Raw genomic sequence first — 72089 nt, 5'->3', positions numbered from 1 at the left:
ATAAACAACCTAACCTTACACCTAATGCAACTAGAGAAAGAAGAACAAACAAAACCCAAAGTTAGCAGAAGGAAAGAAATCATAAAGATCAGAGCAGAAATAAATGAAATAGAGACAAGGAAAACAATAGAAAAGATCAGTGAAACTAAAAAATGGTTCTTTGAAAAGATAAACAAAATTGATAAGCCATTGGCCAGACTCATCAAGAAAAAAAGGGAGAGGGCTCAAATCAATAAAATTAGAAATGAAAAAGAAGTTACAACTGACACTACAGAAATACAAAGGATCATAAGAGACTACTACAAGCAATTATATGCCAATAAAATGGACAACCTAGAAGAAATGGACAAATTCTTAGAAAGGTACAATCTCCTAAGACTGAACCAGAAAGAAATAGAAGATATGAACAGACCAATCACAAGCAGTGAAATTGAAACTGTGATTTGAAAACTTCCCACAAACAAGAGTCCAGGACCAGATGGCTTCACAGGCAAATTCTATCAGACATTTAGAGAAGAGTTAAAACCTATCCTTCTGAAACTATTCCCCAAAATTGCAGAGGTAGGAACACTCCCAAACTCATTCTCTGAAGCCACCATCACCCTGATACCAAAACCAGATAAAGATACCACAAAAAAAGAAAATTACAGACCAACATCACTGATGAACATAGATACAAAAATCCTCAACAAAATACTAGAAAACTGAATCCAACAATACATTAAAAGGATTATACACCATTATCAAGTGGGATTTATCCCAGTGATACAAGGATTTTTCAATATTCACAAATCAAATCAGTGTGATACACCATATTAAAAAACTGAAGAATAAAAACCATATGATCATCTCAGCAGATGCAGAAAAAGCTTTTGACAAAATTCAACACCCATGTATGATAAAAAAAACTCTCCAGAAAATGGTCATAGAGGGAACCTACTTCAACATAATAAGGGTCATATATGACAAACACACAGCTAACATCAAACTCAATGGTGAAAAGCTGAAAGCATTTTCTCTAAGATCAGGAACAAGACAAGGATGTCCACTCTTGCCACTTTTATTCAACATAGTTTAGGAAGTCCTAGCCATGGCAATTCGAGAAGAAAAAGAAATAAATTGAATCCAAATTGGAAAAGAAGAAGTAAAACTGTGGGCTTCCCTGGTGGCGCAGTGGTTGAGAGTCCACCTGCCGATGCAGGGGACACGGGTTCGTGACCCGGTCCAGGAAGATTCCACATGCCGTGGAGTGGCTGGGCCTGTGAGCCATGGCCACTGAGCCTGTGCTCCACAACGGGAGAGGCCACAACAGTGAGAGGCCCACATACCGCAAAAAAAAAAAAAAAAAAAGAAGTAAAACTGTAACTATTTGCAGATGACACGACACTATCCAAAGAAAATCCTAAAGAAAGCTACTAGAGCTCATCAGTGAATTCGGTAAAGTTGCAGGATACTAAATTAATACACAGAAATCTCTTGCATTTGTATACACTAACAACAAAAGATCAGAAAGAGAAATTAAGGAAAATATCTCATTTACCATTGCATCAAAAAGAATAAAATACCTAGGAATAAACCTACCTAAGGAGGCAAAAGACTTGTACTCTGAAAGCTATAAGACGCTGATCAAAGAAATCAAAGATGACTGAAACAGATGGAAAGACATACCCTGTTTTTGGATTGGAAGACTCAATATTGTCAAAATGACTATACTACCCAAAGCAATCTACAGATTCAATGCAATCTCTATCAAATTACCAATGGCATTTTTCACAGAACTAGAACAAAAAATTTTTTAATTTGTATGGAGACACAAAAGACCCCAAATAGCCAAAGCAATCCTGAGAAAGAAAAATGGAGCTGGAAGAATCAGGCTCCCTGACTTCAGACTATACTACAAAGCTATAGTCATCAAGACAGTATGGTACTGGCAAAAAAACAGAAATATAGATCAATAGAACAGGATAGAAAGCCCAGCATAAACCCATACACCTATGGTCAATTAATCTACAACAAAGAAGGAAAGAATATACAATGGAGAAAAGAGAGTCTCTTCAATAAATGATGCTGGGAAAACTGGGCAGCTACATGTAAAAAAATGAAATTAGCACATTCTCTAACACCATACACAAAAAATAAACTCAATATGGATTAAAGACATAAATGAAGACTGGATACTACAAAACTCTTAGAGGAAAACATAGGCAGAACACTCTTTGTCATAAATCGCAGCAATATCTTTTTTGATCTACCTCCTAGAGTAATGAAAATAAAAACAAAAACAAATGGGTCCTAATTAAACTTAAAAGCTTTTGCATAGCAAAGGAAACCATAAACAAAACGAAAAACCCACAGAATGGGAGAAAATATTTGCAATGATGTGACCAATGAAGGATTAATCTCCAAAATATACAAACAGCTCATGAGCTCAATATCAAAAACAAACAAACAACCCAATCAAAAATAGACATTTCTCCAAAGAAGACATACAGATGGCTAAAAACCACATGAAAAGATGCTCAACATTGCTAATTATTAGGGAAATGTAAATCAAAACTACACCGGTCAGAATGGCCACCATCAAAAAGTCTACCAAAAATAAATGCTTGAGAGGGTGTGGAGAAAAGGGAACCCTCCTACATTGTCGATGGGAATGTAAATTGATAAAACCACTGTGAAGAACAGTATGGAGGTTCCTTAAAAAACTAAAAATAGAGCTACCGTATGATCCAGCAATCCCGCTTCTGGGTATATATCCAGAGAAAACCATAATTCGAAAAGATATGTGCACCCCTATGTTCCTAGCTGCACTACTCACAATAACCAAGACATGGAAGCAACCTAAGTGTCCACTGACAGAGGAATGAATAAAGAAGATGTGGTACATACATACAACAGAATATTCCTCAGCCATAAAAAAGAATGAAATAATGCCATTTGCAGCAACATCGATGGACTTGGAGATTATCATGCTAAGTGAAGTAAGTCAGACAGAGAAAGACAAATATCATATGATATCACTTATATGTAGAATCTATAAAAATGATACAAATGACCTTATGTACAAAACATAAACAGACTTACAGATTTCAAAAAAAACTTATGGCTACCAAAGGGGAAAGGTGGGGGGAGGGATAAATTAGGAGTTTGGGATTAACATATACACACTACTGTATATAAAATAGATGACCAACAAGGACCTACCGTACAGCACAGGGAAACAGACTCAATATTCTGTAATAACCTATACAGGGAAAGAATCTGAAAAAGAATGAATATATGTATATGTATAACTGAATCACTTTGCTGTACACCTGAAACTAACACAACATTGTAAATCAACTATACTCTAATATAAAGTAAAAATTTTTTTAACAAAAGGAGCCAGGGTGGGGATGGGCTGAAAACCATGAACTTCCAGATACCACATTCACTGCCTACAGTAGACAGTTAAGGGAGAGGGAGAAAGGGGCATGTGAGGTGGGGAAACAAAGATGGGCAGAGAGAGGTAGGCCCTTTAAGAGAGTTCAATGGAGTTGAGAAAATGTGGCGCAAAGGAGTTAATATCTTCTCCCCCAAATTTCCTTCCTTCTGATAACAAAATCACTACCCAAACCTAAAACATGATTGAGGTAATCTTTTTTTTTTCTTATTAGTCATCAATTTTACACACATCAGTGTATGCATGTCAATCCCAATCACGCAATTCAGCACACCACCATCCCCATGCCCCCACGGCTTTCCCCGCTTGGTGTCCATACGTTTGTTCGATTGAGGTAATCTTGAAACAAATAAGAGGGTTTCATGAGATTATAATTAACAAGTCAGTACCTTTGGTCTAGACTCTGGAAACTAAATTTGCACGCTCATGGGGGCTTCACTAAGTCCCCCTTGATCATCGTGTCAACAGAACTTTTAAAACTGACCCCTGGCATGGCATAAATTGGAGAGGCAGGCAGTGTCACCTACACTCTTGCCTCAGAGACTCTGAGAGTCCTATTTGCAGGAGGATTGCTAAGTATTCTGAGTAAACAGGGATGAGGCTGGCAAGGGAGGAGACTAAGGAAACTCCACCCCTCAACACTGTCCTGGGCAGCACGGAATTCACTCTGAAGTGAGAGAGGACAGAGGTGTGCGGGCTCCTTCCTGGAGATACCTGGCATCACCCTCAGTGCCCAGCTACATGACCCATCAGTAGCACCTGGCCCACTTGACACTCCCTCCTTCCTGAAGCATTTCTTTTCTTGGATCCTGGGATATTATACTTCCCCTGCTTTTTTTTTTTCCTTCTTCCTTCATTCATGGCTACTCTTTTTTTTTTTTTTTTTTTTTTTTGCAGTACGCGGGCCTCTCACTGTTGTGGCCTCTCCCGTTGCGGAGCACAGGCTCTGGACGCGCAGGCTCAGCGGCCATAGCTCACGGGCCCAGCTGGTCCGCGGCATGTGGGATCTTCCCAGACCGGGGCACGAACCCATGTCCCCTGCATCGGCAGGCTGACTCTCTACCACTGCGCCACCAGGGAAGTCCCATGGCTACTCTTTCTGAGAGTGCTTTTTTTTTTTTTAATTTTATTTATTTTTGGCTGTGTTGGGTCTTCGTTGCTGCGCGTGGGCTTTCTCTAGTTGTGGCAAGCGGGGGCTACTCTTCATTGCAGTGCGTAGGCTTCACCTTGATGTGGCTTCTCTTTGTTGCAGAGCGCGGGCTCTAGGTCTGTGGGCTTCAGTAGTTGCAGCACGTGGGCTCAGTAGTTGTGGCTCGCGGGCTCTAGAGCGCAGGCTTGGTAGTTGTGGTGCACGGGCTTAGTTACTCTGCAGCACGTGGGATCTTCCCGGAACAGAGATCGAACCCGTATCCCCTGCATTGGCAGGCGGATTCTCATCCACTGCGCTACCAGGGAAGTCCAAGAGTGCTTTATTTTTTTAACTTTTGTTATGAAAAATTTCAATCATGTATAAAAGGAGAGAAAATAGTGCAACAAAGCCCCATGTGTCCACCATCAAGCTTCAACAATCAACTCATGGACTCATTAGTCCTGGACCCCCACTCACTTTTCTGCTCTTGAGATTTAGATTTTGTGGGTTTTCTTATAAAGTGATACATATATTCCTCCTATATATTTAATTTTATTGAGGTATAGCTGACTTACAGTATTATCACAGTTTCAGGTGTTCAACATAGTAATTTGGTATTTTTATACGCTACAAAATGATCATTACTGTGAGTCTAGTTACCATCTGTCACCATACAAAGTTATGACTACATTCTCTATGCTGTACACTACACTTCACATCTGTCAGAATGGATTGTGCACTGTCGGTGGGAATGTAAACTGGTCCAGCCACTATGGAAAACAGTATGGAGTTTCCTCAAAAAATTAAAAATAGAACTACCATACGATCCAGCAATTCCACTTCTGGGTATTTATCTGAAGAAAATGAAAACACTTAATAATTTGAAAAGATATATGCACCCCAGTGTTCATTGTAGCATTATTTACAATAGCCAATATATGGAAACAAAGTGTCCATCAATGAATGGATAAAGAAGATGTGATATTACTCACCCATAAAAAAGAATATCACTCAGCTATAAAAAAAAAAAAGGAAATCTTGCCATTTATGACAACATGGGTAGACCTAGAGGGTGTTATGCTAAGTGAAATAAGTCAGAAAGAGGAAGACAAATACCTTATGATTTTACTTATATGTGGAATCTGAAAAACAAAAGAACAAACACAACAGAAATAGACTCATAGATACAGAGAACAAACTGGTGGTTGCCAGAGGGGATGGAGGTGGGAGGATGGGCAAAATAGGGTGAAGAGGATTAAGAGGTACAAACTTGCAGTTATAAAATAAATAAGTTTCATAGATAATTTTGAAGTAAATCCCAGTCATCACATCAATTATGTCTCTAAAGATTTCCTTCTTAAAATCATAACCTCCATCCCATCAATCACACTCCCCCCAAAATTACCAACTCCTTAATAGCATCATATAGCTAATCAGTTCTCACATTTCCCCAATTGTCCAGTATATAGTCTTGTTTTTTTAATGGTTTATTCGTTTGAATAGACACCCAAATGAGGTTCATATATTGCTATTGCTTAATATGTCTCTTAAATATCTTGTAATTTATAGAATCTCTCTCCAAGGCTTTTTCTTTTGCTTACAATTTTTCTGTTGGAGAAACTAGATTTTTTATCCTATAGAGTTTCCCATGAGCTAGACTTTGCTGATTACATCCCATGGTTTCTTTAACATGTTACTCTGTTCTTTTTATTTCATATAAATTGGTCATTAGATCTAGAGGTTTAATCGGATTCAAGTTCTCCTTTTTGGCAACCTTTCATAGGTGGTGTTGGAAGTACATAATGTATGCTTGAGTCTTTAATAATGTCAGAAACTACTGATGATCACTGCCTAATGATTAATTCCATTAGTTCAGTAGGGAGTTGCAAAATGGTGGTATCATTCTTCTCTCATTTACTAGCTGTAATACTTCAATAAAGGAGACTTCCTTCATCAGCTATTTGGTGACCCTGAGGTACAGTTCATACAAGAAAGTCAGCCTGCCTGGTTCACCCCAGCACCACTGAGGCCAGCTGAGTGACCATGGTCATCTCATGTCTCCAAACTCATTTTCCCATTCACAAAATGAGAATGATCGTATTACCTAACTCAGAATTGTTGTAAAGGCTAAAGGAAATGACACATGTAAAGTTCCTGACATGCAAGCATTTCATGGATGTGAGCTGCTGCCCTTATTTTCATCGTTAGAGCAAGGTTTTTATCACCAGCACCCAGAGAACACAGCACAAGGATGCTGAGCAGGTTTTGTCATTACCACAGGCTTATTGCAGCCATCAGTAGAGTTGTTCCCCGGAAGGAGAGCCATCCCTCCGCCTAGTGCTTCTTGCTGCTGCTTAGGACAGTCGTCATCAATCTGCTCTGCAGAGAGGGCCGCTGGGAGACCCAGGGAGTTGGTGATCAAATCATCAAGGCAAGTGCCCAGGTCATCTGGGGGCCCGGACAGTCTTGCCTCTCCCAGGAAGAGATCTAGGAGGCAGAAAGGGTTAAACGGTGCCCTTTCAGCTCTAGTCTAAGACGCCTTTTCTTTGGAAACTTCTATTAGAAACACGTTTACTCTTCCTCTGGTTTGGGCAAGTCAGTAAATTAATTTAACCCTATGGTCAGAACAGTTGTTCATTCATAACGATAAGCATTTTATAAGGCTTTGTAAAAACCACTCAGGCTTATTTAGGGCCTAAAGGCATTCATCTCAAATTGGCTCCGAGATTGATTTCTATATTTCTGGGCATATTAAATCTTTATATTGCCATTGACATCCTTTTAATGGTCTCCACTCAGTGAAGGATCCTGGAGTCTTTGGTAGAAGTTGTAAAGCTAAGAAGCCATCTGTAAGTCAACCTACTTCTGTTGTAAAGGTAGATCTAATTTTAGCTGCTTAACATCAGAAATTGAGTTCCTGAGTTTTGAGAAACACTCTGTGCTCTTCAGCCTTTACTTAGAGGTGGGCTGGGCCAGCTAGCGCGTCTCCCGTAGGGAGATAACACTAACAGCAGGCACAGCCTAGCTTTTCTCCTTTTGAGGCCTAGGAATACAATGCTGTACTGTTTCTTCAGTATATGTTCACACTAAGAGCTTGGGCTCTGGGCCAGACTAAGCTTCCTAGATGCTTAGCCCTGAGAAAGCTACCTAACCTCTCTGAGTCTCAGTTTCCCTGTCTGTAAAATGAGATAATAGAAGTTGTTGCTGTTGTTGTTGTTGTAGGCATTAAATGAGATGGTGCAGATGAAGCACTGAGCACAGTGTCTGGCAAATTTTAAGCACTCAATAATTGTTAGCTATTATCGTTATGATAGTTATTACCAGACTCTGGTCCTGGCTGGCCAGGTATTACATCACAATTTTTGTTTTAAACATGATAGAGTTGGAATATTACTCAACAATAAAAAGGAACAAACTCTTGATATATGCAGCAATTTAGATGGGTATTATGCTAAGTGAAAAAAGCCAATCTCACAGGGCCACATACTGTGTGATTCTGTTTACACAACACTCTTGAAATGATAAAATTACAGAGATAGAGAACAGCTTCGTGGTTGCCGGGGTAATGTTAGGCACGGGGGGAGTGGGGTACGCAACCGACTATAAAAGAGCAACATGAGGGACAATTTGGGATGATGGAATAGTTCTGTATCTTGATGGCAGTGGTGATCACATGAATCTACATATGTGATAAAATGGCATAGAACTATACATACACATTGCACCAATGTCAATTTCCTGTTTGATACTGTATTATAGTTATGTAAATGCAACCACTTGGGAAAACTGGGTGAAGGCTCAGTGGTACCTCTCTGCACTATCTTTGTGACTTCTTGTGCATCTATAATTATTTTAAAATAAACACTTAAAAATAATATTTAGTGTTTACATTATAAAGTCTAAATATAGCTTATAGCTGAGCCACATCGTGTACTATGATTACACTTCCTTTCTTGGGTGACGTTTTTCCCTCTAGATTTAAAAATTGCCTCATATTTTATTTGCTTTGATTTGCTATTTACCTAGGACCAGTTCTTCCCAGATGCTGTCAAAACTGTGAAATCCCCCTCAATGTGGTCAAATACCTTAGGAAACCTTAGCTCCATTCTTTCTTTCCTTGGTGACATCCCTCCTGGAACTCTGTCAGCTCCAATATGAATGTGCTGTGCTCTGGGCTGATTTTGTATCCATTTGCATGGGAAAATATCTGGTTGTCTTGACACCAAAGGCTTAAATTGTGGATTTGACAGGATGCTGAGATTTCAGAATATGTAACAATTTTTTTTCACTTACCTGTATTTTCTGATTTTGCTGCTAGTAACTGATATTACTTGTGTTACACCATCTTTACATCTCTTATCACAGAAGGAGGGAGGAGGGCATACAGTCAGAAAAATAAATAAAAGGCCTAACTTTTAGCTGTGTGAGCGCACATATGGAATCCGGGGGAGTATTCAGTGAGGCCTATATTCCTCTCCAACAGACACAGTCTTTACACAGCGGTAGTTGGGGCACTAATAGTGGCTCATCTGTATCTTAATCTTGACCCTCCCTTTATGCAAGAGGTCAGGGCTCTAGTCCTAGATTCCTGGGGGTACAAGATCATCATACCTCAGTCATAGCAACAGGCTCACTCCCTGACAGCACCCTCTCATCCTTCCCCTCTCTCAGTTCCCTCCTCCAATTCCCTTAGCCATTTTCAGGCCCTTTGTCTCCACCACCCAACCCAGGGTCTAGCTCCAGTCATTGGTCATTTCAGTAAAATTTAATCCTGCAGCTGGATGGGGAGGAAGAATGTAAGGAGCTTCAGATCCTGAAGCTGGAAGAAGTCATTGTAGAGGCCCTTGCAGAGGTCTGGCCTCAGAATGGAGACCAGCAGACCTATCTCTCTGCTAAATTTAACCTCATTCTGATTCTCTCACATCTTATTAGACCAAAGAGTTTCTTATCTCGTTCCAGAGTTGGATTATTTTACAAAAAGTGACCTTCTCTTAGATATAAGAGGTAGAGAGGAAATTCACCAGACTTGGGTAAAAGGAAGTAAAAAAGTTTGGGGTGGAAGAGAGGAGGCCAGTCAAATACGCAGAAGGGGGCAAGCTGTGCAGTGCACCCTTTCTTTCAAAATAAAGCATGACTCCGCGAGCGCCCTTCAAGCCCAGAGGAGCCGGTGAAGGGCTGCGCCCACCCCACCCCGAAAGCTCCCCATGCAAGACTCTCACTCACTCCCTACAGCCTCATGCGGGAGTGTGTGGAATCTCAGAAGCATGTCTATGTGCAACAAATTCTAAAGAAAAGAGCTTTAAAATTCAATGTGTCGGGTGGAAATAAGCCTGTCGCCTCAGAAATTCTAAGGCAAAACCCTCCAAACCAACCATGGAGCAATCTAGTGATCGTCTGCGGCAGGTTTTCTGTGAGTGGATTTGCTGCTCTTTGGTAAAACAAAAACATGTTTTAACAGGCCCCCAAATTCCCCTGGCTAGATTTGTTCTACATTCAAGAGTGAAGTCATGAATGATATTTCAGGTAAGTCTCACCTTCTCTATCTTGTATAATCTCTCAAGGTTCTCGAGTACATTAAAAACACTTCCCAGAACATTATAAGAAAAATGGTCTTCTAAAGTATAGCTCACTGTATCATAGGAATTTTTTTCTATGTCCATTCCATCGTTCCTTTTTTTATATAAATTTATTTATTTATTTTTTTATTGGCTGCTGCTGCGTGTGGACTTTCTCTAGTTGCGGCGAGCGGGGGCTACTCTTCCTTGTGGTGGCAGGCTTCTCATCACAGTGGCTTCTCTTGTTTCGGAGCACGGGCTCCAGGCACGCGGGCTTCAGCAGTTGTGACTCACAGACTCTAGAGTGCAAGCTCAGTAGTTGTGGCTCATGGGCTCTAGAGCACAGGCTCAGTATTTGTGGTGCACGGGCTTAGTCCTCCCCGGCATGTGGGATCTTTCCGGACCAGGGCTCCAACCCATGTGCCCTGCATTGGCAGGCAGATTCTTAACCACTGCGCCCCCAGGGAAGTTCCCCATCGTTCCTTTTAACAAATGTCATGATTCAAGTACAGAAGTCCCAGGGAAATCCCTGGGCATATTATAGCATTTTGAATTTGCTAATTTGATTTAAGAGATAGCCTGAGTAACCTATGTAGAAGACATATCACACCTCCACTTCATATGTGTTGCATTTCCTTAAGTGTACAAAGGACTTTGGAAATTCTCATATCAATCAAGATTGTTCCCCTTGGCAAGATAGCCGGCAGGGACAGAAGAAACCAAACCTGTGTATTTGCATAAGGCAAGAAGAGCTGTGATTTTACTCTGGACGCAGAACAAGGGCTGGGTACAATCCCAAAATCTAATTATTCATTATTTCTTTAACTTTATTTTTGTGCCAAAGATTGTTTCTTTAATGATGGAACAGTGTTGCCAAATTAAGAGACCTTAGGCCCCCTTACCTCAGCCAACATCTTTGAAGACAAGACAGAATTCATTTCCTGTCTCCTTCCCCCCAACCCCTTCCTTGCATCAGAGCCTCTTAGAATCTCTAAGGAAGCCTTCATGTCTTTTCTGAGTTTTAACAAAACTGAAATCTCCTGGTCTTCACCACCTTGTCTTCTGTCTTGCTTTCATTTTATTTCTTAAAACATTTTTTTTTCTGTAAGGATATACAAAGCAACAATAAATTGAGGTTATCTCTGTGGGTAGGGATGGGCAAGAGGGGACTTTTAACTTTGCTCCCTTCGGCACTCTTACAATTCTGTTTTACTATAAAAATATATTACTTTTGGGCTTCCCTGGTGGCACAGTGGTTGAGAGTCCGCCTGTCGATGCAGGGGACACGGGTTCGTGCCCCGGTCTGGGAGGATCCCACGTGCCGCGGAGCGGCTGGGCCCGTGAGCCATGGCCGCTGAGCCTGCGCGTCCGGGGCCTGTGCTCCGCGGCGGGAGAGGCCACAACAGTGAGAGGCCCGTGTACCGCCAAAAAAAAAAAAAAAAGAATATATTACTTTCAAAATATTTTTTCTGATTAAAAGTAGTGAACGTTTATTGTAGATAATTTGTAAAACAGAGAAAAGTGAAAAGCAGAAACTCAAAGTCATTCCTGCCCTTGGCTGTACCTGGTTATTCATCATCTAGAGCTGGCGCCATTCAGCACTTCCCATGAGGGACCCACCTCGGGGCCTCCTCGGGGTGGGAAGGAACAGAAGGGATGGACCCAGGGCTGGGGAAATGTAACGTGGGATCTAGATAATTTTTATAAAGTCTCAACTAGTCCACATTTTCAGCTTCACCTGTACCCGCTGCCACCTCCCTCACTTTCTGAGGAGGAGACTGGCTTGCTTCTAGTGTCCCCATAGCCCCCTGACCCCTGGGCACTTAGCGGTCCTCTTTTTTGTGTATCAAGTCAGTCAATGCGCTTCTGTTTGCTTTCAAGCTTCTAAAATTTTGTCAACATCTCTAATGTGCTACTGCCTCCTTCTGTTCTTCACCCTTATGGGCTTTTGCCTTTTTCAGCCTTTTAACGTAACTTTGTAGGGTTTTCCAAGGGAGTAGAGGTTCAACTTGCCATCTTTAACTAGGAGTGCCCATATTCTGTTTAAAATATTTTACGATATTTTTAATGACTACGTAATAACTCTTGTATGTAGCCGTGCCATAATTTATTTAAACTTATCTCACATGGACATTTTCACCTACATTATTTATTTCCTTAAAATAAAACACTACACGTGGACCTGTTGGACCTAGGAACATGAGCAATGTGAAGATTTTGCAGGGACTTCTTCACATGGAAATGTCCGATTTACATTCCAGCAGAGGTTTACGGAAGCGCTCTCTGCTCCGTCCCCACAAGCCGCCCTCTCCCTGGAGGCTCTACTCTGTCTTACATCGCTTCTCCTTGAAGAGTGGTCCTTAATTTTGTTTGATTTTCCTTCTGTTTGGCTGCCGTTCCCTGCACATAGCTCCTCCAGGCCTCAGGGAATCAGCTTCTTGCTCTGAGCTCACTGAACCAGGATCAGAATGTACTCCTGAAACACTCTACAGGGCTCCCTTCCAAAAATGTTTTGCATTTTGCATTTAGCCTGAATTTCCATTTTGGCTCTTCTGTATAGGAAGCTTCATCAGGATGCTGGTCCTTTGCTTCTCAGCCTCGTTACCTCTGCAGCTTATGGTGTGATATTCTCTCTGTTCGTCTACTTGTTGGTGGGATGAATATTTGTGCCTTAGTTTTATTAGTCTGTATCTCAGAATCTCTTAGGCATTGCATGACTAAATCTGCCTATGATTTTGTTGGTCTACCCTCAGTAAAAAGAGAGCTTGCTTAAAAACTAGATTGGTTCTGTATATAAATATAAACTCTCTGCCAAAAACTTGCAGAGGAAAATGCTCAAGCTGCTACATTTTTCGCGATTTGAGTTCATCAATTTGAGTAATTTGTAGGTGGGGGAAAGAGGTCCCTGGGCAGTGCACCTTGGGCTCACCCTCTCCGAGTTCCAGACACATGTGGAATCTTCGAGGATATTCTATCACATTTAAAACCTAACTCTAAACAAGCTGAGAGCTTCCTCAGGGGTAGGGGCTCCTGTGCCCTTAATTCCATTTATTCTTCCAGTAAATAAAGTACCACCAATACTGTACCATTTAATACCTGAAGTCACAGAAACGCAGCACTAATTTTAATCTTTAATGATAACATCCAAAAGCCAAAAGATAGGGATTAGACTCCATGAAATTCTCTCAATGCGTTTCTCTTGCTCTATCTTTTTGTGAGTGTTTCTGTCATTTCTTATTTTCTTTCTCTATTTTTGGGTTTGTGTCAGCTTGTCCATTTCTATTGTTCACTCTACATACCAATTTCATTTTTTCTCTCCCATTTAGTTTTTCTACCCTTCTTTCCCTCTTCTTTAACAGGTTATAGAATTCTTCTACCATCTACATTTTTGCTCTGTAATATTGAATAGTTGTCCATTCAATAGTTTTCTGTTCTCAATTTTCAAGGAAGATGACTGAAGTCTTTTTATGTCTCTCTCTTTAAAATATAAATTACTTTTGAATCATTTGGTTTTTGGCTGAATTTTTTCCCTCTGTGGGTCAGTATCACCTGGTGGCAAGCTTTCTTGATACAACTAATCATTCCTTGACCAACATTTCCAAAATGTTATGAAGGTTCTGCTATTTATTCCAGTCATTTCTATATGTCTATATAGTCTTCTTCTTGGTCATTTAAAAAGTCTTATTATAAACATAAAAATAAGGTATATTTCAAATACAGATTTTTTTTTTTTTTTTTTTTTTTTTTTTTGCGGTACGCGGGCCTCTCACTGTTGCGGCTTCTCCCGTTGTGGAGCACAGGCTCCCGACGCGCAGGCTCAGCGGCCATGGCTCACTGGCCTAGCAACTCCGAGGCATGTGGGATCTTCCCGGACCGGGGCACGAACCCGTGTCCCCTGCATCGGCGGGCGGACTCTCAACCACTGTGCCACCAGGGAAGCCCCAAATACGGATTTTTTTTAAAGCTAACATTTATTAACATTACCAGGCACTCCTCTAGGGATTTTACAGTAGTCATCTCCTTTGAGCTTTGTTCAAACGTCCCCTTCTCAGTGAAGCCTTCTCTGGCAACCCTATCTATGATGCCAACCACCTTGACATTTCCAAGTCTCTCTTGCTTTATTTTTTTCCCTTTGTGTTCATTCCTGTCTAACATAATATATATTTCATCATTTAGCTTCTTACTCCTCTCTCTCTAGAATATATGCTCCCTGAGGACAAAGGGTTTTATGGGCTTTGAGTATTGCTGTATATCCCAGCACCTAGAACAGTACCTGGCAGACAGTGGGCCCTCAATAAACACTTGTTGAATGAGTAAACAAACTCATTTAATCTTCACCACAACCCCATAAGACATCTGCTATTATTATCCCCATTTTAAAGACGAGAAAACTGAGGCGCAGAGCAGTTAGGTAACATGCTAAGGTTATAGAATTTGTAAGTGGAAGAGCTGGTATCCTAACGCCAGCAGCCTGGCTCTGTAGTCCTTGTTCTTAACAACTAACGGTGCTCAGGTGCCCATTATCCACATTTATTTTTTATTATTTTTTTACAGTGAACATCACTTTTTGTAAGTTTTTGTTTGTTTTGTTTTGCTTTATTGAGGTATAGTTGATGTACAATATTATGTAAGTTACAGATGTACAACGTAGTGATTCACAATTTTTTTTTTTTTTTTTTGCGGTACGTGGGCCTCTCACTGTTGTGGTCTCTCCCGTTGCGGAGCACAGGCTCCAGACGCGCAGGCTCAGCGGCCATGGCTCACGGGCCCAGCCGCTCTGCGGCATGTGGGATCTTCCCGGACTGGAGCACGAACCCGTGTCCCCTGCATCGGCAGGCGGACTCTCAACCACTGCGCCACCAGGGAAGCCCATGATTCACAATTTTTAAAGTTATACTCCATTTATAGTTATTATAAAATATTGGCTACATTCCATGTGTTGTAAAATATATCCTTGTAGCTTATTTATTTTATATATAATAGTTTGTACCTCTTAATCCCCTACTCCCATCTTGCAGGGCAGGGCAGAGCAGAAGACCTGAATAGACATTTTTCCAAAGAAGACATACAGATGGCCAACAGGCACACGAAAAGATGCTCAACATTGTTAATCATCAGAAAAATGCAAATTAAAACCACAAAGAGATATCACCTCACACCTGTCAGAAAGACTATAATCAAAAAGAACACAAATAACAAATGTTGGCAAGGATGTAGGGAAAAAGAAACCCTCATACACTGTTGGTGGGAATGTAAATTGGGGCAGCCACTGTAGAAAACAGTATGGAGGTTTCTCAAAAAACTAAAAATAGAACTACCATATGACCCAGCAATTCCACTCCTGGGTATATATCCAAAAAAAAAAAAAAAAACAGAAACACTAATTCAAAAAGATACCTGCACCGCAATGTTCATAGCAGCATTATTTACAATAGCCAAGATATGGAAGCAACCTAAATGCCCATCAACAGATGAATGGATGAAGAAGATGTGGTGTATATACATACATACACACACACACACACACACACACACACACACACACACACACACAATGGAATGCTACTTAGCCATTAAAAAGAACAAAATTTTGCCATTTGTAGTAACATACATGGGCATTATGCTAAGTGAAATAAATCAGAGAAAGACAAATACTGTATGATACAGCTTATATCTGGAGTCTAAAAAATACAACAAACTAGTGAATATAAGAAAAAAGAAGCAGACTCACAGATATAGAGAACTAGTCATTACCAGTGGGGAGAGGGAGTGGGGAAAAGACACATTTATTTTTTAAAGAAAAATATATATTAAGAGAAAAAAAGTAGAGACAGTTGAAGCTCCTTTTTTAACCCTTTCCAGTTCTGATCCCCTCCAGCCCTCCTCAGACATAAGCACTGTCCTGAAGCTGATGCACATCCATCTTCAGGTGTATATTTCCTATTTGGAACTATCTTCTAAGTGGCTTCTGAGCCACGAGTGAGAACCGTGTGTGGAGATGGAAAGGAGCTACACAATTGAAAACTCCCCAAATCCATCTCTCGGGTAAAGTATTGAGGCTTTTGTTCCTTCAATTTTCCTATTATTTTTTTTCTTTTTCTACTTACAGATACTCATTTTTCTAGCTGAAAATAGAAAACCTTATCAGATTGGAATAACAGTCCTTCTTGCTGTAGTTTTTTTTCCCCAAAGACGGGATGAATTTGAGCCTCGTCAGAAAGCCATCTGCTGTGCACGCACAGACCTATTCAGAGCCAGAAAAAGAAAATGAAGGAGGGGGAAAGACCCGACTTACTCATTTTGAAACAAAGAGCTGTGGCTTGCGAGCTCTATGCCTTTGACAAAGGCGGACCCCGGGGCAGTACGCGCGACTGGGGACACAGGGTTTGAGGGGTTCTGCATTGTGCATGGTGACCTTGAGGAACTTTGCTACTAATAAAAGCAGACGCTTAATGAACAGGGAAGGAGGCTTCAAGTCCAGCCCTCTGAGTCCATGCCAGTTCTCTATGGAAAAGGGCCATTGGATTTGTGGCCTGCTGCCCATATCATCGTTGCCATCCCCTCTACTGGTTTCATTTCACTCCTTGTTATTCCTGTTGTGTCAAACCTTGCCAGTCTTGGGACAGGAATATCATGGAAGGATGCTCTGAGGTCTTCAGAAAACACTTCCTTCAATCCATGGGGCTACACCTGCTTCCAAAGGGTACCTTTACACTTGCTGTTGCTGGCAGATCTTAAGCTAAGGGGCTGCCCACTCTTGGTTTCTGTTGAAATACTTCATTCTTTACCTTCCTCAAGTCACCACAGCAAAAAATAAATTGCAGCATGGAACCCCAGGTCCAAAACCAAGTATTTTCATATTCTTGAGAATATTTAAATACTATTCTTTTTATCCAATTTAATTTTAATGTCTATTTTTATAAGTAGAAAATTTAGGCTGCATGTAAAACACTTAAATAGTATATAAATACATAACTTAGAAAGCTAAAGACCTTTCTTATCGTACCTCATAGAAAACTATTAAGTTTTATGTATATCCTTCCAGACTTTTTCACCATTCACATGCTTTTTCATTCATGCAAAACTCTATGCTTTAGTGCACTCTGTGCTTCCCATAGTAATTACTCTCCTATTTCACCTCTGGCTACCCACTTAACATGCCTTTCCTCCAGACTGTAATCTCCATGAGGACCTAGACCCTGTCTGCCTTATTTAGCTGTTGTAGCCCCAGTATCTACCACCATGCCTGGCACACAGTTGGCACTCAACGTAAACTAACTGAATGAATGGTCTCACGCTGGCCATGGGAAGCAGGCACAAACAGGCTCTGTAATGCCTTTTTGCTGATGGGGAAATAGACTTAGAAACAATTCATGACTTGTCCACAGTCACAGCTATTAAATAGTGGAGCTGAACCTCAATCCAGGTCTTTTGATTCCAAATCAAAAGGTCTTTCCATTCAAGTACATCTTCCCCTTAATGATTGCCAGAGAATCATGATGATGTCTCCAACCAGAGGCTTCACTGTGTCCAACCCTACCCCATGAAGTCTCCATTTCACACAGAAGGGAAATGCATTCAGTTTTTTGTTGTTATTCGTTTTTTGAAATTGAATTTTAGTTGGTTTACAATGTGTTAATTTCTGCTTTACAGCAAAGGGATTCAGTCATATACATATATATATATATATATTCTTTTTTATATTCTTTTCCATTATGTATTATCACAGGATATTGTATATAGTTCCCTGTGCTATAGAGTAGGAACTTGCTGTTTATGAAATGCATTCAGTTTTGACATTTTTGAGTTAGAAGTAAATAAGTTAGAGAGGAAAGATTATCCTTCCTTATTGCAGGAGTTAAAACAGTGTTCAGGGAGTGATTTGTGAGGTCGCTTGCTGAGCAAATTATTCAAACATGGAGTTCACTTCTGTTTGGCCGAGGTAACAGAACTGTGAGCCTCTCTCAACTCTTGGCTCACTCCCACACCCCTGGGCTCCTGGCTGCACACAATTAGCCTCCAGGAGCTCCAGCAAGCTTGGGTCTCCATGGCATCCACTGGAGGTGAGGATCTAGATGTGTGCCCCACAGTTCAGCAAGGCTCCACACAGCCACTTGTCTGCAGAATGACATTTCTGTCCAAACACTCAGGGCTGGCCAAAAAGTAATGGAATTGCAATTGGTCCAGAGATTCTCAAGCATGTGGCTCCTGGGAAGAGACTGATCTCCCAGATGACTCTCTTTTGTGGTATAATCCTTTTTTTTATTTCTGCCACTCTTACATACAATTTAGCGCCTTTATTTTCAGAAGGGACAATTTTCTTCAGGGAAGAACTGTGCCAATTCCTCAACATTATATTGCAACTTAAAGCACATTTGTCTTCCTTCCCTTGTTTTCACTTTGCTTTAAGCCAGTTTTAGTCAGTAATTCTGATATAGAATAGCTAAAGGCAGTCCTTTCTACACTCGTTGCTTTAATCATAGAAAAAAGAATCCTTCCCCTTTCTTTCTCTTCTCTCTGCTCCCTTCCTCTTTTTTCCCTCCCTTCCCCTTCCTCCCTCCCTCCCTCCTGCTCTTCCTTTCTTCCTTCCAATAGACACATTTTTTTAAAAAAAAGACTGTTTTGTAAAGTTCTTTGTTCATAAAAGACATTGATTTATATATATATATATATATATATATTTAAAATAGTATGTAAAACTGACTTAACCAGATATTTTTAAAGTCCCAGTCATTAAAGCAATGAGATTAGATGGACTTGATCATGGACATAAAAACTATAAAACTGATATATAGTTCCAAATATATAAGGGAATTAAGTACATTATAAAAGTAACATTTTTCAAATCACTAGAGAAAAGATGAATTATTCAATAAATGGTGATGAAGAACGATGGCTAGCCATTTGGAAAAAGTATACCTGGATCCAAACCTCATTTTTTAATATCAAAATAAAATCCAGAAATATCATCAAAAGTTCATATAAAAGTGAAACCATAAGATAGTAGAAAATAGTAAAAATGTTCATAATTTGGGGATGGAGAGACCTTTATAACATTAAAAAATTCCAAATAGAAAGTATTGGTAGATTTTTGCAATATAAAATTGAAATCTTCTCACCAAAAAGAAATGTATACTTAAAAGGTTGAGTGATAAAGGACAAATTACGAAAATGCATATTACCCGTATAAGGTTAACATCCTCAATGTACAAAATGCTTTTATAAATCAATAAAATTTGCTTCCCAATTCTACTATCAGGGTAGTAGGATGGGGGACAATTTTTACTTCATAGTTTTCTGTACTTTTCATTTTTTTTTTACAGTAAGTATGTTTAATACATTAAATCTATTATCAGTTTGAAAAAACACTTAAAAAAAATATAGATGGAGGTCCAGTGATAAAGAATCCACCTTCCAATGCAGGGGATGCGGGTGCGATCCCCCATCCGGGAACTGAGATCCCACATGCTGCAGGGCAACTAAGACCGAGCACCACAACTACTGAGCTCACGCGCCTCACAGAGCCCATGCGCTCTGGAACCCATGTGCCACAACTACAGAGAACACTCGCCCTGGAGCCTGCGTGCCACAACTCGAGAGAGAAAACCCACACACCACAACTAGAGAGGAGCCTGCGCACCACAGCGAAGAACCTGAGTGCCACAACGAAAGATCCTGCATGCCTCAACAAAGATCCCACGTGCTGCAACTAAGATCCAATGTAGCCAAAAATAAATTAAATAAATAATAAATCTTTAAAAAATATATATAGAAGGACATCTTTTCTCTTAATACTTAAATCGAAAGCCCCAAATAATTTTTCCAGAATTGTCCAGTGCTTGTTTTGTAATATTAATCATTACATTTGGCCTTTAATATACTCACGTGGTAAAATAAGACCAACTGAAAAAGATAAAATACATGAGAAATAGTGGGAAAAATCATAAGACAAAAGAATTTTAATGTGAAATTATAGACTCCACATTGAGGCCATTTGTTCTTTCAAAACCTGATTTGAATCTAAATCTTTGGATTAAAATTTGGCCTTTTCTTTTTTTAAGGATAAGAGTCCATTGAACAAAAGCTCTTTCATCACTCAGATAGTTATTTTTAGTGCTAAGGTCTTTTCTTCTTAATACAGAGTGTCTTTTTTTCCTGTCTCCTTTTTTCTCTAACATCTAAGTTGTACCATTAAGTTAAATGTATGATTTAAATTTCAATTTTACTGAAGCTGCAGGTAAAATTAAAGGGATCATACAGATGAGCGATTTTATTGAATGTCACCTCACATAAATTTACACAAAGCTGCAGAAATCTACACAGCCTCTAAAACGTCTTCAGAAGGAGAAAAGGGAGAAAAATGTATATTTATTGAGCACATACAGTATGTCAAGACCTCTCTTCGGCTGCTTTACGTACGTCATCTCATTTGATCCTTAGAGCCAAGAGGTGAAGTTAACATTATCGTCCTCATTTTACAGATGAGAAAGCAGACTCTGAGAAATTAAATGATTTACTGGACATCACACCCAACTGATTCAGTTGCATGACCTTTCGCCTGCACCCGTGAACTTTCTCCAAGGTATCCATCTTCTATGATGTAAGAGAACTTGTACAGCCTAAGTTTCCTACGTGGTCCTGAAGTTCTTTGCTGGTGTCTGGCATGGTCTGCAAACTGGAGACGCTTCCCCTCAGCTGCTTTGAGGCATCCACATTCCCTCCCCATGCCCACTGTGCAGAGTGTCCAGTTACCGGTGCCCACGCTCAGAGCCCAGGGTGGGTACCCTCGGCCTCGGCCAAGGCTGCTGGAGTCTGAGCTTCCCTTCCCTCACTGCAGGATCTGACCACTAGCAGCTGCTGGCCTCAGTGACACTGTTTTGTGTTCTGGCTCCTTATGTTTTACTTGCCAGTACTTATGTCTAATGCCCAAAGGAAGAGTCTGGAGGAGAAGCCCAGGCACCGCCTGGCTCTGCCAGTTTCTAGCCGTGTTCCCCTGCGCAAGCGGCGTAACCACTCCAAGCCTGTTTCCTTGCGTGAAAAGGGAGATCTTTCTTGCGCACCTGGCGGTGCTGTGGCTTTAAGGATAGAAGCTAGTGCGGCCCAAATGCCTCACAATGTGAGCTGATGCTGCTCCTCTCGCCTCTCTTATTGTTGCAGCCCCTCAGCCTGGTCTCTGAGGCCCACCTAATGACAGACCTCAAAATCGCCCTCTCTTGCTAACCAGGCCTTTGGGTCTGAACCAAACTTGTGTGTTTGACCCCTGCCTTAGGAACAGATTTTTTCCCCCAGGCAGCTGCATAAGCCCTGGCTAGTCCACCCTCTCACCGGGCGGGCCTGGATTCTAGGATGGCCCCAATTTAGACACAAGCCTAATCTGTGGACAGACTCCAGTCTCCCCTAGAGCCTAAAATAACACAGGGCTGATATGCTCACAGAATCGACGTTGAGTTGAACCTTTTCTTTCTGACGGTTCTGCCAGAAACTTGCTCCAATAGCGTGACAGTGGCTAGCTGGTGAGTGAGCACCTTCCAGAGGACTGTCAGCTGCCGTTGATGGGCTACTTCTACCTGTGCACATGGGGACTCCCGGCATGCCTGTCCTCCAGGGAAAAATGGAGCTGCTGCAAGTCACCCTCTTCCCAGATCGTCCTTGCCTCCCTCACCTCCATCGACTTCTGTGAACTTCCTTAGCAGATCACTGCTACAGGATAGATGCTAAGGGCTCACTTTCCCATTACTAGTGGCCTAAGAGAAGGACTGGTAATTCACTGCAAACTTAGTCCACAACTGTTACTGGCTAGGACTCTAAGAGAGAGGACCCAGTTACAAGGGCTCAGTGTTTCCTGTCAAACACCAGTCTCTCTTGATTATTTTGTTTCCTTAACACACCCGCATCCCTCTGTTGCCAAGCCTTTGCTCGTGCTGTTCCCACCCCATGGAATGCTTTTCCCCCATCTCTGTCCTTGGTCGTTTGTAACAGCTCCTCCACAAGTTTCCAGGCACCCACCGCCATTATGATCTGCTCACCCCTCTATATTAGCAATGGTACATTCCTCTGTCTGTGCGTGAGACCGCTTTTGTTTTGAACAAATTGATTTCATTTATCTTATTACATTTTAAAACGTTATTCCAAACTACAATGAGGTATCACCTCACACCAGTTAGAATGGGCATCATCAGAAAATCTACAAACAACAAATGCTGGAGAGGGTGTGGAGAAAAGGGAACCCTCTTGCACTGCTGGTGGGAATGTAAATTGGTACAGCCACTATGGAGGTTCTTTAAAAAACTAAAAATAGAACTACCATACGACCCAGCAATCCCACTACTGGGCATATACCCAGAGAAAACCGTAAATCAAAAAGAAACATGCACCCCAATATTCATTGCAGCACTATTTACAATAGCCAGGTCATGGAAGCAACCTAAATGCCCATCGACAGACAAATGGATAAAGAAGGTTTGGTACATATATACAATGGAATATTACTCAGCCATAAAAAGGAACGAAATTGGGTCATTTGTAGAGATGTGGATGGATCTAGAGACTGTCATACAGAGTGAAGTAAGTCAGAAAGAGAAAAACATATATCGTATATTAACGCATATATGTAGAACCTAGAAAAATGGTACAGATGAACTGGTTTGCAGGGCAGAAATAGAGACACAGATGTAGAGAACAAACATATGGACACCAAGGGGGGAAAGTAGCAGGGTGGTGGTGGGGGTTGGTGGTCGTGGGATGAATTGGGAGATTGGGATTGACATGTATACACTAATATGTGTAAAATAGATAACTAATAAGAACCTGTTGTATAAAAAATTTCAAAAATTAAAAAAAAAAAGAAAAAGTTAGTCCAAGATAAGGTCCATACCTCCCCTGATTTCCAAAGGTACCAAAAAGTGAAGAATCCTTGATCTAGATTGTGTTTAACAATTCACAAGGGTGGAGACCATGCCATAGTCCTTTTCTTGCCCTCCACATCCAACACTGCCCAGCACACAGTAGGCTTTCAGTGCCTATTTATTGATTTGAACGGGGCCGGTGTGCGTGACAGTCCTGACAACCCCATTAGGGCAGTGCATCCACAAGCAGCACACGCTGCTCTGGAAGGTGGCGTGTCTGCTGTCAAGGCCCAGAGTCACTCTAATTTTACATGTGCTGCTTGGCTGCTCTGCTGACCAGGCCCCAGAGTGGCCTTGGGGCTCTCATGCTGCTGACCCGGCTCTGACCACATCAGGCTGGGATCCAGGCATGAGTGTGTCCACGGCTTCTCAAGGTCACACCGAAGGCTCCATCTAAGGGCTCAGGATATCAAGTACTAAACACAGTTTCAGCAGAATTTCCTTTTGGCTAATTTGTCTTCTTTAGTATCCCAGCAGGAAAATCAGACTCATTGTTCTGCCCTTAATAAAAATAAAATTCAGTCTGGAGAAGCAGCTAAAAAGCTGGTGTGTCCGCTCAGCTACGCAAGCCTGCTTGTCACCAAAGCTGATTGATAGTTACGTGAGCATACAAAAACGATATAACTTTTATGTCCCTCGAAATTCCTCATTACACGTTTTAGCCCTCCTTGAGGATTTTCAGGAGCGAATGCTTCATAGTCAGAGATGTTCTAGGAAAACAACGGGGATCTGACAAACGAAATGCAAGAAGACAGAGCCAAGCGGGAAGGGGGAGGGGGAACAGCTGCCTTGGAGTATCCCAGCTTCTATTCTGGGCATGTTACAAACCTTTTCTTATTTATTCTCAGAGCAACTTTCTAGGTTAATTACGATGATCCTCACTTTTAAAGTGGGAAAGCCAGGGTTCAGATAGGGAAGTAAATTTGTACAAGGCGACACAGCTAGTGAGGAGCAGGTTTGGGTCTGACTCAGCTTTGACCCACCACAAAGCCTGTACACTTCCCAGATCAGTCAAGTGGCCTAGGGCGAGGGCAGCTTAGAGCCTGACCTGGATCTCTGGAGTGACAGATGTTTGGTCCTCTCTTCTGGGTCTGTCTGGGTATCCATCGCCCCTGGTGCTGCCTGACCTAACCACAGTCCTTGCTGAATGCCACTGCTTTGCTGATCGTAAACTGAGCAACAGGCAAAGTAAATGCCAGGAAGCCCCAGAGCAGTCGGCAGTGCTCAGCCAGCCTCTGCCAGATTCACGAAGGACGGAATATTGGCTTTTCTGAAACTCCCAGATTCCTGGCTGTCTTCGCTCCTTGGTGCTGCTCTCCCTTCCAGCTAGCATCTTTCCCACTCTCTCCTCTGAACATCCTCACAGTGGCTTCCTCTTCTTTTCTTATGTAAACGTGCCCCAGCAGAGGACTTCATAGATGAATTCCCTCTGACTCTGATAAGGCCTAGTATGTACCCCTCCCAGAGATATTTTATAGTTTCCAAGAGGCAAAAAGTCTTATAAGTAAGGAGTGAATTTATAACTGTGAAGTCTTTGGAGGAGATAGGGTAGGTAATCTGAGAGAAAGTACAAGAACAGAGGGACAGAAGGAATGTTTTCCCAGTGGAGTCCCTGAAATTACATTTGGTGGACAGTTGCCAAAAGTAAAATTAGTCCTTTAAAACTCTCCGTCCAGAAAAGGGAACCCTCGTACACTGTTGGTGAGAATGTAAATTGGTGCAGCCACTGTAGAGAACATTATGGAGGTTTCTCAAAAAACAAAAAATAGAACTACCATATGACACAGCAATTCCACTCCTGGGTATATATCTGACAGAAATGAAAACACTAACTCGAAAAGACAAGTGTACCCCAATGTTCATAACAGCATTATTTACAATTGCCAAGATAGGGAAGCAACCTAAGTGTCCATCAACAGATGAATGGATAAAGAGGATGTGGTCTATTTCTATATACACACCTATATATACATACATATATGTACAATGGAATACTATTACTCAGCATAAAAAAAAATGAAATTTTGCCATTTGAAGCAACATGGATGGACTTTGAGGGCATTATGTTAAGTGAAATAAGTCAGAGTAAGACAATACTGTATGGTATCACTTCTATGTGGAATATAAAAAATACAAAAAACTAGTGAATATAATTTTTTAAAAAGCAGACTTCCAGATATAGAGAACAAACTAGTGGTTACCAGTGGGGAGGGCGGGGGGGAGGGGCAATATAGGGATGAGGGATTAAGAGGTACAAACTATCAGGTATAAAATAAGCTACAAGGATGCACTATAAAACTCTTAGAGGAAAACATAGGCAGAACACTCTTTGACATAAATCTCAGCAATATCTTTTTTGATCTCCCTCCTAGAGTAATGAGAATAAAAACAGAAATAAACAAATGGGACCTAATTAAACTTAAAAACTTTTGCACAGCAAAGGAAACCATAAACAAGACCAAAAGACAACCCTCAGAATCGGAGAAAATATCTGCAAATGAATCAACGGACACGAATGATTAATCTCCAAAATATACAAACAGCTCATGCAGCTCAATATCAAAAAAACAAACAACCCAATCCAAAAATGGACAGAAGACCTAAACAGACATTTCTCCAAAGAAGACATACAGATGGCCAAGAAGCACATGAAAAGATGCTCAACATCACTAATTATTAGAGAAATGCAAATCAAAATGACAGTGAGGTATCACCTCACAGCAGTCAGAATGGCCATCACCAAAAAAATCTACAAACAATAAATGCTGGAGAGGGTGTGGAGAAAAGGGAACCCTCTTGCACTGTTGGTGGGAATGTAAATTGGTACAGCCACTATGGAGAACAGTATGGAGGTTCCTTAAAAAACTAAAAATAGAATTACCATATGACCCAGCAATCTCATTACTGGGCATACATCCAGAGAAAACCATAATTCAAAAAGACCCATGCACCCCAATGTTCATTGCAGCACTATTTACAACCTAAATTCCCATCGACAGATGAATGGATAAAGAAGACGTGGTACATATATACAATGGAATATTACTCAGCCGTAAAAAGGAATAAAACTGGGTCATTTGTCGACATGTGGATGGACCTAGAGACTGTCACACAGAGTGAAGTAAGTCGGAAAAAGAAAAACAAATCTATATGAATACATATATGTGGAATCTAGAAAAATGGTACAGATGAACCTGTTTGCAAGGCAGAAATAGAGACACAGACATAGAGAACAAATATATGGACACAAAGAGGGGAAAGGGGTGTGGGATGAATTGGGAGATTGGTATTAACATATATACACTAATATGTATAAAACAGATAACTAATGAGAACCTGCTGTATAGCACAGAGAACTCTACTTCTCTGTACAGTAGAAACTAACACAACACTGTAAAACAACTATTCCCCAACAAGTAAATAAATAAATAAGCTACAAGGATATATTGTACAACATGGGGAATATAGGCAATATTTTATAATAAATATAAATGGAGTATAACCTTTAAAATTGTGAATCACTAGAGTGTACACCTGTAACATATAATATTGTACAGCAACTATGCTTCAATAAAAAATAAATTAATTTTTTGTTAAGTCTCCATCCAGATGGGAATTCCGGGGTTGATTCCATAATCACTGGACCAGTATCCTGTAGCCTTTCAAATTCCCAGCAGAGTTTGCAGAAAGCCATTGTTTTCCCCTTTGTTTCTTTGCTTTTTGGGGGGTTTTTTTGGTTTGTTTATTTATTTATTTATTTTAACATCTTACTGGTGTATAATTGCTTTACAGTGGTGTGTTAGTTTCTGCTTTATAACAAAATGAGTCAGCTATACATATACATATATCCCCATATCTCCTCCCTCTTATGATTCCCTCCACCCTCCCTATCTCACCCCACGCCCCCCCCATTTCTGATATTCACCTCTTTGTAGAGGTACCTCTTCTATAGCTGCCCATCTGGCTGTTAAGTTGTCCCCAAATATATCATGATACCAGGATGAAAGGGGATGCCCGATGAGCTGATGCAGGCCTGTAACTGTTGTGTCTCAGACAGGCCCAGCGTCCGGTCAGGATGAGGCCTTCAGGGCAAGACAGAGGCCAAACTCAGTCCATGTGCAGTCTGGTGGGATGTGTGGTGACTTTAAAATATGTCCACATATTTTTGCTACCTGCAAGTGGAGTGTTGCCATAACAAAAACCGAAAATGTGGGAATGGCTTTGGCACTGGGCCTGCTGAGTGAATGAACAGGTGGATGGATGGATGAAAATAGATAAAAAAGAACATGACATGTTCTAGGAAATGAACTTACTTTGGAATTACTAGAGCTGGGGGTCCATTTTGATTGAAGGTGCAGGAATTTTCCTCATTCAAAAACTATTTATTGCTGGGACTTCCCTGGTGGCACAGTGGTTAAGAATCTGCCTGCCAATGCAGGGGACAAGGGTTTGAGCCCTGGTCTGGGAAGATCCCACATGCCGCGGAGCAACTAAGCCTATGTGCCACAACTACTGAGCCTACGCTCTAGAGCCCAAGAGCCGCAACTACTGAAGCCTGCGTGCCTAGAGCCCATGCTCCACAACAAGAGAAGCCACCGCGATGAGAAGCCAGTGCACCGCAACAAAGACTAGCCCCTGCTGGCCACAACTAGAGAAAGCCCACACACAGCAACGAAGACCCAACGCAGCCAAAAATAAAAATAAATAAATAAATTTATTTTAAAAGAAAACCAATTATTTATTGCCTATTTTGTTCCTGATACTATGCTGCTACCTAAGACTGCAGTGATGGGCCCAACACACACAGTCCATGAAGCCAGGAAGGTGAGTTGATGGAACCCGGATACACAGCCCCCTCTTTCTCCCTCCTTAACCCTCCAGGTTTCTCAGGGTCTCCACTTCAGCTCCTTCTCTTCCTCTCTCTCTGCATCCACCCCCTTAGCTCTTAATCTGTATTTCCCGCCCAGACCCGCCTGAGCCCCAGCTCCACTTGTGGCAGCATAAACTGGTCCACAGAGAGAAGCCTTGAAGACCTCAGCTGGGTGACTACCGGGCTTTTGTTATGCTCACTGGGGGATGCAGGCTGAGAGCCAAGGATGAACACCTCAGTTAATGGGAGAGTTTAGAGGACTCATGGGGAAAAAGAAAGAGGAGGCAGGAATGAAGAAATACTTATGTTTCCGCTACCTGGTGGGCAATGTCATTACTATACCCTAATTCCCCCTGAAATCTTTGGCATATTATCTATTAATCTATATATAATGTCTGTTTTTCATGAATACAACATGTATTAGGTTAATTGATGTATTAATAATACATTAACATATCTACTTATCATTAATAAATATTTATTGAGCACCTCCTATGTGAAAGGCAGTTAGTTAATGCACTGTGGAGTGGGCTGTGTTTGGGGGTGAGGTTGGCAGAGTGTGTAATAAGTTACTGAGTGCAGCATCAAGATGGGTGTGGGGCAATGGTCCCTTCCATAGGGATACCCCCCATCTGAGTTATACACCCATCCACAGATATTTATGGAGCACCTCATGTGCCAGAGGGCTGCAGAGTTGGACAAAGTAGGCAGAAAGTCCTGTCCTCCTGGAGTTTGGCTTCTCAGGACATGACTGTCTACTGCCCATCTCTCAGTGTCCCACCTCAAACGCAACCTGTCCAATGTTGAACTCATATTCTTACATTCAGCAAACTAGCTTCTTTTGTAGTTTCCCTCTCAGATTTTGGTGCCTGTGTTCCACGTCTTAGCAAAGAGCACTCTTACGCACGTAGTTACTTAAAACAGAAACATGGTGTCCTCCCTCACGTTTCCCTGTTATGAACTCATTATTGACTAAGCCCACCCTGTGCCGCCACAGCCGCACCTATCAGACCAACAGTCGTTGCTTGACATGCTCGCGCTCTCCATTATGAGCTCTGTATCACAGCACCTGGCACACAGGAGAAGCTCAGAAAACGTTTACCCAACAGAGGGAAGCAATCGTAGTAAAGTCAGCATAGATAGAATTGACTCCCCCAGACCTTGGGAAATATACCATGATTATCGTCCTCCTCTCCTCTCCTCTCCCTCCTGCCTTTCCTAAGGCACTGGCTCTGCTCAGGTAATGACAGCTTTTGACATCTATCTCAGCTGCCATTTGGCGGCATCAAATCCCATCACCCTTGCTGCTCCAAAATCATCACATCCTGGCCTCTCAAAACCCAGTCATGGCCTAGGCCATGCTCACCCTCACTCTGGGGGCCTGGCCTGCAGTTTCCATTTGGCCCACCCTGCTCAGCGTATCTGCATTTCTCAAGCAGCCTCCTCCGTGATTGCTCACCCCTCCCGCCACCAGGTGTACAGGACACTTTCATTCGAGCACCTGCTCCTCTCAGCCTAGCAGTGGGGAACCAGCCTACTCAGATATGTCTCATTCATTCATTCATTTTATACCTTGCCTTGCTCTGCAACTAAAAAAGATGTAAGAAAATAGCAAGCATCAACAGGACCACCACATCCAGTCGTGCAGGGTGTTCACTGACCAAAAGTACCCACTGAGGCGGAAATCGGGGACTGAAATCCAGTCCGTTATATGCTCACCAAGCCATGCAGCCCAGCACAGGCTACACCTGCCCAGAGGTTTTTTCTAGTGTGTACAAAGTCTTCCATGTGCCACAGTGAGAATTAAAAGTAGAGTGAAAGACAAAAGAGCCAAACAAGGCTGAGGACAAAGGGCAGCCAGGTCGTTAAGATGTGAAAGCCCCCAGGGGCAGACATGTTCAAATCCTTGCCCAAGTGTGTCCCCCAGGAAAAAGAGAGCCATAAATATGTCCAAGACATATCCAGGGGCTAAAACAAAGAGAAAGGGTAACCATTGTCACACCACGGGGAAAGATAAAAAGGATTTTCAAGAACACATGTCACACTGCCTTGTGCTCTGGCTACCATGGCCTCATTTCTAGATATGCTCCAACTGGAGAGTCTAATCAGGTGAAACAAATGCTTAAGAAGGGAAAGGCAGCACTCTCTCCTTCCCCTAGTTGAAGAGTCAGCATCACTAACCCACGTGAATATACTTACACTGGCAAATGCTTGTGCCTGGGCACTGGCCCCGCCGTACCAGCATACCATCCCGGTAAGCCTGGGACTATGGTGTTTTCTTGGATATTTCCCTTTGCACATTCCTGTTTCTGACTCTGATGTGAATTCTGTGGGTGGAGAGAATAGGAAATGGATTTTGTAAGGCTATAAGACTCTCAAATCTGAAAAATAAAGATCAGTGGCGGACTCCCCTGGTGGCACAGTGGTTAAGACTCTGCCTGCCAATGCGGGGGACACGGGTTCGAGCCCTGGTCCGGGAAGATCCCACATGCCGTGGAGCAACTAAGCCCGTGCACCACAGCTACTGAGCCTGCGCTCTAGAGCCCGTGAGCCACAACTACTGAGCCCATGAGCCACAACTACTGAAGCCCACGCACCTAGACCCCATGCTCCAGAACAAGAGAGTCCACCGCAATGAGAAGCCCGCACACCGCAACGAAGAGTAGCCCCCGCTCACGGCAGCTAGAGAAAGCCTGCACGCAGCAAAGAAGACCCAACGCAGTCAAAAATAAAAAAATAAATAAAAAGATCAGTGACAATCCCTAGCCCTTCCATGCCTGATCCTACTTACTGGCTTCCCTACATTTGGCAAAACAATTAAAAAGGGCTTTGGCTTTAAGATCTAAGAGTCAATACTGCATCGTGCATCTCACCCTAGCTGACCCACGTCTTACTGACACACTGATAACTCAGAACTACTGAAGAATTTAACTCACCAGTGGGACCAAGAAAGAACTGTAACCTCTGCTTACTGGCCCAAGAGTCTCAGATTAAGAATTTTATAAACAGTTTGCTTTGCTTAGTATGTGTAATGCCTGGGAAGACTATTACAATAAACCAAACGATAGTTCACCTCAAGGCCACATCATACAAGACCCATTCGCACAAGATTATATTAATAAATGTGATCCACAAAATGGCAAAATCTAACATTAATTCATCAAGTGTTTCAGGAAGGTGACATAGCCATGCACCTGCCACCCCACTGGGGGACGTGTCTGGCTTCGTGGGTGGGAGCTGGGGATATGGGAGGGTCACACAGGCCACCTTGCTGGAGCCTGTCCCAGGATCTCTGTCTTGTAACTTCTGGGGGTCTGCAGGCCACCCAGCAGCTCCCACCTGTGTGCTGGCCACCTGCCAGCCCTCAAAACCCCAGAGCCACCTCTAGCTGCAGAAGAGCCTTTTCATTTCTTTCAGGTACTCTCTCAACATCTCTGAGTTTAACTTACAAAGTGAGAATAATACTCCCTACCCCCTACAATTCTTTTGAGGTTTGTTTTGAGATAATATATGCCAAGCACTTAAAGTACTTGGCACATTAACAGATCCTCAACAAACTATAATCACCATCAATCTTAGGAGAAACAAAGGGATAGAATCTAGGGGTTACTAGTCTATCTCCTCTCCTTGGTGTTCCTTCTCTGGGTTAACTAGCATCCCAGAAGCTAAAGCAGAAAGCAGACCTCTTCTTGCGGGCCATACACTGCACCTGGGTTAAGGCCTATGTGCTGAACGCTTGCAATGAAGACTGCTTTGTATTCACATCACTGTGGGACTAGAGGCTGAACACAGCCTGGAGAAAGGTGCCCAGCTCTTGACCTCGATAAGCTGGTGAGTCTCCTGGAATAGATTACCTTCATCAATAATAAAAGGCTCTTTATACAGATAGGACATAAAACACATAGCCACTTTTTTTTTTTAATCTGCTTCAAAGGACAAGCAGCAACCTTTAGGAAGGTACAATTTGACAGAAACACAAACAAAAACATTAAAGAAAGAATAATCGTCAGGCTCCTGTCCAAACCCTCATGCTGTGTCACATAGCAGGGAGAGAAACCCAAGCTGTCAGGCTTACGTAGGAGAGGAGAAACAATTCAAGTACCTTGTGCAAAAGGAAACAGAGAATACTGCAGATCAAATGTTCAGGGGGTGATTCTGTTTACTACCACTGAAAATTGAGTTAGGAAAGCTTCATTAAGACCTTGGAGTCAGAATGGGCACTCATTTTGCAAGGCTAAACAAAAGCAAAGGTTGGAGGAGAAACCATCCCCCTAGGCGGCTCTTGAGCCCCAGTCCCAAACCAAACCCAACGTAAACTGTTATTATCACTGGCGAGATAATCCCTGAGTGATTTTGGTCCCCATACTCTGCCCATAATTAGTTTCATAAGAATCAGGGCTCCAGCCAGGGGGAAACATGATAGGCTGAGCATGAGAAAGGCAGACTATCTCCGAGGAGGCTTGGTACAAACCCTGTTGCAACAGTCAGGATTTTCTTTCCAATGCAAGTGGCAGAAACCCATTTCAAAGGAGCATAAGCAGAATAGGAGATTTATTGGCTCCTGTGAAGAGATGGATTCAAGGGCTCAAACTTTGTCTTTAAGGTTCCCTTTACCTTTACATCTCTCAGCTGTGTTTCTCTTTGCACATTGGCTTTATTTTCTCCAGATGATGAGCCTTCCTATGCCTCTGTATGCTGGTGGAGATGGCTGAAAAGAGCTCCAGAATTATCAGTAGGACTTATTAGCCAAGAGGAGGGCAGAGCCACTCTCCTCTGCCTTCCATATCAATGCCTGAAACAGATTCTGATTGGCTGTGCTTGTCAAGTGCCCACCCCTGTGCCAATCCCGGGTGTCAAGGGTGAGAGGTCTATTCTCACTGGCCAGACTGAGGACAGGTACCTCCCTGCGTTGGGGGTGGTGAAGGCAGCCCCACCTGAATCACATATAATGGATAAAAGAGTGGTTTTATTTACAGGAGAAGTGGGAGGATAAGTTGGGCAGGCAAAAACAACACAAGTCCTCTACTTCTGATCAATAGGAGAACTCCACTTTGGGGGCCACGGTGCAAATTGATACAACTAGATCCTCTCTCTGCTAGAATAAATTCTAGATATTTGGAAAGAGGGCAAATCGATTGGCCTTAAATTGGAATCCAGGTTCCCATCATGAGGACTGAACCCTCTCCTACCCACACCACCTTGGAAGCCCAGGGACCCAGAGTGACTGCAATGTTGGGAGGATGAGCTTCCGTGCCACTCAGGGATGGCTTGCTGGTAACCCGGGCATGTCTCTTCCTTACCTCACTAAAAGGCCAAAATAACATAACGGGCCCAGACAGCCTGATCTCCTGACAGGCCCCTCCTCTGCTTTGCTTTACCTCTGGCTTGTAGTGCCCACAGAAGTGCATTCCCAGCTCCTGACACCGCCATAGGCTCACTCTCCCACTCGTGGGTCAAGCAATGTGTTTACTACACAAGTCATACCCTCCTTCCACTCCCTAGCATGGCCCCAGGCACCAAGGATGTACTTAATAAATGTTTATTGAGGCCCCTTCCCAGAAGGTGAAAGTAAATAGTTTTGAAAAATGACCTGGTCTTCCTACTGGTAGTTTATCCTTCAGCTGATGAGAGCTCCTTATAAGACCTGGATGGGGTGTTCCAGAAGACACTCGTACAAGTAAAAAGAGACAAACACCCACAGCCCACACACACCTGTTTCCCCCTGAGTTAGATGCTATTAAGTACTGACAACTCCGTTCCTACAAAAAAGCATCCCAAACCCAAGGGGAAGACAGCTCATTTATTTGCTGAACAAGACAGGAGGCAGCCCAGCCTCAGAAGATTCTGGCCCTGCAGCATTAGGGAGTAAGCCCAGAGTTTTGGCAGGTATCTCTGACTGCCTCTTGCCTTGATGCCATAATAGAAAATGATCAGCAAGGCTATTTCCTACTGTGTCCTAAAGGTCCATCATGGGCAGTCCTGGATGGGTCCAGAAAAATATTTATATTGCACTGTTATGGGCTGAATCTCCCCAAAATTGATATGTTGACGTCCTAAACCCCCATACCTCAGAATGTATGTATTTGGAGACAGGGTCTTTAAAGAAGTAATTAAGTTAAAATGAGGTCATTGAGAGTGGGCCCGAATCCAATATGACTGGTGTCCTTATAATAAGAGGAGGAGATTAGGACACAGACAGCACAAGAGGGAAGATAAGGTGAAGATACAGAGAGAAGGTGGCCATCTATAAACCAAGGAGAGAGGCCTCAGAAGAAATCAGTGCTTAATCCGACACCTAATCTCAGACTTCTGGCCTCCAGAATTATGAGAAAATAAATTTGTTGTTTAAACCACCCAGTCCATGGTATCTTGTTATGGCAGCCCTAGCAAACTAATACATATGCTTTACAATTTACAAAGCTTTTTTCCTCATACCTGAGCTCACTTAATTTTCACAACAATCCACTTGACTGGAGAGTATTATCCTCATTTTATTGATGAAATACTGAGCCTAAGAAGCTATTAGCTTAAAGTCATACTGCTCATGAGTGGCAGAGCCTTGGCTTAAATCCAGAGTTTCTGAATCCAGACCCCATGTTCTTTCCAACAGACCTGCTTTCTATTTTCAAAGTGCTTGGTGCCATTGTTGTCATTTGTTTTTCTGCCCATCAGCCCTTTAGAGACGGGTTACAATCAGTTCCCCCTTAATCTGGAGAGTGGCTGAGTGATTCACTCCGGTTTACACAATAAGTTGGTGGCAGGAATGGTATTAAAGCAGCTCCTGAAATTCTGGGTCATTGTTAAGTAATGATTTCTTATTTCTCCTGTCCACTCAGCCAAATCCGAAGAGTCAAGAGTTTTGGGGCAGAGTGGCTTTGTTCCCGGATCAGAACAGTAACTGTCCGCACCTGTAACGCCTACCTCAGGTGAGCCTGCTGTAGGTAATCCTGGAATTCATAGGCTGAGCACCTGAGGGCTCCCCGCTGTTTACAGGCCTCAGTGCAAGGGCGGGATTGATTTGGCCCTTAAGGACCTGCTTTCATCAGTCACCACCTACTGGGAAGAGAATTGAACGGGGCTCATCTGGGGTTTGCTTTCAACTTAAAATAGTCATGTCTTTTCCCGAGAATATTGATTGAAAAGTTGATATCAAAATAAGCAAAGAAGCCAGACTAGCAAATTCCAGTGGTTTGAGTTATTTTTCCCTTTGGGGGGTGGGGTAGAAGTTCATGATAGGTGCGAATAGCAGGAAACAATATCAGAATACATAAAAGAAAGAGAAACTTGTACCCACAACCCTATCACCCGTTTTTTCTTTTGGTGTTCCTTTCTATCTTTATCCATGTGCACATATAATTTTTACAGTTACACTCATGGCAAAGATGAGACTTTATATTTTCATTTAACATCATAATATAAGCATTTTCCCAAGTCACCACATAATCTTCACGATTATATTTTTTAATGGCGTATAATATCACTTGAAGTGATGGAACCCTCATTTGCACGATCATTCTTTTCCTTAGTCATTAGGTTGTTTGCAATTTTTCGCTTCAAATGATGCATTCCTTTGCAAACTGCAGAAAAGCAGCAGATTCTTGATTTAACTGGGAGTTTCCTGGTATCAAACAGTGGCTCCATTTACAGGTGGGTACCCAGGAGTCGCCCTGAGGCCACGGTGATGATGGAGCGGTCAACATGGAGGAAAGCCTGGGTGGGGAGGGAGGGCTGGGAGCCAGAGAGCCAGAGCCGGGCTTGATTATGCATTTTCCCACCCAGACTTGCCTGCCTCTCAGGGACCCCTGGCAGCTACTCAGCTAGCACTGAGTAGGAAGCAGCCTGTGAACACAGCGAGTAAATGACAGAGGGTCCCATTTCAGCTACTGCAAGAAGCAAACCCAACAAGCTACCTGGGGAGGTTCTGTGCCTTCAGCTCTTCCCAGGCCGCTGAACATTGGGTCTCCTGAGAATAAACACTCGGGACACTAGGGGGACCTAACCGCTAATCCCAGGAGCCTGAGCAGAAGAGAAATGATGTATTTTGCTCATTTCATCAAGTTGCAATCTGTCTGACCCTGATCCTGGCATATTTTCTGCTCCCCTGCAACTTCTGCCTGAGAGGACAGAAGTCCCAACACAAATGCAGCCTGGGCACAGCACCTTTGGTCCTTCCCCAGCCAGAAATTCCTTCCGGCTCTTGGCACTCCTCCTCTCACAGCTTCTTACCTGACCCCTTTGGGAAAAGCCCCCAGTCGATGAGAATTTCTGACAGCTTTGGGAAATGGAAACAAGCAGGAAGGCAGAGGACGTTCCCATTGCATTTACAGTCAGCTCCATTTGGAGGCAATTCATTCAAAACGCAAGCGTACTCATGCAGTCACCGCAGGCCAAGTTAATTTATTGCCTCCTGGTTACAGCAGTGGTCCCGTCCCCTTAGGACGAGTTGAGTTTTGGAGTCCGGTGGCCAGGCAGAATCCTGTGGAATCTTCTCCATCATCCTCTTCATGGCCCATCTCAAGGTCACTCAGGACTTGCCTGGACTAGTAATAGAAGAAGCCAACAATGACAGAGTATTTACTGCTAGGTACTATGCAAAATGCTTTACATAAATATCTCAAATAATCCTCACAACTCTGTGAAGAAAGGACTGTTATTACCCCCATGCTGTGGATGAGAAATTCTATAGATGAGAAAAGGCTCAGAAAGGTCAAGTAACTAACCCCAAGACACAGAGTAGGTAAGTGGTACTAGCTAGGACTCAGATTCAGGCAGTCTGACTTGAGTGCACAAGCTCCCTGCTAGGGACACCTCCTCCTGCCAGCCTAGCTGCACCACAGTAATAATAAAAATAACTGAACCCTTAGTGAGTGCCAGGCACTTTGCTAAGGCATTTGCTTGCATTCCTTTAACTCTTTTTTTGGGCCTAGCCGCTCCGCGGCATGTGGGATCTTCCCAGACTGGGGCACAAACCCGTGTCTCCTGCATCAGCAGGCGGACTCTCAACTACTGCGTCACCAGGGAAGCCCTCCTTTAACTCTTGAATGAGGAACCAGAGAATCAGAGAGGTCAATTCACTTCCCCAAAGTCACATTTAGTAAGTGAATATGACAGGGACTATTTTCCTCTAAAATCCAATTTCTCCTTCTTATAGAATAATAGACTCCCATTATTAGCTGAATATGTGGCCTTCTAGAATCAAGACAATTATTTGCCAGATTTTGTTGAAGCTAGGTGTGTCCCTGTGACTAAATCGTGGGTAACAAGATGTAAGCAAAGTGCTAAGTGCCACTTCCTGGAAACGTCAGCCTTCTCTCATTTCCTCCTTCCCGCTGGTAGAATGCTGACCTGAGAGCTGGAGCTGGAGGGGTGCCAGCTCGAGCTGTGACCTGACCAAGGCCACAAAGAGCGGAGCCACAAGGTAGAAGGAACCTCGGTCCCCATGGACTCCATGGAACCAAATCAACTCAGCCATCTTGAGGTAACCACCCCTTGACTTTTACATGAAAGAGAAACACCCAACTTGGTTAAACCATTATTTTGGGTTCCCTGTCATTTACCGCAAACCAAGTCCTAATTAACATAGTGGTGGAGCTAGAGCTTAAACCAGTTTGACTCCAAAGGCCAAAATTAACCAGTTTGACATGCTGTTTCTACTGTACAACTCTATACCACATTGGTTCATCTTATTATGATCAGTCTTCCACTCCCTTCATTTGGAGAATCATTCAATAAATATTTACCAAGTGCCAGGCTCTGAGCTAGGGAATAAACCAAGAATATAAATATGGATGATTTGGTCAGTGCCCTCGAGGAGTTGGCAGTCCATCTCGGAAGACAGATGGCTAGGTACATAAATAAAATACAGTGCAACGAGTCCTGTAATTGAGACATGAGCCAAATACTGTGGGAGCACAAAGAGAGGAATGACTCACTGCCTGAGGGTCAGGGAAGATTTCACCAAAGTACAGCAAATGAGCTGCACATGCTGTGGCTGCAAGAAAGTGTGAAGTGTACTTGGTTTTCATACACCAGTACATGTAAACCACTGGCCTCCAATAACCAACCATCTTTTTTCTAGAAATGCAGCCCATTCTCCTTTCTCTAGAATTTTAGACTCGAATTCTTCAGCAGCAGAGACCCTTGTAGCCCCTTGGAAATCCAGACTGTTTTTGTTTGCTGGACCTGCAGCCATGAAGAAAAATGTACGTGGGAATCCTAAGGCCAACCCCCTCACAACAAGGAAGAACATGGAAGCAGGGAAAGGAAGGCCCTCAGGAGCAGGGCTGGATAAATAAAGATTCTTCAGCATAGCTGTGAAAGCCAGAATGAGTTCTGTCCGTATTTACTCTGTGCTCAGAAATGGTGTTTCCAATGTGACCTTTCTACCTGCATTTCTAACGGTGGAGCTGCTGTCAGTGTTAATAAAGCCCAGACCCAGCTCTCCCTGACTGGAGCCAATTAGAATTACCCGGAGAGGGCAGCCAGGGCAGCCTCGCCGCTAATGAAGGCAGCTGATGTGTTGGCATTGGCTCATTCACCCAGTGATGAGGGGATGGGAAAGCTCACCCAGCCAAGTGGTCCCCTCTTCCCCCCTCCCACTGCCTCCAGTAACTCTGCTCAACTATTTCTTGAGCACCAGCTTTAAATCAAGGCAATGAGCTCTACTGGGGGAAAGAATATGTCCTGGATAATGAGGCTAAGCAACACTTTTCCTCACTCAGCCTATATTTATTAAGCAAACTAGAGCAGTCCCCCCTTATCTGAGGGAATATATTCCAAGAGTCCCAGTGGATGACTGAAACTGCAGGTAGTACCAAACCCTATATATACTATGCTTTTTTTCCTATACATGCATACCTATGAAAAAGCTTAATTTATGAATTAGCATAGTAAGAGATTAATAACTAATAATAAAATAGAACAATTATAATGATATATTAGAATAAAAGTTATATGAACGTGGTCTCTCCCTCCCTCTCTCTCACTCAGAATATCTTATGGTACAATTTAATGGCTCTTCCACTTTAAGCACTTATCACGCACTGTGGCATTCACTTTGTTTTTAACTTTTTATTTTATATTGGGGTATAGCTGATTAACAATGTTGTGATAGTTTCATGTGCACAGAAAAGCGACTCAGCCATCCAAATACATGTATCCATTCTCCCCCAAACTCCCCTCCCATTCAGGCTGTGTGGCATTAACTTTTGCAATTTGAGGTTGGACAGCAAAACTAGTACGAATTTCTTTTCCTTCTTCACAATTTCACGGATAGAAGATTCATTCTTACCGTAGATCTTAGCAACCTCAGCATAGGATTTTCTTCTTTCCTTAAGTGGAGAACTTTCACCTTCTCACTTAAAGCGCTTTGCAACTGCTCTTTGGCATAACCAAACTGCCGGCATCACAACTCTTGCACTTTGGGGCCATGGTTAAGTAAAATAAGGGTGACTTGAACACAAGCACTGCGATCCTACAACAGTCATGCTGATAACCGAGATGGCTACTATGTGACTAACGGGCAGGGTACCCTGGACGAAGGGACGATTCGCGTCTCCTCCTCACGGAGGAGGCGGGATGAAGCAGGACACGCGAGACTTCGTCACATTACTCAGAATGGCACGCAATTTAAAACTTACGAATTGTTTATTTCTGGAATTTTCCATTTAGTATTTTCAGACACAGCTGACTGCGGGGTAACTGAAACTGCAGAAAGCAAAAGGATAAGGTGGGGACTACTGTACTGTGTGCCAGGAGAGGTGTCGGGGCAATACGTAATAACAACTAAGATACAGAGGCAAATTTACCATGAAGTTAAAGAAGCTTAAGCTTTAGGGCCTCCCATTAGCACAAGTCCAGAAAGGGATGCTAGCAGTGTTGTACACGTTTTGGTAAACTGTGCAAAAGTGAGCTATTTTAACCACACTTAGTTAAGAATGGTGTCTCTTTCCACTCAGACTCTGTCACATTTCCCTTAGTGCAGGATGACACTGAAGTGGCATTCATGGGATCTGGCTGAGGGCAAGTTAAGTTGGGGATACAACTGGGTTTGCATTTTGTGGGGTGGTTTGCAGTCACTTCTTAAATAAGTTTTTGCTAGCCATCTCAGTGTGGAAATGGCCTCCAGGGATCCTCCTATTGCCCATGGTACCTTCTCATCTGGCACGTGGCACTAAGGAGCAGGGCCAAAGTTCACATCAGATTTGAATGTGTCCTACGGAAACTGGCACTGGAAGTATGTGGGTGGGGAAAGAAACAAGATTTGAATTGCATAGAGCCAAAAGTTAGTCTATGGGAAAGTCTTCCAATTGTCAGATGTGTAAAATTCTAAATGCAGGATTCAGTTCTCACAGATACCTAGTCATATATAGTAGGAATATTCAGTAATAGTTATGCAATTCTATGCTATATATTTTTTTTATTTTGATGACAATTATGCCAAATAGGCCTTATCAAAATATGTTGGTAGGGTATAAACTGTAGCAGTCCTACAAACAGCAAGTATGTCTCGTTTTATGCATGTTTTATGCATCCCAGTCATCAATAATAAATCTAATTTTTATTATGCTGGAAGAAAGACTTACTTCTCTTTCCTTTCTCTATATAGCAAATATCACAAAACTGTTGTTATATAAAGAAGTGATAAAAGAGTATTCGACAAAAAATGCAGCGGAAGAAAGTATTACAGCAGTGTGCTAGGCGGTTAATTAATAAAAAACATTGTATTATTTTTCTGTATCTTGTGATATTTGTGAACATTTTCAGCTTTAAAAGTCTTACAATTTATTATTTCTTTTCTCAATCTAAATAAAGATCCACTTTCACACCTAATTTTGCTTTTGTAATTTTGTATTTCTCTTAAAGAGGGCCCTTCAAATTGTCTAAGTTTCAGGCCCCTCCTACACCCCTGGAGCGTACGGTCATGGTTTACTCCTTGTCATGGTCTCATGGGAAAACTCAATTGCCTCCCCCTGCTCATCATATATGTGATCACTGAATACCAGGTTCTGAGCTAGGGATGGGCACACAGTAGTAGATGAAGCAGATCTTGCACCTTCCTAGGTGTGGAGAGGGAGACACCGGTATCAAATAAACTAAATCATACGGCATGCTGCAGGAGAGAATAAGGGGGCAAAACTTCTCAGAGAAAATATTTTAGCTGAGACTGAAAGGGTAAGAGTTGGTCAGATGAAGAATAATAAAAGAACATGGCAAGCGGAAAGAACAGCGTGAGTAAAGGCCCTGGGGTGGTAAGGGCCTGGTGCATGACAGGTATTCAGTAAGTATCAAATTAATTTTTAAAATAAATATTACAATGTGTGCAGGGCCAGGGTGCTATGGGAACATGAAGGAGAGGCACTGAACCCTTGCCAAGGGCAGCAGCAATGGACGGATGAGGAATAAGCGGAAGTTAGTCAGGTTAGAATAGACTTTCTGACTTTCAGAAGAAACAGCATGTGCAAAGGCCCTAGGATTAGAGAGAGATCAGAAAGCAGTTCTGTATGGTTAGACCACAGTGAGCTGGATTTAAGAAGGAAAGTTTGGCTGAGGGAAGGTGGAGAGGTAGAACTGGCAAGGAATGAGGCCAGACATGTAAACCAGAGCCAGACCATGAAAAAGCCTCATAAGCCCTGGTAAGATGTTTGGACTTTATGTTGGTAAGGTGGTTTTAGGAAAGGAAGTGACATGCTCAGATCAGCACGTGAGAAAGATTTGGTTGCCAGGTGGAGAGAAGACTGGATAGGGGCAGAGGCAGGAAGTCCAGGCACGAGGCTGTTAGAGAAATGCAAGAGAAGGTGGTGGCCAGAGGTAGTGGCAGTGGGGATGCGGAGAGGCAGACAGATCCCTAGAGGAAGGTTGTGGTACCTGATGCAGTTAGCTGGACAAGGTAAAAGAATCATATTGGGGGCCGGTGCCAGGCTGGTTCCTAGTTCCTCTTCCTTTAGGAAGCTAGCCAATCTCATGGGAGACAGGCTTCTTGTTTACAGTGGAGGGTTTCTTTCCAGTAGCAGGACTGCCTGTGTTCTGCGGTCATCCTGTGCTGCATATCTTCTGTTCACCCCTCGGACCTTGCTCTCTGTTCTCTTGACTTCTCACTGGGCTCGGCCAATGGGAGCTGACAGAAGACTGGAGGGCAGGGGAGAAAGGTCACAGTATTTATTCCTGGTGGCCTCCCTGAGAGGAGGACCCAGACTAGTTATGCCCTTCAGTCTCTCTCGAGACAGCCTTCTCATCTCTACTCTTCCCCTTCCTGGTTTCGGTATTCACTTCCCTTCCCTTCACTTAGGACTTAAGGAGGTTACAGCTCCACTGACCAGCTGCGGAATCACCCCAACATCCCTGTGGTTCCCCCACGCCTCATCCACAACTTGGTAAGTTCTTTTAAGTCAGACCACGCCCCCACAAGCCCAACAGCCAGTAAGACCAAGACCGCACCCTCAGCCCTTTTCCTGATGACCAACCAGCATCTTCCTGCGCCCCTTGCCCCAGGCCAAGTCCTGCTCCTGCCCGAAGCCTGGAGTTTGGCTCTGATTCCTGGCTCTGACTTCCCGAGCACTGGGCCCTGCCCCGTTCAGCCCCTGTGGTCTTCCTCCAGTGCTGGGGAGACCTGAAGAGCCAGTTATCAAGTGACCAGTGACCAAGAACCCCTTCTGCCTCCACTGAGAAGGCTGACTACACCTGCCCAATCGTTGTTCTCAGACTCACCATCTTCTAGGCTCCCTGATGACCTGTAATCTTCTTTATGTCTGTCTGGATGTATGTGTCTATGTCTCCAGTAATTTTGCCTGTTGCCCCCTCCCCGACCTGGGCGCAGGGACAGTGCACTGTTCGCGCTTTATTCCAGCGCCCAGCCCAGTGCCCGGGACATAGTAGTTACTGGGTAGCTTTTCGTTGACCAACAGACCAACCGACTGGACTCCCATCATCTGTTGACAGTCTTCCCCCAGATAAGACAGAGCACCACTGATTAGGCTGCAGGCTTCCCGGCTACAAATCTTTTCAGTCTTGCCTCCCGCAGAGGCGTCTCTTCAGCATCGTGACTATTTCCAGCAACTCCTCAGTCATACATTTATAGTATTCTTGTGAGACACTCCCTGGGCCCAAGAAATGTCTTCGTTGGCCCTAAGCACTGATAAGTCCACAGACACTGACTTCACATGTGGCGTGACTCGTTATATCATCACCTTTCATATTAATTAAATCTCAGGGTTTGTTACAGAACATTTCAAAGTCTGCCTGTGTGTCTCCAACTAAATTATAAGCTCCCAGAGGGCAGAACCCACGTTTTATACCTCTTTAAGGTGGAGTTTAGGTGTAAGGTGACTCAGGAAGAGGCATCTAACAATCAACGTGGAATGTGGGGCTGAGGATGAGAGAGGAGGTTGGAGCCAGTCACAGATTTGGGATGCAGCTGCCCAAGGGAGAGCTGATACTGGTGGGAGAAGGTGTAACATTGCTTTGAAGAACGCCCACCTTCGGGATGTGGGAGGAAATATACAGCGCAACAAAGGAAAAGACAGAATAATAGGCTTGTGGGAGGTCATGGGAATGTTGCTGACTCAGGTCGATGGGGAGGGGACTGGTCACCGGGACCAGAGGAGGCGGGAGTGAGGAGGGGCTGATCCATATGTCAACTGAGAAGTTGAAGGTGCCTTCGGGGCCCTCATGGTACAGTAGTGAGGGTGGACCACACTACAAGGAGCCAACGAATGAGGAAACCAAGGCAGCGAGTGCAGTTTCAAGAATTAGATAAGGGAAGGGAAGAGAGGGCAGTCACAGGAAAGGGCAGCTTGGCACAAAGGAGGCATTCCATAAATATATCTGTTCATAAAAATGTGTAATCAAAGACTTCCCTGGTGGTCCAGTGGTTAAGAATCTGCCAGCCAATGCAGGCGACGCGGGTTCCATCCCTCGTCCAGGAGGATCCCACATGCCACAGAGCCACTAAGTCCGTGTGCCATGACTACTGAGCCTGCGCTCTAGAGCCCATGAGCCACAGCTACTGAAGCCCACATGCCTGGAGCCCCTGCTCCGCAATGAGAAGACACCGCGATGAGAAGCTCCCGCAATGAGAAGCCCGCACACTGTGTCGAAGAGTAGCCCCCACTCACTGCAACTAGAGAAAGCTGTGCACAGCAACAAAGATCCAATGGAGCCATAACTAAATAAATAAATAAATGGGGAAAAAAATGAAACTGTAAGTCTCTAAAATAATGAGACTAAGGCTTAACATGACCCAGAACATGTTTTTAAAAATTAAATTAAATTAAAAAGTTTAAAAATGTGTCATCATATGTACATTTGTTTTTATAAACTATATCTGAATATATAGGAGAGATAGAAACAGATTGTGGGCAGAGGTGGAAGAACCATTTGCAATGGAGTGTTGGAAGATGGAGGCAAGCTAGGTCTGAGTAGGAGAGCATGGGATGCAGGTGAGGCCTTAGACTTGGTCAGGAAATGGACATTCCTGGAAGACAGGAATGATGGCATGCAGGGAGGGTAAAAGAAAAAAAAAAGGATATTTTGCAGTGAAAGGACTGCTTCCCTAGCAAGTTTCCCAAAACATGAAACAACTCTGACTCTTTCTTATTTGTGCAGAGGCATTTAGATGGATTTCAGAAGCTCTTGAGCCTCTTACAGAATGCAGGATTTCTGTCATTGGATTTAAAATGTCTACCATAGAACATTATACCTCTAGCCTGGACAGGGCATTTGAGGGCAAGCTCAGAAAAAGGAGGTAACGCTACCAAAGAGTCCAGAAAACCAAAACGCCTCCTTCATTCCAAGCACGGAGGTCAGTAATAAAAAAGCGTTTAATCCACAGCTTGAATGCAAAGGTTAGAAGAAAGAAAAAAAGCAACCCTGAAACTATATGATGCGCACTCCTTTTTACAAGCCTGACAAAGCAAGCAGGAGACAAATCCCATTTACAAGGACAGTAAAAGCTCGGACTCCTCTCTGACCCAAGCCCTCTCCATGCATCATAAATATTTCCATAGTCATAAATATCACTGATGAGGAGGCAGAATGCTCTTAATAGGCTCCAACGTATTTCACGGTGGAGGCAGCTAGGAAAAATGCACTGAATAAGAAGAAGACAGGGTGAGAGATCTCCTGGGAGGAAATTAAAATAGAATCTTCCACTAGAATGATGCTCCATCCATGTGCTGACTTAAGCCAGGAAAGAACTAGCTGAAGACTCATTGTGAGAAGCATTTTCTCCCACTGGCCCACGGCCTTTTCTATCTCAGAAATGCCAATTCCCTTCAAGCTGAGTTTTGTGGTGGTTGATTTTGTTGATGATGAGCCACCATAAGGAAGGAAGGGAGCTAACTAGCATTTTTTAAAACTTCATAGAGCAGAAGCAAGAAGAACTACAATCCTGCAGCCTGTGGAACAAAACCCACATTCACAGAAAGATAGACAAGATGAAAAGGCAGAGGGCTATGGACCAGATCAAGGAACAAGATAAAACCCCAGAAAAACAACTAAAAGAAATGGAAATAGGCAATCTACCAGAAAAAAGAACACAGAATAATGATAGTGAAGATGACCCAGGACCTCGGAAAAAGAATGGAGGCAAAGATCGAGAAGATGCAAGAAATGTTTAACAAAGATCTGGAAGAATTAAAGAACAAACAAACAGAGATGAACAATACAATAACTGAAATGAAAAACACACTAGAAGGAATCAATAGCAGAATAACTGAGGCAGAAGAACAGATAAGTGACCTGGAAGACAGAATGGTGGGATTCACTGCTGTGGAACAGAATAAAGAAAAAAGAATGAAAAGAAATGAAGACAGCCTAAGAGATTTCTGGGAAAACATTAAACGCAGCCACATTCGCATTATAGGGGTCCCAGAAAGAGAAGAGAGAGAGAAAGGACCCGAGAAAATATTTGAAGAGATGATAGTCAAAAACTTCCCTAACATGGGAAAGGAAATGGCCACCCAAGTCCAGGAAGTGCAGAGGGTCCCATACAGCATAAACCCAAGGAGAAACACACTGAGACACATAGTAATCATATTGGCAAAAATAAAAGACAAAGAAAAATTATTGAAAGCAGCAAGGGAAAAATGACAAATTACATACAAGGGAATTCCCATAAGGTTAACAGCTGATTTCTCAGCAGAAACGCTACAAGCCAGAAGGCAGTGGCATCATATACTTAAAGTGATGAAAGGGAAGAACCTACAACCAAGATTACTCTACCCAGCAAGGATCTCATTCAGATTCAATGGAGAAATCAAAAGCTTTACAGACAAGCAAAAGCTAAGAGAATTCAGCACCACCAAACCAGCTCTACAGCAAATGCTAAAGGAACTTCTCTAAGTGGGAAACACAAGAAAAGAAAAGACCATACAAAATGAAACCCATAACGATTAAGAAAATGGTCATAGGAACATACATATCAATAATTACCAGGCTTCCCTGGTGGCGCAGTGGTTGAGAGTCCTCCTGCCGATGCAGGGGACGTGGGTTTGTGCCCCAGTCCAGGAAGATCACACGTGCCTTGGAGCGGCTAGGCCCGTGAGCCATGGCCCCTGAGCCTGCGCGTCCGGAGCCTGTGCTCTGCAACGGGAGAGGCCACAGCAGTGAGAGGACTGCGTAACGCAAAAAAAAAAAAAAATTACCTTAAACGTGAATGGATTAAATGCTCCAACTAAAAGATACAGGCTCGCTGAATGGACACAAAAACAAGGCCCGTATATATGCTGTCTACAAGAGACCCACTTCAGACCTAGGGACACATACAGACTGAAAGTGAGGGGATGGAAAAAGATATTCCATGCAAATGGAAATCAAAAGAAAGCTGGAGTAGCAATACTCATATCAGATAAAATAGACTTTAAAATAAAGAATGTTACAAGAGACAAGGAAGGACACTACATAATGATCAAGGGATCAATCCAAGAAGAAGATATAACAATTATAAATATATATGCACCCAACATAGGAGCACCTCAATACATAAGGCAACTGCTAACAGCTCTAAAAGAGGAAATCAACAGTCACACAACAACAGTGGGGGACCTTAACACCTCACTTATACCAATGGACAGATTATCCAAACAGAAAATTAATAAGGAAACAGAAGCTTTAAATGACACAATAGACCAGATACATTTAATTGATATTTATAGGACATTCCATCCAAAAACAGCAGATTACACTTTCTTCTCAAGTGTGCAGGAACATTCTCTAGGATAGATCACATCTTGGGTCACAAATTAAGCCTCAGTAAATTTAAGCAAATTGAAATCATATCAAGCATCTTTTCTGACCACAATGCCATGAGATTAGAAATCAATTAAAGGGAAAAAAACATAAAAAACACAAACACATGGAGTCTAAACAATATGTTGCTAAATTACCAAGAAACCACTGAAGAAATCAAAGAGGAAATCAAAAAATACCTAGGGACAAATGACAATGAAAACAGGACAATCCAAAACCTATGGGATGTAGCAAAAGCAGTTCTAAGAGGGAAGTTTATAGCTATACAAGCCTACCTCAAGAAACAAGAAAAATCTCAAATAAACAATCTAACCGTACACCTAAAGGAACTAGAAAAAGAAGAACAAACAAAACCCAAAGTTAGCAAAAGGAAAGAAATCATAAAGATCAGAGCAGAAATAAATGAAAGAGAAACAAAGAAAACAATAGCAAAGATCAATAAAACTCAAAGCTGGTTCTTTGAGAAGATAAACAAAATTGATAAACCATTAGCCAGACTCATCAAGAAAAACAGGGAGAGGACTCAAATCAATAAAATTAGAAATGAAAAAGGAGAAGTTACAACAGACACGGCAGAAATACAAAGCATCCTAAGAGACTACTACAAGCAACTCTATGCCTATAAAATGGACAACCTGGAAGAAATGGACAAATTCTTAGAAAGGTATAACCTTCCAAACTGACCCAGGTAGAAATAGAAAATATGAACAGACCAATCACAAGTAATGAAATTGAAACTGTATTAAAAATCTTCCAACAAACAGAAGTCCAGGACCAAATGGCTTCACAGGTGAATTCTATAAAACATTTAGAGAAGAGCTAACACCCATCCTTCTCAAACTCTTCCAAAAAATTGCAGAGGAAGGGAACCTCCCAAACTCATTCTCTGAGGCCACCATCACCCTGATACCAAAACCAGACAAAGATACTACAAAAAGGAAAATTACAGACCAACATCACTGATGAATATAGATTGAAAAATCCTCAACAAAATACTAGCAAACAGAATCCAACAACACATTAAAAGGATCATACACCATGATCAAGTGGGATTTATCCCAGGGATGCAAGGATTCTTCAGTATATGCAAATCAATCAATGTGATACACCATATTAACAAATCGGAGAATGAAAACCATATGATCATCTCAATAGATGCAGAAAACGCTTTTGACAAAATTCAACCTCATTTATGATAAAAACTCTCCAGAAAGTGGGCATAGAGGGAACCTACCTCGACATAATAAAGGCCATATACGACAAACCCACAGCAAACATCATTCTCAACAGTGAAAAACTGAAAGCATTTCCTCTAAGATCAGGAATAAGACAAGGACGTCCATTCTCACCACTATTATTCAACATAGTTTTGGAAGACCTAGCCATGGCAATCAGAGAAGAAAAAGCAAAAAAAGGAATACAAATTGGAAAAGAAGTAAAACTGTCACTGTTTGCATATGACATGACACTATACATAGAGAAACCTAAAGATGCCACCAGAAAACTACTAGAGCTAATCAATGAATTTGGTAAAATTGCAGGATACAAAATTAATGCACAGAAGTCTCTGGCATTCCTATATACTAATGATGAAAAATCTGAAAGAGAAATTAAGGAAACACTCCAATTTACCATTGCAACAAAAAGAATAAAATACCTAGGAATAAATCTACCTAGGGAGACAAAAGACCTGTATGCAGAAAACTATAAGACACTGATGAAAAAAATTAAAGATGATACCAACAGATGGGGAGATATACCATGTTCTTGGATTGGAAGAATCAATATTGTAAAAATGACTATACTACCCAAAGCAATCTACAGATTCAATGCAATCCCTATCAAATTACCAATGGCATTTTTTACAGAACTAGAACAAAAAATCTTAAAATTTGTATGGAGGCATAAAAAACCCCGAATAGGGCTTCCCTGGTGGCGCAGTGGTTGAGAGTCTGCCTGCCGATGCAGGGGACATGGGTTCATGCCCCGGTCCAGGAAGATCTCACATGCCACGGAGCAGCTAGGCCCGTGAGCCATGGCCGCTGAGCCTTGTGCGTCCAGAGCCTGTGCTCCGCAACGGGAGAGGCCACAACAGTGAAAGGCCTGCGTACTGCAAAAAAAAAAAAAAAAGACCCCGAATAGCCAAAGCAGTCTTGAGGGAAAAAAATGGAGCTGGAGGAATCAGACTCCCTGACTTCAGACTATACTACAAAGCTACAGTAATCAAGACAATATGGTACTGGCACAAAAACAGAAATATAGATCAATGGAACAGGATAGAAAGCCCAGAGATAAACCCACAGACCTATGGTCAACTAATCTACGACAAAGGAGGCAAGGATATACAATGCAGAAAAGACAATCTCTTCAATAAGTAGTGCTGGGAAAACTGGACAGCTACATGTAAAAGAATGAAAGTAGAACACTCCCTAACACCATACACAAAAATAAACTCAAAATGGATTAGAGACCTAAATGTAAGACCAGACACTTTCAAACTCTTAGAGGGAAACATAGGAAGGACACTCTTTGCCATAAATCACAGCAAGATCTTTTTTGATCCACCTCCTAGAGTAATGGAAATTAAAACAAAAATAAACAAATGGGACCTAATGAAACTTCAAAGCTTTTGCACAGCAAAGGAAACCATAAACAAGACGAAAAGACAGCCCTCAGAATCAGAGAAAATATTTGCAAACGAATCATTGGACAAAGGATTAATTGCCAAAATATATAGACAGCTCATACAGCTCAATATTAAAGAAACAAACAACCCAATCCAAAAATGGGCAGAAGACCTAAAAGACATTTCTCCAGAGAAGACATACAGATGGCCAAGAAGCACATGAAAAGCTGCTCAACATCACTAATTATTAGAGAAATGCAAATCAAAACTACAGTGAGGTATCACCTCACACCAGTTAGAATGGGCATCATCAGAAAATGTACAAACAACAAATGTTGGAGAGGGTGTGGAGAAAAGGGAACCCTCTTGCACTGTTTGTGGGAATGTAAATTGATACAGCCACTATGGAGAACAGTATGGAGGTTCCTTAAAAAACTAAAAATAGAATTACCATATGATCCAGCAATCCCACTACTGGGCATATACCCAGAGAAAACCATAATTCAAAAAGACCCATGCACCCCAATGTTCATTGCAGCACTATTTACAATAGCCACGTCATGGAAGCAACCTAAACCCCCATCGACAGACAAATGGATAAAGAAGATGTGGTACATAGACACAATGGAATATTACTCAGCCATAAAAGGTAATGAAATTGGGTCATTTGTAGAGACGTGGATGCATCCAGAAACTATCATACAGAGTGAAGTAAGTAAGAAAGAGAAAAACAAATATCGTATATTAACGCATATATGTGGAACCTAGAAAATGGTACAGATGAACCATTTTGATAACAGAAATTGAGACACAGATGTAGAGAACAAACGTATGGACAACAAGGCAGTGGGGGGGAATGGTGGTGGGATGAATTGGGAGATTGGGATTGACATGTATACACTGATGTGTATAAAATGGATGACTAATAAGAAAGAAAAGTAAATAAATAAATGTAAAAAAAATTCATAGCAGAATATTTAAAAAATTCATAGCAGGATAGTGGACAAAAAAATGGTAGTGTATTCATACAATTGAATACTATTCAGCAACAAAAAAGATGGACCACTAGTCACACACCATCATGGATGGGTTTCAAAAACATTATGCTGAGTGAAAGGAGCCTTACGTAAAAGAGTACATACTATATAATTCCATTTATATGATGCTCTCTAATAGGTCATTAAGGGTGGGAAAAAAATCCAAACAATGGTGGCCCTTATGGGTCGGGGGAGAGATGAAACGGGAAGGGATGTGAGGGAACTTTCTGTGGTGACGGAAGTGTTCTCTACATCTTGATGGGAGTTTGGATTACACAGGCACTTGCATTTGTCAAAACTCGGTGAAAGTACCCTTAAGATTTGTGTATTCCATTGTATCTAAATTTTACCTCAAATGAAAAAACTAAACGAAGATTGAAATCTAGTTAATGATATGCATGCTGAAGTAATTAGGGGAAAGTGTTCTGATGTCTGCAAATTACACTGAAATGCACCACTAAAATAAAATAGATTCATGGATGGATAGATGGATAAATGTGTGAGAAAGCAATTTTAGTAAGTTGTTAATTGTAGAATTTAGGTGGCTGGTAGACAGCTGTTCCCTGTAAAATTCTTTCCACTTTGCTATGTGTTTGAAAAATTTTGCAATAAAATGTTAGAAACAAGAGTAATGTGATTTTTTTAAAACAGCAAACATTTACTGAGTCCCTAGGTGTGCCAGGTACTTTACATACATTTTCCCAATCCTCATACTATCCTGATTTCACAGACCAGAAGGTTAACATTCAGAGAAACACAGTTTCAGGGTCAGGGATGCTTCTTTGCCCTTCTTTTACGCTTGCCCTCCAGATGCAGGATGTGGCACTTGTAGTTTGGGTAACAAACCCTGTCTTCTGCAGCTGCTGCCTCTGAGACTTCATCCTCAGCCTTGGCTTCTGATTAACCGCTAAGGTGAAGAGAAGTCCTCAACCACCAATCAATCAACACTGTCACAAATATTAATTGAACGCCTACTACATGAAGGAATTCAAGGAAATATGAAACACAGTCTCTGCCTTCAAAGGCTCCCAAAGTATTGAACCTAGCCTGAAGAACTGGACTCTCTGTGTGACTTTGGCACTAACTAGCTGTGTGGCCTTGAACAAGTTACTTCAGCTCTTGGGCTTTATTCTCTTGATCCATGAAATAAGGGCTTGAAATAGACCATCCCTCAGGTTCCTGGCAACCCTCATGTTTCTGTGACTTTTGATCCATAGTAATTTGAAGGGTCATCAGCTGGTCCAGATAGTGTTTACCAAAGGAAAACAGATGAAGGAAATCCTTTGTGGGGGGGAGTGCAGAGAAGTCCCCAGGAAGTGGCGTCTAAGCAGTGCCCATGTGGATGGGGGAGGAGATGGTGTTCCAGTGGAGGAGATGCAAACACCGGGCCTGAAGGGAGGACACACGGGGACTGTGAAGAGGGAGTGTGACCGGAGAGGGGGTTAGTTACCAGGAGCAGAGACAACACCGAGAAAACAGTTTGCACTTTAACTTCTGAGAAGCAGGACCGCACAAGAGGTGTTAGGCATGGGAAGTATGTGATAAGGTGGTATCTGAGGAAGATTAATCTATTTATTTTCAGTCATGGAAGAAAAGAGCAGCATAAGTAATCACAAATGTCAGATCATTATAAAACCTTGTGGCAGACTCTAGAATACCCTTGATCTGTGACTTTCAAGCTATGATCTTGAGAACATTAGGGCTCCTGGGAAGCGAGGGGAAGCTGAGGGGAGGCAGGGTCCAGCACCCTCTCCCATTCCTGCCTTAACTGCAACAGCACTGCTTTTTTTTTTTTTTACATCTTTATTGGAGTATAATTGCTTTACAATGGTGTGTTGGTTTCTGCTTTATAACAATGTGAGTCAGTTATACATATACATATGTTCCCATATCTCTTCCCTCTTAAGAGCGTCTCCCAACAGCACTGCTTTTATTGGTTTCATATATGGGAGTTCCAGATAAAACTTATTTTGAAATAATTCAACAGACTTCAACTGAACGACGTAAATTAATTACACAAATAAGCAGCCAGACAAAGTTGTCAGGAGGGGGTTGTTTGAGGATAAATAATTTGCTGGGCATATGCCTCACACAGCTAACTGAGATGACTCCACATTTCCACCTGCGAGGTGCCAGCTCTGATAAAGGCAAAGGTCTTAGGAAGAGGGCAGATTTGGAAACGGCTGTGCCTATGCCCCAGGATGTTACCGAAATGTTTTCACTCTGTGCAACATGCATGTGCAGTGGACTTTCAACTATGAAGCCCCGGGGGCGTGACTCAGGCCCAGTCAGCCTTCTGTCCTGACTTGATTCCCTCAGCAGGTCCCAGGGCCTCACTCCCCTCCTGGTAGCTGCCTCCTCCCACCCCTCTCCCTGACTCTTTGTGATGTGTTACCCTAAACAAACACTCAAGAGCTTTTCACTCTGCAAAATAGACCAGGGTAACAAAAACAACAAACCTGGGGAAGTTACACAGGTTCTAGATTCTTGCAGATATAATTTGGTTGGATCTCCTGGCTTTGGTCTTCTCTGCAGGAGATAATAGCTGAAAAATTCTGCCCTCCACATTTATTCTTGGATGGTCTCATCAGTGGTCCCTTCTTTCAGACCTGACTCTTAGATGCCCTCAGGCATGGCATTAGCCCTCCCCTTGTTTCAGGTGCTCCCTGACCCTCTGTCCCACAGAAAAAGGGCTCTCCTCATAGCTGTGTTTTCACCCCGCCACTTTGTGCATGACCTTATGCTATGCCCCCTGGTTATCTAATACTGCCTAAGAAGTCACCCAAAGTTTAATGGCTTAAAAAAAAAAAAACAATCATTTATTATCTCTCACAGTTTCTGTTGGTCAGGAATTTGGGAAGGACGCAGGGGGCAGTTCTGGCCCAGGGTCTCTCATGTGGTTGCAGTCATACGTCAGCTGGGGCTACAATCATCTGAAGGCTTGGCTGGGGCAGGAGGATTCATTTCCAAGGTGCTCACTCACCTGACTGCCAAACTGCTGCTGGCTCAGGTCAGGGGGCTCAGTTCTTCTCCATGCGGGTCTCTCCATGTCACTGCTTGAGTGCCCTCATGGCATGGCAGCTGGCCTCCCCCCAGGCGACAAACCAAGAGACCAAGTCAGATGCTGCAGTGACTTTTACAGCCTAGCCTTGAATGTCATACACTATCCTTCCTACTTATTTACTAGTCACACAGTGACAGACCTGATTCGGTGTGAAAGAGGACCATGCAAGAAAGCAAGGATTACTGGAGGTCATCTTGGAGGCTGGCCCACCACACTATAGAAAGGTCAGAAGAAGAGGACCAGACTCAAGCCATCAAATATTTCACAACTTAGTTGGGGGTGGGGGAGAAATCTTATATACCCGTAATAGTAGGAGGAAGAAGAAGGAGGAGGAGGAAGGAAGGAAGGAGGGGAGGGAGGAGAAAGAAAAAAAAGGCAGGCAGTACATGCCCTGGAATGCAAATTAGGTATGGAGTAAGCAAGACAGATATAGCCTCTGCTCTCTTGAAGTTTGTAATCTAGAGGGAATGGCAGTTTTCGTGTAAATAAGTATCAATAATTGCACTTGGAATAAAATCCAATCTCCTTACCTTGTCCCTGCCTATTCTTTTCCTCTACTACTCATCTCCTTTCTCACTGAGCTTCAACCACACTGGCCTTTCCTCCATTCCTCCAAGAGACCAAGCTCCCACCTCCACGGGGCCTTGCACTTGCTGTCCCCTGGAATGCTCTCCAGGTCTTTGCACAGCCAGCTCTTTCTGGCCATTCAGGTCTCTGCACTTAGCTGCCACCTGATCTTTTCTGGTTTTGTCATTCCCTTCCTCCAGCTCGAATGTAAGCTTCGTGAGAATAGAGACTTCGTTAAATCTTCCTCACTGCTGTGCCTCCAGATCTGGATAGCACTTGTTATGCGGTAAGTGATGCATAAATACCGTAATGAGTAAATGCAGTGCCTGCTTTCTGACGAGGTTCTAAAACTGTATAAAATCTTCCTCTAGAATGTTGTAAACTTAAGCTCCAGCCCTGTCTCTTGTCCATCTTGCAATCCAAACCAAGGTTGGTGAATTGCAGGCCTACCTAGGATCTAACCTTGCTGACTCCTTGACTCTGAGCAAATAGCATACCTCTGCCACACCTGATCTTCCACCACGTCTAGATTCAGTTGATCCAGCCCAGGCTGACTGCGTTATTTGTGTTTTCCCTTGGAGATGGGTCCTCAATTTCTGATTGCCTTTGCTTGGCTTCCTGAACGACTTCCCTCTCTCTCTCCTCCGCGGGAAGGGCCATTCCAGCCTTGTTTTGCTGCACTTGTGTTTTCAGCTTTCCTGGGCTAAAATATCAAAAACAGTTGCTCATTAATATCCCAGCTTTCCTGCTTTTCAGGAGAAACAACATGACAAACAGAAACCCCATGCATATTTATTTTGAAAATACGGTTTTCAATTTGAGAGCAAATGGACACTGCTGGTCTGCAGGTCTTTTCACCTGCTGTGGCGTGTGATTAGTGAGGTCTTTTCCCTCCGGGTGGTGGTGCCAGCTAATGGACTCATGCTCCCTCTGTATGTTTATTTATCTTCAGTTAATTAAAAGTTTGCCAAGTCTTCCTCACTGCCCTTGTTCACAGCAAGGCCAAGAGTTGGCTTGTGGCACTGATCCGGGTTGGCAGCCTGGGTGGGGGAGGCCATCCTATTAAATCTTAATCTAAGAGGGAGATCACGCCTGTGGGCTTCCATCCCTGGGGTTCTCCCGCTGGGAAGTCACAAATCAGTGCCAGAGCTCAGTGCCAGTGGCAACTCTCCCTGCCAGGCCTGAGTCAGCATCAGATGCAATTTTTTGGAACTGTTATTTGACAATAAATTTGAGAATTCTGGGAGATGTCTCTTAAAAACTGGAATGAATTACACACACATCTACCTTGGAAGGGGATGTTAACCATCATGTGAAACTGTATCTTATAAATGATGAATGAGCCAATTTGCCAACATTAATTTTGAAGTTATGGGTTAGGTTAAGACTAGCAAAGTATCCTGTACTTCAGATGTTATGAAACTGTGCCTCCACCAGGACTGGAGGAGGAGATTAAGAACTGAGTTGGCACTCAAGGCCTCCACTGCCCCAGTTTTGGAAATTCCCACAAGTTCACCTTCCCACCAGCCTCCTCCCTTCAGTCACTGTTAGCTGTGTGCTAGCTTTTGAATCATTTCAGCAGGTACCTTGGCTGACAAACTTGGAAGATAGGAAGAGCACTCTGTTGTGAGTTGAAGTGTGTCCCCCAAAAAGATGAGTTGAAGTCCTAACCTCCAGGACCTGTGAATGTGACCTTATTTGAAAATAGGGTCTTTGCAGATGTGAGTAGTTAAGATGAGGTCATACTGGATTGCGCAGGCCTGATCCACTGACTGATGTCCTTATAAGAAGAGATCACAGCAAGGTCCTACTGTATAGCACAGGGAACTATGTTCAATACCTTGTAATAACTTATAATGGAAAAGAATATGAAAAAGGTAAGCCTAAAACTAACCCAACATGGTAAATCAACTATACCTCAATTAAAAAAAAAAAAAGAAGAAATAAAAAAGGAAGAGATCACAGAGACACACAGGGAGACCACCATGTGATGTCTGAGGCACAGACTGTAGTGACGCATCTACCAGCCAAAGTGTGCCAAGGATTGCCGGCAGCACCAGAAGCTAGGAAGAAGCAAGGGAGGATCCTCCCCTAGAGCCTTCAGAGAGAACACAGCCCTGCCAACGCCTTGGCTTTGGACTTACAGCCTCCAGAACTGAGAGGATAAATTTCTGTTGTTTTAAGTCACAGAGTTTGCAATACTTTGTTACAGCAGCCCTAGGAAACTTATACATAATCTACTCCTGGCCCCGCTGCTGCATGCCTCAGCCAGCTTGCATCTCTGCTGAACTTTTTTTTTTTTTTTTTTGCAGTATGTGGGCCTCTCACTGTTGTGGCCTCTCCTGTTGCGGAGCACAGGCTCCGGACGCACAGGCTCAGCGGCCATGGCTTATGGGCCCAGTCGCTCCGCGGCATGTGGGATCTTCCCTGACAGGGGCACAAACCCGTGTCCCCTGCATCGGCAGGCGGGGCTCTCAACCACTGCGCCACCAGGGAAGCCCTCTGCTGAGCTTCTTGATAGGCTTGGTCACCCTTGCTCCTTTCACTTTCTGAGAGGTCTTATACAGTGAAATCCCAACTTGCTAGAAGGTTTTTAGAAAGTGGGAAGTCAGGCTAAGAAGAAAACCTCATCACATCTCAAGTTTTGCAGATGATTTTTGAAACATCTCAGTCCAACTTCTTGTCCAACTAAGTGGAGGTGAGTAAGCACGGTAAGATGGCTCATTGACAATGGAGGATGTCGCTCTGCTTCGGGGGTCATCACTCTAAATTCAGGTCTCCCTGGTTGGCATCACAGATACAGAGAGAATAAGACATTGGCATAAAATTGTACTGACCCCAGCACTTATTCTGGAAACTGAATTTTTACTTTCACATTCCTGACTAGCTCTTTGTCTCTTCTAAAAGCTGAACGTACAACGACAACAAAATTAGAAAAAGTTAGATTGAGAGTTCAAGCTAGGTGAATTTCTGGTAACCAAGATTCTATAATATTCTGTTGTAGCTGTGGGAAGGGATATTGAACTTGAGGTCAGAAGACTTGGACTTGAATTCCAGCTCTGCTCATCCTCACAACAACCTGGCAAGGCAAGTATAATTACCCCCAATTACACATGGCAGGATGGACTGAGGCTGCCCCCATCCCCTCTCCAAAGAGACACACTCAAGAACCAAAAATGTGTCTTCTGCTTGGCCTTTACTTTGCTGAGTGGGGCTAACTACTAGTAGTTCGGGGACGAACTACTCCCGACAACAGAGAGAGTCTTTTAAAGTTATAGAGGTGAAAAGGAGAGAGCAAGAAAATGATTGGCAGGGAAGAGGAATTTGGGAGGATGGTTGGAAAAGAAAGGTATCTGATGGAGAATCTGATTGTGTCTATTATGTAGTGTGTGATCTGTGTCTTTTTCCCTATGTCCCCCAATAGATTTCTAACTAATGTGTTATGGAGCTGAATCTGGTTTGGGATGTGGGCATTTGATGAGGAATGAAGACCACCCATGAGAATCCAATCAACCCAGGGCTACAAGGGAGCTAAAGCTCAGAGAGCTTGAGCGCTTTGTCAGGGTTACACAGCCTTAGGTTCTGAAGTCAGATCTGTCTGACCTCACACCTGTGTTCTCTTGTAACATATGGCTTGTTCTCATGGTGAACCTGCCAAACTATTTCAGACCTAAGAGGTAGTACAGGTTGAAAATTTAAATATTCCAAAATTATCTGTGTAAATGCCCTGGACAACAAACAATAATGGCCTATTCATTGTAGCTTTCATATGGCTAGAGCTTTGCTGTTTCGAGAAATGGCCTCTGTTTATTGAGCGTTTACTCAGTGCTAAACCCTTTCCTTCGCATTTTATGATCTAACCTTCCGAGCAGGTTGGAGAGGTAGACATTTTTATCCCTATTTTACAAATGAGGAAATATTAAAGAGTGACTAGACCAGGTCACTGTTGGAAAGCAGCAGACTAATACCTAAACACCAAATATCATACAATTTACTTTCTCAGTAGATAATACATGCACATAGTACAACGTTTACCAAGGAGAAGGCCAACAGTGAAAAGTTAGAGCCTCTCTCTCCACCATCCCTCAGAGGCCCTGTTCCCTTCCCTACCACCCTCACATGTCCTTCAAAGACATCCTTGGTATTTACACATATGACCACCGGTGCCTCCCTCAGGGGAAAAGAACGTTTGAAGTTAACCCAAGGAAACAGTGCCTTCCCTCAGCCCTCTCTCAGCTTCAGTTTAAACCTCTGGGGCTCAATACCCAAGTGGAGTGTGTTTTCATGTTTTCCTGGGGGCTGGTGAGGGGTACTGAACAGAGCACGCGGTCTGGAAGCTGATAGGATTAAGTTCAAGTTCATGCCGAGGGCAGGTGACTTGACCTCGCTAAACCGTTTCCACACCTGAAACTGGAAGCAAGCATGCCCACCTCCAAGGGCTGCGGTGAGGATAATATAAGAGAATAAAGGTAAAACATCAGGCGTATCTGGCGTCCTCCCTCCCTCCCTCCCCTCCTGAACAAGAGCCTACCGTTTTCCTGATGCATCTCTAAGAATACAGAGAAAGGGAAAAGCAAACTCCCCAAATCTACATGCAGTTTAGTGATCAGCTTTGACCTAATTCTACTTCAAAGCATTTCCTTCTCTTTCCTAACCTCCCATGACCTCCCACCCAGCTGCCAAGTATAGAGAATACATGAAAACTTGGGCCCAGTGGGGACCTGGAATGTTAAAGCTTTTGAGAAAACAGCTGTTTGTTTGTTCATTTATTACCATGTTTTTACCCCTGTCTCATTTGATCACAAGAGCCTGTGGGGAAGAATAATAATCCGCTGCACTTAGACCAGTCTACACAGGGATCTTCCAGCCTTGATTTCACTCTACAACAGCTCTGTGAAAGGGGCAAAACTGCAGCTCAGAGATTAAATGCTTTGGCTAAGAGGAACAAGGCAGAAATAGGGCTAGAACCCAGGTCTTCACTGGTTTCCTTGCCTTTTGTGGTCTTTAGTAGTTTTTTTGTGTGTAATCGCTACTGCATCCGTTAGGATGCATGTGGCTGCAAGCAACAGAAAATCCAAGTCACACTTGCTCATGTAGCTGGAAATGCAGAGGTTGGATGGCTTCAGAAGCAGAGCAGGACAGTGGCTCTGTGCTCCTTCTGCTCCTCTCTTATTTCTTCCCTCCTCCGTGTATCGGCTTCATTTTCAGGCTGGCTTCCCTCATGCCAAAATGATTTATTGCGCTCCAAACACCACACCAACACATCACAATGTCCAGAGGAAAAGAGAGTCTCTTCTTGTGTCTGTCTAATGCATGAGGAAGATTCTTCCTAAGAAGTCCCAACAAACAATGCTGCTGTGCCTCATTTTCTCAAACTGGAGCCAAACTTGTGGCAGAATCTGTCATACTTGTTACCACTCTGGCTCTTTTGAACACTCATCCTTCATTAGGACAAGTTTAAAATCTTTAGCCCCACCTCCCCAAGGTGGAAGCCAGATTTTGCTCTCCTGACACAGACACAGGACTTTTACTGCAGCTAGTGACGCAAGAAGAAAAGTACAGAGCCTGTTTCTCCTCCCTCCTCTCTCCCTCCTACAGTGCAGTCATTAGAGGTTGCAGTAAAGTTGAGCTCCTGGCACAGAAGCCGCTGGGGTACAGTCTGCAGCACCCGCATCCAGAGCTTGGTGGTGGCAGCAGTTTTCTTGTAGCTCTGCACTGTGGAGCGGTTTGGGCCAGCTTGGTCTGGATCCTGGCTCTCCAGCTCTCCTTATGATCGTGTGAGCCACCCATTGTCCTTTTAATAAATTTGTAAAGTGCTGAATCACCCAGAGTCAGCTTCTGTTATTGCAGCTAAGAGCCTGACTGATCCACACACCCGTTCCTGAGCACATGGCTGGGGCTGGACCCGTGCTCTCTGCTGACCAGCACATACCTGAGTTCCTGAACCAACAATGGTGGTGAGAGGGTTGGGATAGCCCTACACCAATCAAGACCAGCTCCGAAGTTCGGGGTGAGATCAGTTCCGCAGGAAGCACAGGAGGACGTGTGCGAAACCTATGTAAAAATTGGGATTTGTGAGAGAGGGAATGGATGCTTCATGGGCAGCCAACAATCTACCAAGCCCTGCCATGAGAGGCTCTGCAGCTAAGTATGTTCACCCTCACAACACTCCATAAGGTAGGCGTCATCCCCATTTTAGGGACGTGGAAACAGACATGGAGACATTAAGTACAGGATGATAGAATTTTATTTGTTGGTTGGTTTTGTTTTTTTGAAATTAATTAATAGACTTTTTTTCTTACAGAAAAATTGAGAAGTACAGAGAATTCCCCTATACCCCCTCACCACCACTACCACCATCCCTGACTGTTTCCTCTATTATTATTAATATCTTGCATTAGTATGGTACAATTGTTAAAACTGATGAGCCAATATTGATACATTACTATCAACTAAAGTCCATACTTTACATTAAGGTTCACTCATATCGCATAGTCTGTGGGTTTTGATAAATGTGTAATGATGTATATTACCATTACAATATCATACAGAATAATTTCACTGCCCTAAAAATCCCCGTACGCCACATACTCATCCCTCTCTCACTTCTCTGAACCCTTTGCAACCACTGATCTTTTTACTGTCTCCATAGTTTGGCCTTTTCCAGAATGTCACATAGTTGGAATCATACAGCATGTTGCTATCTCAGAATTAATAAGCTCAAGTTCAACCTAGGTCTATTGGACTCTAAAGTCATTTATACACTCATTTTTCTCACTCGCAGGTCTGTGGATCAGCTGTGGCTCTCCTGAGACCCACTGGGTTTGGCTCCAGCTGCAGGCTGTGTTCAGAATGGCTCCACAAACCTCTTCATTTTTCTTGGGCCAGTGGCTACTCGGGGGCCACCCAGGTTCTCAAGGTGGATGGAGGAGTGCATGGGACCAAGTAAATTGCACAAGCACATTTAAGCTTTTGCTGGCCTCACGTCCACTAACAGTTCATTGGCCAAAGCAAATCACATGGCTGTGCCCAACATCAGTGGAGCAGGGACATATTCTTCACCTACTCTGTAACAGGTACTGCAAAGCTCAATGGCAAAGGACATGTATGTATAGGAAACAGGAAACTGAAACAGGAAAGCGTAAAGAATTGGGAGTAATAATTCAATCTATATGATATGGGATTCTTTTTTTCTCAACTACTTTTTGCCCATATTCATTCATGATTTCAATAGGTATTTATTGAGCATCTACTCTGTGCCAGACACTGTTCTAGGCAGTGAGGCTACTGTGGGGAGAAAGGCAGATTTGGTCCCTTGTTCTCATGGAGCTTACAGCCTAGTGAATTCTTCCAGTGTGTATATATATTCCTTTCAGTGTCTTCAAAATCTTGCTAGAAGAAGCCAGCAAGGGAGGGCAGAAGAATGGAGGAAAAGTCGAGATGGGGGGAAATGGAGAGGCAGATCAGTCTGGGGCCCAACCAGTGGCCATCCTACAGCTGAGCCTCTCTCACCTGCTCTCCTTACCTACTCCTACCTCTGTATTTAATTCTGCCTGCCTTTCCTGTCCCAGGTTTGCTAGGTTCTGCTACTCCAGGAGGCCTGGCCTTTCCCCCTTATAATCTGTCCATGTTGTAGTAGATGTTTGTCTTTTGGGGGATGTCCATCATTCCCTCCAACTTCAACTTCATACCGTTTCCTTAATTTCCCTTTGGCAGGCTACAGTGGTGTGCAGGCCTGAGCACTTCCATGGGGTGGCCCTGCCTAAGGCTCAATTGCCTGGCCACTGACCTACCTGTGGCTCTTGTCCCATTTTCCAGGCCCGGCCCTTCAGCCTTTCCCCTTGTGGATTCTGGAAGCCTCCACTATCTTGCCGATAATTTCTTCTTTGTTCAAGAGGGTCAGGGGCAATTTCTGTTGTTTGTAATCAAGAACCCCAATCATAGCATATGACCAGACAATTCCACTTCTAGGTATATATCCAAGAAAAATCATATATCCATGCAAAAACTTGTACACCCGTGTTCTTAGCAGCATTCATCATGATAGCCAAAAGTGGAAACAGCTCACATGTCCATGAACTGATAAATGAGTAACTGAAATGTAGTACATCCATACAATGGAATATTACTCAGCCTTACAAAGGAGTGACGTGCTGATACATGCTACAACACGGATGAACTTCGAAAATATACACTAAGTGAAAGAAGCCAGCACAAAAGACCACATAGTATATGATTTCATTTATGTAAAATGTCCAAAACAGGTAAACCTATAGAGATAGAAAGTAGATTAGTTGTTGTCAGGGGCTTGAGGGGGAGGGTGATTACTAATGGATATGGTGCTGATAAATGTTCTAATATTGAGTGTGCTGTTGGTTGTACGATGCTGTGAATATACTAAAACCCACTGAATTGCACAGTTTAAAAGGGTGAATTTTATGGTATGGGAGTTATATCTCAATAAAGCTGTTATTTAAAAGCAAAAGAGCCCTAATCAAAACACCTTCTGGTGCAGGGAGCTCAAGGGGGGAAGGTGGCCTGGGCTACTAAGAAGAGCACCACACTGGGCTCTGGAGGATTCAGTTCTAACGCCAGGTCTGCTTCTTGCCAACCTTAAACTTCACCCTTTTGGACCTCAGTCTTTTCAGCACTAACATGAAGAGGCTTATGAGACCAGTGTTATCCATACTCCAGTCACTTGTGAGCCGCCTTCATGATTTTTGTTGCATCATTGTGCCAACTGAACAATTATCTACCTAGTTCTTTAAATTAACGCATTTATTTAAACCTAGCATCATTCTAAACAAAAATATTCATAAAATCATGCATTTGTTTATGCTGGTTGTATTTCCCAAAACACATTAAAATCAACACTAGATAGTAAAGTTAGAAATGTTCACTCCCCCTGTCACTGTCTGATTTCTACCATTTGGGAATCCTGGACTAGGGTCTTCAAGGGTGGTCTACAAACTAGCCCGCTGGGTAGAGGACCAGGCCTTGCCTTTGTTCCTCCCTCAACTAAAGTGGACTTTTAATTATTGCCTCTTAGGACGTGACCTTGTCCTATGGCCGCACCTCACTCTGGTTGCAGGGATTTTCAGTCATAGAAAATGAGGGCTGTCCCAAGGCTGACTCCATGTAGTAACTCAAGGGGCATTTCCTGGAATTCTGGGGATGGTTATTGTTATTCTAATTTTACAGAGGGGGAGATTGTCTCAGAAACATTAACTAACAGACTAGAAGAGGAAGAGACAGGATTCAAAACCAGATCTTTTCAAAATTCTTTTAACTATATCATAATAGACCATGTACTCTTTTAACTACAGCATAATAGACCATAGGGCCAGATATTTTGAGGTGGACATAACTTGAAATGAATCAGGCCATACACATAGCTGCCACCTTTGCCTATGGGCGGGAACCGCATAGAGGAATGGGGCACTAATGTGGCTTCTGAGATGAAAATTGTATCCATTGAATTTCTATATATCAGTAATAAACAGTAACAAACTCCCCTAATACTTCCTCATTACACACATTCCACTAATATTTACTAGTTCAAAATTCTATTCCCCACTAGTCAGGGACCATGTCTTTCTTATTCACTGCTGTGTCCGCAACACTTGGCCCAGTATTTGGCACAAAGTAGTCCCCCTAATTAGTTTCCGTTTAATTCACCAGGCCCTCACCGCAAAGGTCCTCTAGCCCAGGTGTGCGTGGTTGGGAGGTAGAATGAGGTGGGCTAAGACAAGCCCGCAGGCAAGAGCAGGACTCACCATGACCACGCTGTCCAGGCACCTGCACAGCAGGCAGGAGGAGGCTGGTAAGCCCTTCAGTCGTGTTCCATACGTGGATCGCGTGTATCATGCATCCTCTGCCATGGAGCAGACTGCCGCCGCCACCCAGATCTGTCTGTGGAGGTGGTTTCAATCTGTCCAGATCAGAGAGCAGAGCAGAGCAGTGATGCATTTATTCCACCCAAAAAAATAACTGTTGACAGCCAGCCCCACGCAAAGCCCCGTGCCAGGCACCGTGGAGGAGACAAATGTAACTCAGGCTCGCACTGACTCCCATGCCAGGCCCCTGAGTACACAGATCCACCAGCCTAGGTCTGCCAATTCCTTGTGCAGTGTTCTTTCCACAACAGGACCGCCTTCCAGAAGTGATGCCCGAGCTGCCAGGATTAGGAGCATTCTTTCTGCTGTGTCCTCTGGAAGGATGCCACTGAGACTTCCCCACGAGGGACCTGCAGTGAGCTAGTGTGAGGGTTCAAGGGAAACAGGACTCATCCCACCCCAGCAAGCTTCCAGTGGCGGCTGGGTCAGTATCTAGATGAGATGGAGGGGGTAAGAAGGATCTGTTCTCAGAGGGCTGGATGGGGTAAGATGTGGGGTTAGTGCCTGGGGGCCAGGAGCAGAGGGAGAAGCAGGTATGTGGGGCATGTGAAGCACTCTCTTTGGGGCTTCAGTGACCTGGGGCTTTCTGGCTGGTTCCTGTCAGGGGAAGGGGCACTCCTCCCTAAGGTAACAAACCCACAAGCTCCTTCCGCAGCCTCTGCCCCTCTTGGGACCAGCAATGACAATGGACCTAAAGCCTTGTGCTTTGTGCTTTTGGCATTCAGCACTCTTTTCTCATGAGGTTTCTACCCTTTAGGCTCCCCGAGAGCCAGGGTGTGCTCTCAGGACGCCTGTGCTCCCCTCCGTGGGATGGGCCACTGTGGATACAGCAGCCCACCCATTGTGAGGCATTTCAGTTGCACAGGCAGATCAAAGATGGAGAACCAGATAAAAAAGCTTTCGGGAATCCTAAAGAGATGATATAATGGGTGGTCTACACGGGTTTCTCAAACTTGTCACTATTGACATCTGAGCCAGATCATTCTTTGCCCTGTGCAGTGCAGAATGTTTAGCAGCTTCCCTGGCCTCTATTTACTATGTAGTAGTGAGCAGTTCCCCAGCTGTGACAACCAAAAATGTTTCCAAGCATTTCCTATGTCCCCCGGGGAGTAAAATAACCCCTTGATTAAGAACCACTGCTGCACAGTCTTCAAGGCTTTAGGTTTGAATCCTGGCTCTATCATTTGCTAGCTGTGTGAGCACTGCAGGTTGTTTAATCCGGGCCTCAGTTTTCTTATCTGTAAAATGGGGATAATAATAATACCTACCTCATAATACTGTTATGAAATAAGTTAACATGTACAGAACAGTGTCCAGCACATAATAACCACTCACTCAGTGCTATTGCTCTTATCACCAGAAACCAAATGCAGATAAAGTGGAATGTCAAAAAGACTGCTCCATAAACACTCACTGTGGTACAAAAACAAGAAATTTAATTCATTCATTCATTTTCTGCCCTGCTTATTTCTGGTAAACTATTTGAGGCAGCTTAAAATAAAAGCACACACACTACCGGGCAATTTAAAGAAAAATTTTTTTACAACACAAGGGTAATTTTAGTATTTAAAGAAATTATACAGATCACAAGTAAGCACCAATATCACTTAGATTAATGAGGACAGGACATAAAGCACAAAAGTTTACAGAAGAAAATAACATGAAAAAAAGTTCAACAAAGATATAAAAATTAAATAGCAACCAAAAATAAGCTATTAAAAATGTCAGATTAATGGATAAGAGGCAATGAAACTGATACTTTCATATATTGTAGTTAGAAACATGGCAAATTAAAATTGATTGAGATTAATAACCATGAAAACTAGAGAGGGGAAGTTAATTTCATCAAGAACTCAAAATCAGATGCAGTGTTCACTTAAGCAACAGACAGAAACCTGAGCTTCCTAGCAGCCACTGCAAAAATAAAAACACAGCCAAGAGAACTCACCACCAGGACCTGCAAGGTCCATCTAGATTTAGAAAACCATCTTTGTTTTCCCAACTTCCAAATGAGATAAACTTTGTTCACTAAGCCCAAGAGGAACTTTTATCAAGTGAGTCCTAACACAAGGGCCTTGAGTAACAGAGTTAGACAATGTTTCAACAGCAGTTCTGAGGCCATGTATCAGCTGCAATTAAAGCTCATTTAAGGCACCACACACAACTCTACACCTCTGCTCTGGCCCCTCCTCCTGCACGGATGAATGAATTCCCTGGATATATGCCTGCCCATCTAAGCACAAGTTGGGGCTGTCAGGAGAAGCAGCCTCTCCCCACTGCCTGCCCAACTGACGTGCAGGCCCCTTCCAGGCTTACTGGCAGGACTGGTGGCCAGGGCATGCTGCCAGCTGCTTAAACACTCCTGATGGCTTGGCTCTCTGACTGCAGCCCCTCAGTAAAGGGAGGCCCATAGCAGAACCTGGCACTGAGGGCAACACTGTAGCCAAATTCCCCCAGCACTGTGCTGAATGGCTCCCTGGGGGCAAGGAGGCAGGCGAAGGGGCCAGCTCTGAGTGTGGAATAAAAGAAGTAGGGGCTAGGAGCACCCCCAAGGCAAAGGAAAACAGTCACCTGAACAGGACATAGTGAAACCAGCTCCTTGGGACCACCCTGGTGGCACAGTGGTTAAGAATTTGCCTGCCAATGCAGGGAACACAGGTTCAATCCCTGCTCCAGGAATATCCCACATTCCACGGAGCAACTAAGCCCGTGCTCCACAACTACTAGAGCCCACAAGCCACAACTACTGAAGCCCACATGCCCTAGAGCCCACGTGCTGCAACTACTGAGCCCACGCACCACAACTACTGAAGGCCGTGCGCTCTAGGGCCCGCATGCCACAACTACTGAGCCCGCATGCTGCAACTACTGAAGCTCGCACGCCTAGAGCCCGTGCTCCACAACAAGAGAAGCCACTGCAATGAGAAGTCCGCGCACTGCAACGAAGAGCAGCTCCGCTGCTCACCACAAGTAGACAAAGCCCATGCACAGCAATGAAGACCCAATGCAGCCAAAAAAAAAGAAAAAAGAAAGCAGCTTCTTGCCCTCTTAACCTCACTATGCATCAGTTTCCTCTTTTGTAAAATGGGGATAATATTGACCCATGTGGTTATTGTGAGGATTAAAAGAGTTCTACAGGGCTTCCCTGGTGGTGCAGTGGTTGAGAGTCCGCCTGCCGATGCAGGGGACACGGGTTCGTGCCCCGGTCCGGGAAGATCCCACATGCTGTGGAGTGGCTGGGCCCGTGAGCCATGGCCACTGAGCCTGCGCGTCCGGAGGCTGTGCTCCGCAACGGGAGAGGCCACAGCAGTGAGAGGCCCGCGTACCGCAAAATAAAAATTAAAGAAAACAAAGAGTTCTACATACAAAGTGCTTAGAACAATGCCTGGCACACAGTAAATGTTAGCTACTATTATTGTTATTATTTTTGCCCTCAGCACTCTTCTGTGTATATCCTAGACTCAAGCAACACATCTCCTGGAGGGTCTCACAGTGCAGGGAGGTGATAGGAGAAGGTTTCTGAACTTTGAATCACTGTGTAACCCTCAGCCTAGAGACTAGCAATGGAACCAAGTACTAGTTCACAATACACAGGAGGAGCCTTAAGTGTGGAGTATTAGTCCAGCCCTGCTACTAACTGGTGCCTTGGTGCATATCCTTGTTCCAGTCTGGGCCTCAGCTTACTCACCTACAAAATGAAGAGAAGGGACTAAATAATTCCTAACTTTGACTATGCATCCAAATCATTTCAGGACATCATCAAATGCAGATTCCCTGATTCTGGCATGAATCCAAGTCTGGAAAGGGAGACCGAGAATCTGCATTTTAATGAGCTCCTTGGAGAATCTTGATGTTCAGTCAGGTTGGAAAGCCACTATGCTAGCTATGCTCTAAGGCCCTCTCCAATATTCATGTGCTAAATTAAAATCACAGACTCAGGGAGCAAAAGGAGCTTGCAGTGACCATGCACCTTAGGGGCCCAGGGCAGATGGCCACTTGCCTGTGAGAGAGCTCCAGAAGAATAATGCTAACGCCCTTGATGCTCTCCCAGGGCTTAATCAACCCTAGAGGTGAGAAGTTATACTTTCTGTCTAATCAAACACTCTATCTCAGCAATCTACCTCCAGCCCTGAGGGCTTTGTTCTCAGAGTTGTAGAGCAGGGCTATTTGGTGCCCTCCAGCACGACCTTCATGACCTTGAGTGCTGCTTGAAGTCAGCCTGGTCCCAACAATACTACTGGTGAGATGGCTTTTGATTTTGGCCCTTTCTTTCCATTCCCACTGCTGCTGCCCTAGTTTAGGCTGTTAATACCTCTTGCTTGGACCATATAACAGCTTCCCAGCTAATCTTCTGCCCTTCGATCTCTCCTCTCTTCAATCTCTCCTTCATGGCATCAACATTTTCCTAACCCCAACTCTGATTGCATTACATCTCCAGCCTACAATCCTCCATGTCTACCAATCAAACCCTAACTCCTCAGCCTGTCATTCAAGGCCTTTCAGCACATTTTTGTTTTTACTATGTCTGTGAACAGGAAATGAGATCACACAGGCCACATTTTTGCTTTTATAGCTTATTGCATTTCTCTTCCACAACCCCCTCTGGCCAAGAGCCACCCTGGGCTACAACTGACTTTCTTGAATATTTTTGACAGAGGGTTTCCCAAACTTGAACACTGTGGAACATCCTCTCTCCAACATTGTCTGTTTTTCACGGCAAGATACTGATAACATCTCATGGATACTAAGTGATTCACGGAAGTCAGCTTGGGAAACACTCTCTATGATCTTCCACCTGCTTATCAATGACTTGACTCTCTATTCTGGGGTCTGCCCAGGTCTTGAACTCCAACTCAGAACAACCACCTAAGGTTGTCATGCCTGCCCTCTCTCCATCTGGCTGTTTTTGAATACTGTAAAGGTCCTACAGCGACGTGGAACTAGAACACTAGTCTATCACCACCACTATTCCTTCTTTGCCTTCCTTCTTGAGCTGGTACCTCATTTTCCCCCAACATTGAATTTCTCAAGGCCCGTCTTGATTTACTTACATGAGCATGGGTGGCCATTCAAACATTTTTGTTTTCCCAACTTCCAAATAAACAGCCTCCTCTTCTCATTAGCAACTTTAGCAGGTAAATATCTACCCCTCTTGGGGCTACTCCCCTTTCCCACATCTACGACAGACACTGTTGACTGATCACAGCACTTGCTCCTAAGCCCCAGATGTGATGATGTAGATTCAGAATCCTTCTCAACACTGTTCCCCAGGCAGGTATTATCCATCAATCAAAGTTGGCATGCCAGTTGAGACAGTTCTACTTACCATCAATGACCTAGTTGATTAAATAGCTAATGTGTTTACTAGAAAAGCTCTGTTGAGTTTCAATTTCAACTCTCTATGGAACCTTAAACTAGTCTCTAGTTACAGCCTATCTATTCCAAGTCTTTTAGGCTGGAGGATCCGGGCTGTGGGAGAGGCTCTATTAGAAGTCTAATTTGGCATAAGAATTAGAATAAGATTGCCAAGGTCAGAAGGGCTTCAACTAAGAACTGTCCTGGAGCACAGGAAAGAGACCACCTCCCATCTCTTTCTCCTGCCAAAACCCAAAGAAGTGTCTGGTGAGCTGGCTAGGCTCTAGCCATAAAGAAGAGCACCTGAGCGGCTACAAGACAAATGACGAACTACCCCTAGAAAGATGAATCTCTGGGGCAAAGAGCAATTGGAGATGGCTTTGATGTCCCTCAGCAGCGGCAAGGTTTTCAATTTGGCCTGAACAAATGGAACCATCATCATTGGAAACACTGATATCTTCAGTCAGGTAGCAGGCTGCTCCGGTTTCTTCTCTCTCCTCCGCCCCCTCCTTCTCCTCCAAGCTGATCACATTTCCTTGGTGATTTTCATGCTTAGTCAGTAGGTCTTAGGGCACAAGTTTCAATTCCATAGGGACCTTGTCCATATAAACTACTCTGTACTAATGTTATCCTCTGTACGGTGGTATACTCCTTCCTTTCCTCCTTCCATAAGTGCTGATTAAACACCTACTATGTGCTACGTGGCGAGCACCACTGTGGAGAAGAAAGCCCTTGAACTGCAACGGGAGCCACCAGGGGAGGCTCTGTGGAGACAAAGATAATGTCACTGCTCCGATCAGCAGAAAAATGCATTTCAAGTTACTTTCTCTCTTCTTGAGATCTCAAAAGAGCTTTAACTGAGTGGGAGCAAATTGAGAGCCTGGCAGCTAGAACGCAGGAATTCCAGGGAATTCTACAAAATCACGAAGAGTCCCCATACGGTGAACACAAACCAGTCTCAAATCCGGAACACAATTAAGAGAGATCAACAGAATACTCTCTAGCCTTTAATTATTACCAGGGACTGTTTGAAGTGTTTTATATATATTAACTCTCTGAATCCCCACCATAATGCTATGGATTAAATATTTTATTCTCATCATTCCAAAGATGAGAAATAGAGGCACAAAGAGCTTAAATGGTTTGCTCAAGGTCAGCAGCTAGGAAGTGATGGAGCCAGGACTTGAACTCATGTAGTCTCATTGCAGAGTCCTAAAGTACCTGAAATATGTACATTTAACAACAAAGAAAGTGTTAATTCATAGATTGGAGTGGCGGGGGGATGGGGGTGGATAATAACTGGATGGAGCTTTTGATCCCAAGATAGTCTATCAAAGACAGAAGGGCTTTTTTGTTTTGTTTTGTTTTGGGGGGCACACTGTGTGCCTTGTGGGCTCTTGGTTCCCCAACCAGGGATTGAATCCTGGCCCTTGGCAGTGAGAGCGTGGAGGCCTAACCACTGGACCACCAGGGAATTCCCGACAGAAGGGTTTTGGTAGATGAGAAGCTCAGAGTGCCTAACATGCCCTCCTACTTTTAAGGAAGTCCTCACAATGGCCAGCCAGTCCCCCAGACCTACCCACATCTCCTGGTGTCCCCTTGACAGATAGCAGACTGGGGCCCCAGTGCCTGACCCAGCTTACAATGTTCATATTCTTGAATGCCAGACGTGGAGACAGATCTGCATGGGTCCCTGTAATAGCAATCCATATTTTTGACTGGAAAAAAAATATGATGTAATTAGTACCCACTGCAGCAATGTCACTGGTCCTAGAAGCCTGAAGCCCTAACCTCTAGACTGGACTCTACCACGTACTGTCCCTTGATTTGGTTTCTTCATCTGTAGATGTTTTTTTCATTCATTAAACAAATCTGAGCACCTCTCTGTGCCAAGCACCACTGCCAAACCCTGAAACCACTAAGTTGAATTCAGTAGTTGCCCCCAAGGAACTCACTATTTGCTGGTAGAGACAGACAGGGAAAAGGGTCCTTACAATGATGCCTTGTGTCCTCTCAAGGCTCCGGAAACCAAGGGACGGCCCCACCCTGTCCCTCCTCCCTGGGAGTCTGGGAACAGCAAATGAGATCACACAGGGGAAAGTGCTTTGTAAACAGCAGAGGGTGAGAATGAGGTATGCGGGGAAGAGGGGAGGGCCATAACCCAGGAACTGTCTGCCATGTCTGGAGAACTTGGGCAGGCAGCTGACCAAGCTAAGTGCTCCGTCTGGGTCTGGGAGACTGGGCAAGGCCTCCTGGATGTGAGGGGACAAAGCCTGAAGAAGCCCTGGGCTCACTCTCCCAGCCGGCCAAGCCCAAACCTTGCTGCCCAGGCCAAGCTACTCTGGGCTCTGCGTGGCAGGAACCTAAACCTGTGTGATGCTGCTGGGAGCTAGGCGCT

The 72089-nt window shown here is 43.4% G+C and overlaps 1 long non-coding RNA gene across 1 annotated transcript; it reads right to left on the bottom strand.

Annotated features, from left to right (window-relative positions):
• Positions 1–54952: 54952 nt before the first annotated feature.
• LOC307192025 lies at positions 54953–64368 on the bottom strand. The gene is made up of 3 exons (XR_013829918.1): positions 64217–64368; positions 60373–60494; positions 54953–55143 (listed from the first exon to the last, which is right to left on the bottom strand). It is a non-coding gene; the product is annotated as an uncharacterized lncRNA (long non-coding RNA).
• Positions 64369–72089: the final 7721 nt, after the last annotated feature.

The sequence above is a fragment of the Stenella coeruleoalba genome, assembly GCF_951394435.1.
Source record: "Stenella coeruleoalba genome assembly, chromosome: 1".
In the NCBI taxonomy this organism is placed as follows: Eukaryota; Metazoa; Chordata; class Mammalia; order Artiodactyla; family Delphinidae; genus Stenella; species Stenella coeruleoalba.
Note: the sequence above shows the minus strand (reverse complement) of the source record. Positions and strands in the feature narration are given on the sequence as shown.